Source organism: Manis pentadactyla, chromosome 3 (assembly GCF_030020395.1).
Source record: "Manis pentadactyla isolate mManPen7 chromosome 3, mManPen7.hap1, whole genome shotgun sequence".
In the NCBI taxonomy this organism is placed as follows: domain Eukaryota; kingdom Metazoa; phylum Chordata; class Mammalia; order Pholidota; family Manidae; genus Manis; species Manis pentadactyla.
The window spans coordinates 128,703,688-128,772,918 of NC_080021.1; the positions used below are offsets into that span (position 1 = coordinate 128,703,688).

The following is a 69,231-nucleotide window of genomic DNA, read 5'->3' on the forward strand; positions in this document are numbered from 1 at the left end:
AATTTTGTTGAGGATTTTTCCATCTATGCTTATCAGGGATATTGGCCTGTAATTTTACTGTATTGTATTGTATTGTCCTGTCTAGCTTCAGTATCACGTAATGCTGGTCATCTAAATGAGTTTGTAAGTGCTCCCTCCTATCCAATTTTTTGGGACCATTTAAGGACTTTTTACATTTCTCTTTAAGTGTTCGGTGGAGTTCACCAGTGAAGCCATGCCATCTTGAACTTTGCTGTTTGGGGAGGTTTTTAAAAATTGATTCAATCTCATTTGTTGTTGGTGTGTTCAGACTTTCTATTTGAGCTTGATTCAGTTTTTGTGGATTATGTTTCTAAGAATTTATCCGTTTCTTCCAGGTCATCCAATTTGTTGGCACATAGCTGTCCATAATTATCTGCTATGACCCCTTTTATTTCTGAGTCATCATCCGGGGCCGCCTCAGCTCGGCGCCGAGAGCCCGCGAGGTGCTGGAGGCCGGCAGCCGCCCGTGCGTCCCCGCCCACCCCCGGCAGCGAGGACGCGGCGGCCACGTCCCCTCCCGCGCTGGGCGGGGCTAGCCGCCGCGGACCCCCGACCGGCCGCTCGGCCGTTGGCCCCGCCCCGCGCGCTCGTGCGCAGCGCGAGCGGTCCGCCGCAAGGGATCCTGGGAGCCGTTGGAGCCGCTGGTCCGCGCGCCCGGAGCCCGCCCGCTCCCTGGGCGTGTGGCGCGCGTGCGCGCGACGCGCGAGGCGAAGCGGGAATCCGCGGCTGGCAGGACCCGGCTTCAGGGTCCCGGGGCGTCGGAGCCGGGCCTCCTTTCCGCCGCCTGTGGACTGCGCACCCCCAGCCCGCACCCTGCGCTCGGCGGCCGGGCCCACGCACCGCGGGCTGGCTGCCTCGCAGCCGTCCTGTCTCACAGGCCTCACGGGCAGCGCGCTGACTCCCTAGGTTCGCGCCCCGCCCCCGAGTCCAGGGGCGGCCCTCCAGAGCTTCCCGCCAGACCTCAACGATAGTGAAAACATTTGCTCTGCCAGTGATCGCCTTAACAAGATGGAAAGACGAGTTGCAGACTGGGAGCAAATATTTGCAAAACATACGTCTCACAATGGACTAGTGCCTAAAACGTAAAAATAACTCTTCAGAGAACACTCCTGGCTCAGAGCTCTAGACCCACCCGGGAAACACTCGGGGTTCTTCCGCAGGCCTGCTGCACTACGTGTCCCCTTCACGGCACCTGCTGAGTGCATGCAGGTTTCCCGGCGAGCACGCCTCCGCGTGGAGGGTGGCGGGCACACCCTCCTCCGTGAGCATGGCGCTCTGACCTGGATCCACACGGGCCAAGGGGCCAACTGAAGTGGCATAGCAGGCAGTGTAGGAGTAGCTTTACTCCCCTCCTCTTCCAGAGGGAATTTTGCAGCACTTGAGCTGGCAATGAAAAAGACAGGCAGCAGAAGCCACTTTGGGACTTGAGTTTGTAATGCATTCCCAGAAGCTCCACACACCCGTCCGGCCTGTTGCAAGGTGGGTACCGGGTGTCAACTCCGCAGCTTCACCTACCACACTAAAACCTTGTGTGCACACGTGATCTCCCCATTCTGCTGCTCCTCCCTGACTGGGAGGAAGATCCTCTGTCCACTAAGGCCTGAGACCCACGTCCGGAGATTTTTGTTTTCTCGAAAGACACCCGCCCCTGGCCTTCCTGCAGGGATGGTCAGAAATCAGAGTGCAGAGGACTGTCATCTCCCCCTTGCGTGGCTGGTGTTTTCAAACACATTTGGGCTAACAATTCTATCTGCTTCTGGAGCCTAGGTTTTTTGATGGAGTCATATAAAAAGAGGTGTGGAATTGGGACGAGATAATTTTTCCACCGTGCGGTTTTCCAGTCGGTGGTCCTGAGAAGAACAAGCAAATCCTACATGAAAGCCGTGAGGGAGAATCTTGTCCACAATTGGTGGAGGAAGCAAGAGGGAAGCCTGCCTCTCGTGAGTGTCTCAGTACCATGCTGTGCTTCATCATCCCTCTGAATATGAAGTTCCTTGGTGAAAATCATCTAAGGTTTCCCATGATAAAAACCCAAGTCCTGGGAGATGTCTGCAAGTTGTTCTTTTCTCAATCCCCAGCAGGAGTTCTGTTAAGTAAAGCTCACTGTGGCTTGCTTGCAAGGCTGTAAATATCTGCAAATATATCAGAACATAAATGAATTTTCACCAGAAGAGAAAACTGAAAGCATTTAAAAAATAAGAAGAGAATGCATTTGCCTTTGGCCACATAGCACATGTCTGAGAAGATCTGCACAATCAGATGACACCGGTTCCCGGTGGACAGCGATCTGGGCTGCTGGGAAAGAGGCGGGAGGAGGACTCGCCACTGTACTTTCCGTGTTTACAGTGGACTGTGGATCATGCGAAGGTCTTACTTGTGTGAGATAGTACATTAAAACCATTAAAAAGGTAAACATACATATTTAGCAGGAGGGTGATGTTCCAAGAAACGCAAAGGAGGAATTTCTGGTCTTGGACGTGGAGTCTGCAGGGCCTTTCTTTGATGGGCTGGGGCTTTCCAGCAACGGGGGCCTGGCTGGGGTCTGCAGGGCCTCCACACACAGCCCTGGGGACGCACGGGCTGCTTCCTGAAGCGCGACGGGCACAGTGCCCCGAACAGGCTCGCGGCTGCACGGACATCCCCATTTCAAACGCAGGGCTGCCCGTGGCCATGAGTACCTGCGTGCTCATCAGAGCACCTGTTCCCATGGGTTCAGAAAGCCTAGCCTCTGTGGAAGTCAGTGACGGGCAGTAGGAAGCAGTGGGGCCCCGGCCGCACACTAGGTCGATGGTCACGGAATGAAAGTAGCGGGAACATCAGCTAGGACCTTGGTGCTGTGAGCCCGAAAAACGATTTGTAAGCGGCCAAGAGAGGCACCCACCGAGGGTGTGGCGCTGTAAGCTGGAAGAGCACCTGTGCTCTTGCCCACCTGCCAGAGTGCCCGTGGAATGTCTCCCCCTCCCTCGTGCCCCCAGCCCGCCTGCCCTCTGCCCCTCCCCCACTGCAGAGTGTCTTGGGCCCCTACATTCTAGGCCTGTTTACATTCAAACTTGCCCTGCCTGAGTGGGATCCTGAGCAGTTGGTGGAGGAGGCTGCTCTCTGGTCCTGGACTCGGTTCCCCAGGTGGAACGGCCAAGCAGCTGCGGTCGGATCTCAGCCTGTGGGGATGACTTCAGGAGGAGGTAAGGCCTGAAGGCTGGGTGGCAGTGTTTCAGGGGCCACCGCCCACCGGTCCCTGGGATTCAAATGTGACTGTTATCCGGGCACAGTGGTTAGACCGTCAAGGGGGGAGAGAGCTCTGGGCCCCAGGGTATCTCACCTGGGAGGTGCGGGGAGGCCTCTGGAAAGCTGAGGTAGCCCTGGGGAGGTGGCTTCTGGAGGTGGGTCAGGTGACACAAGGGAAGCGCCCTGAGCAGGGAGAAGGGACTGCCGCCCACACGCTGCTGCTTTCTAGAAAGGAGACGCGCCGTGGACCCTGCGTTTGGGGAGGCTGTGGTGGTGGCACGGAGGGGGGTGGTCCCGGGAAAGCCCGGCCCTGAGTCACCCTCCTGGGCACAGGGCTGGCCCCACGATGTCATCCCAAGGGATCTGAACTGCACTTTACCAGACCCCACAGTGCGCTAGGAGAGGTAGACAGACTTGGCCTGAGCCAGAAAATTGTCCAGGGGCCCTATCTGTGGCCAAGTCTGCAGGCACGTGTCCTCTCCACGAGCAAGTCCACAGCGTCCCCTGGCTGCCGGAGCCCAGACCTGCCACCCTCCCTCCAGCCAGAGCTCTTCTCCTCTGGGCAGTGGGCTGTTGTTGGGCTCACCGGGGACAGGGCAGCCGGGTGACGCCAGCAGGATAGGGCTTGGGTTCCTGAGTCATCCTGAATCCTTCTCCCTGTGAGGAGACTCAGTTCTGCAGAGCCACTTCCTCCTGTCCAGTGTCTCACAAACTTGAGCTTTGCGTTTCACCTTTGAGATGAGGCGTTTGCTTGTGTGCGAGGCACTAACCCAGAGATGATAGTGGACGTGGAGTATGGTTGCCTGTCCCGTGGGACATCTACACGTGCTGATTCCTTTCCAAAGCGGAGGGATCCTCCCCTGACTGCCCTCTGCTCTCCATTCCCAGCCCTTTCCCAGGCTCTGCAGGCCACACTGGTTGTCGAGTGACAGAATTCAGGGCACACGAGACCTCCTCCACTGACCCTCTCCTGGGAATGGAGCTCCTGAGCGGTGGCAGGGACCCTGGCCCATGTTAAGGGTGTGCTGTGGGTGGTTCTGGATGGGTTATGTCAGTCAGGGTCCCGGGGCCTTTCCCGCGCAGAGGGACATTTCAAGTGCGTTGGTGTGCTGTGTCAGGCAAGAAAGAGAGGGATTTACGTGGGCACGGGCACCGCAAAGCAGAGGGGCGTGGGCCCCGGTGTTTTAGACACTGCCGGGTCTCAAGGCCCCAGGTCCCGGACCATACCCGGGGGATGAGTGCCCTGCGGCTCACGGGCTGTGGTCGGGGTCGTCCCCGCAGGCAGGTGTCTGCAAGTCTTGTGTGGAGACAGCCATGAGGCCAGGGCCTGGTGGCACAAACGCAGCACCTGCTGGGAGGTCTCTTCTTGGCAGAGTGGGCCGGGGGCCCGGGTGGGGCAGACATTTCCAGGGGAACGGTCTCAGCTGGTCGGGGCCTGACTGTCCCCTGCGGACAGCTGTGCCCTGCCCGGTTCCACCAGCACACCGGCCCCTGAGTCCCGGGCACCCTTCCCAGGACAGATTCTCTCAGCACCTCTCCTGTCTTGACAGCGTTTCCAGTGCCGGGCCCGCAGGGGACCGTCAACCTTGGCACCTTCGTGTCATCTTTCACAGTGCTGCCTCAGCCACTCCCGTCCTCGGCCCGCCACACTGGGCCCCCTGGCAGCAGCACCCACCGAACGTCCTGGGCCCAGTGTTGCCCCCAGGAAGCACCCTGGTGCTGCCGACTCTTCCCAGCACGCCGTTGGTGGCAGCACAGGCCAGCTGTGGCCCAGGCTGGCCCGGGGCCTGCAACGTCACTGTGCACGTCTGGCCGGAACAGAGGCCCGTGCAGGCTCCCCAGCCTCAGACCTTTGTCGTGACTCAGGCCCCTCTCCATGGGAGCACTCCTGGGGCCCTCTGTGGGGGTGCTGTGTGTCCTGTGCCCCAGTTCCTGGCGGCCTCGGGAGTGAAGACCATCCTGCCCGCCCCTCCTGCCTGGAGCACCCAGGCTAGCGATGAAGGCTGGTCCCTGCACCGTCCACCTCGAGCTGCAGTGCCAGCTGCCCAGCTGGCCTCTGGCGGGCTCCCAGCATTGGCCAGTCCTCGTCCACCTGGGGCCGCTAGGAACAGCGGCCCGGCCTGCTCGCAGCCCACCGCCTCGCCCGGGAACGCCTGCCACCGCACCAGCGTGAACGAAAAGTTCCGGCGCTGGCAGCACTGCAAGCCCCTGGCCCGCAGGCACCTGCCCCAGAGTCCCGATGCGGAGGCACTGTCCTGCTTCCTCATGTGAGTGTCGTCCAACGGGGAAGCCACGGTGTCCAGCCTGGATCAAGGGCGGTGTCGCCCTCGCTCTGACCGGGCTGGTTGTCGGGAGGCGGTCACTTCTGGTGGTGACATCCTTTAGGCCGCATCTCGCGGGCGGTCCCTGTGAGCCAGCCGGCCTCTGGCTGCAATGCTCACCACAGGTTCGCTGCGGGCTCACAGTGGGGCCCCTGGCCGGCAGGCCCAGGGTTGGAGGCTGCGGTCTCAGGGTTCTGCCCGTTTTAACACCGGGCTGAGGGGATGATACCTGGGCATCCCCTCAGGGAGGCGGGGGACCCCAGGGCCCAGGAGACAGCTCTCTGCCCAACTGCCCTCCTGGGTGCAGGGTCCAGGCCAGGAGAGGCAGGGGGGACTGGGGCGGGTGGGGCGGCACACTCGGAGCCCAGGGCGGGGAAGCCCCACCATGGCCGGGCGCCTCCTGACTGGCCACTCCACTGCATTCCGAGGCCTGCAGAGCCCGCGCCTTGGGCTGTCCAGGCAGGGTGTCTGATGGCGTGGCCTGTGCTCGCCCATTTGATGCCTGTCGTTGTTAGCCGGAAAATGCCAATTTGAGGAGCAGCCCAGCTCTCCAGGCCACAGTGGGCAGCTGCGGTGTGAGGGCACGGGCGGCCGCAGTCCGTGGCGGAGGCTTGTGGAGTCAGGCGGCACCACAGTGGCCCGGAAGGCTGGCCTCTACTGCCGAGACCCTGCCGGTCTCCTCCTGGGCTTAGTCCTCCGTGCTGGGGATGCGGGCTCCACAGTGTGAGGTGGGGTGGGCAGGTTCCGGGCTGCAGATGGTGACTGACCCCAGTGGGCGAATTACAGCCCAGTGCTTCGGACCCTGGCCCGCCGGAACCCCACCATGACCCGGGAGGAGGTCCTGCAGCGGGGCGTGCAGAAGTGGCATTGTCTAAGCAAGTCAGAGCGCAGCATCTACTATGTGATGGCGGGAAGGTGAGTCAGGGCCCTGGGCCAAGGGCAGGATGAAGACCTGTACCCCTCTGGGATCATGCCCCCCCCACTTTGGGAGGCTGGCTACTCGTTTCCCCTGCCCCAGAGCCCCACCTGTCCAGACGCTGACCTTTTCTGTCTAGACATGAAGGTCTCAGGGCATTGGGGGGGAGGGTGCAGACACTGGCCCTGGGGCTGTACATGGGGTCGGGTGTCCCAGGCAGCCTGCCTCCCCACCATGGCCGGGGCCATGACACCCCATGCCCTCTCCGTCTGACCTCTCCATTGACTGCTTCTCTGCCTGGGCCCGGGAGGCCTCCTCCTCAAGGGACCGTGCCTCCCTCGCCCCAGGTTCATGGAGTTCGAGGCCGAGGAGGCGAGGCAATGTCAGAACGCACAGTGGATGAAGGCGGCGCAGGGCGTGCCTCATCCAGCACCCCTCAGGCCTGTTCCTCGGGCGCCCTCAGCCCCAGAGCGGGGCCAGAAGCGAGGTATGCCACCGTGTTCCCCCGGAGCCAAAGGCCAGAGGCAGTGGGAGCCTGGGAAGGCTTCGGTCCCCAACACGGTCCTACTCATCCCGGGCGCATTGGGCAGTGATCTCGATGCCACCAGTAGCATGGGGTCTCCCTTGGTCCCGACGGGAATGGGCCAGGTTTAGGACATGGCCACCCCCCTCTGCCCTGATCAGAGACCCACAAGGGGTGCTGGAAGGGGCAGGGGGCTGGGAGGAGGGCGGGCCTCCCTCCCCAGCATGAAGCCCTCGGAGGCCCTGTGTCCCCTTCCACACCTTGGTGCCTGCGGACCAGCTGGCCATGACCCCCCACGGGAATGTCCCCGAGCTCCGTCCTCCCTGAGCACGCTCAGTGCTGGGAAGGTGCGGCCAGCCTACCCACACTCCTTCCCTGCACCCTCCTCAGCACGCATCCGCGAGAAGGCCAGCGCCGGGGCCCAGTCCGCCAACGCCCAGCCACCGCGATGCCGGCAGAGCCCGCACACCGAGGCGCCGACGGAGATCCCCCTCGAGGCCGTGGCAGAGGGCCTGGAGATCATGGAGGGGCTGCTGGGGCCCAGCGGCCCAACTCAGGGGCTGCCCGGTGAAGAACGTGGGGAGGATAGCTCCAAACCGCCACAGGGAGAGGAGGGCGTCTATCCAGACCCGGGTCTCCTGACCTACATCAATGAGCTTTGTGCCCAGGGAGACTTTCTCAACAAGGTAGGCTGGCCCTGGCCAGGGTGCTACAGGATTTCAGGGAGCGGCACTCCGACCACCCATGTCGGGGTGGTGCCCAGGCAGCTGGAATTAAGTTGTTCTTATTCCTCAGCTCTGGTGTGTGTGTGTGTGTGTGTGTGTGTGTGTGTGTGTGTGTGCGCATGCGTGTGCGGGTGCGTGTGTGTGACAGTGGATGTGCATATGTATCTGTGTAAATGTATGTGTGTGTCTGCGTGTTGTACAGGGGTAAACCAGGTGAGCCAGGGTTGTGCGGGGTGTTGGTGTGCATGCTTGTGTGTGCGTGTGTGTGCATAGGTACCTGTATATGTACTTGTGTGGCTGTGCATATGTTTGCGTGCATGTCTCGTGTGGGGTGTGTGGCATGCACACATGTACGTGTGTATATGCTGTGCGTGTGCATGTGTGCCTGTGGTCGGGGACCGTGACCACGTCTTTCCAACACCTCCTTGTTGTGGAGGCTGGGGCTGGTCTCTGCTTTTCCCTCGCCCTCTGGGTCCTCTGGGTGCCCAGGGGATTCCCTCCAAGGATGCTCACAGCCTCTTCCTTCTGGGCCAGGCGGACGCAGTTCTGCACCCACGCTTCCTGGCGGAGTTGCCCTGCCCGGAAGCCCAGCTGGATCTCTTGGCCCTCGCTGAGGAGCTGGAGCAGGAGGAAGGACTGTCTTTGGCACAGGTGAGCTGGGAAAGGGAAGGAAACAGGTGAGCCTGGAGAGGGGCAGCCCGGGTGTGCCAGGGCAGGGGACCCCAGGACAGGATTCCTTCCTGACCGTTCCCCTGCGTTGCATGGCAGAAGTGGCAGGGAGGGCCTCTCTGAGGGTGGGGGCCGGGCAGGAGTACGGCAAGGAGAGGATGGGGGGAGCCGGGGAGGAGAGAGAGGACGCCGGCCGGGGCACCAAGCTGGGGGGTGAGGTTGGCAGGAGAGCCGCAGCGGCTGTCGTTGGCGTGGCACCGCCTCCGCCTCTCGGGCGGCCTCACGGTGCCCTCCCTCCTCGCAGCTGGAGCAGAAGCGACTCCTGGAACTGAAGCAGGAGGAGGGTGTGCAGGCCCCCGCGAGTCACGGCACACCCCGACTGGACTCAAGGCCTTCTGGGTCTGAGGCCGGCCAGGATCCCCAGAGGCACGGCCACGGCCCCCAGCTAGGGGCCAGCGACCAAGCCTGCCCACCAGAGTCTGGTTGCGGGCAGCGCCAGGCGCACAGCCGAGGAGACGCTGGCGTGTGGAGGCCCGAAGCCTTCGCTGCCTCTCCAGGACGCCAGGAGCCCCCTCCCCTGAAGGCTGGCTGGCGGCCCCATGCCCCCCAGGCTCGGTGCCGCACTTCGCCCAGCCTGGGGCCCAGGCTCGCCACTGCTCCGGGAGAGACCTGTCCTGCTCGGGAGCCCCTGGGGCCCACGGGCAGGCCCAGTGAGGGCGAGGAGGAGCTCCCCAGCCTGGCCTTCCTCCTGGCATCTCAGCACACACTGCCATCCTGGGGACTGCCCCAGAGTCCTACTCCAGGCTCAGACCTCCTCCGCCCTGGAGTACCCCAGGCCCGCTCTCCCCAGAAGCCGGGCCTCAGCCCCGCTGGCCCTCCAGCTGGCAAGGCCAGCAGTCGGGCCCCGTGTGCAGGCCCAGCCCCTGCTGGGAAGACACCCCTGCCAGGGGCCAGCCTCGGGGTCGCTGGGGGACCAGCCTTGGCTCTGGGGCTGGGCTGCCCCTCACAGCCCCGGAAGAGAAGGGGGGACCCTTTCGGCACAGGGAAGGGTAGGAAGCGGCCCTGCAGCCAGTAGGGAGGAGTCGGCCCTCCAGGGCAGCTTCGGGCTCCTCCACATCCCAGTCCTGATCCTGGCTGCTGTGGGACAGGGAGGGTGGGGTGGGAGAGGTGGGAGGGCAGGGCCCCTGGGGGTGGCTGGTTGGGGGGTGGGATAAGAGGGTGGTGGGAAAGGTGTGGGGCGGTGGGGGTGTTCAGCCCATTTGGGCCTTGTATGCAAATGCAAATAAAGCCTGTTTTGTCACGAAAGGCTCGGCGTCTCTGCCCCTAGTGGCATCTGGGCTTCTCCACGGGAAAGGGCGCCGAAAGCAGGAAGGTCCCGGGCTCCGGGACCCAAGGCGATGATGTCCCCGTTCCCCCTCCACATTCATGTGCATTCTCCAGATGGCTCCCGATTGCCCACCGCCCGCATAAGCCCTCCCCCGCCCCACCTCTGCCCTCCTGGAGGCCGCTTTTGGGAGTCCCCAGGACACAGCGTCATCACAGGACCCCAAACTTCGAACGATGGCAGCTGCTTTGGCCCTCTGCTCTCTGCAGCACCAGCCCACTTTCTGGACAGAGCCTGCAGACAGCCGTTGTCTAGAGGGGGCCCTCCCTTTCTCGCTGAAGCGGGCTGGGGCGCTGGGGGATGCTCAGGCATCAGGGTCTCCTGGGGGGCTGAGCAGAGAGGAAAGGCATGTCATGAGGGGACAGGCTCCACAACCGACGTGGAAGGCCCATCCTCCGGCCTCGGTGGGCGCATGAAATGTGTGGGCTGGTGGACAGTCCCTCTTCCCTCAGCACAGAGAGGGCATCGGGCTGGGAAGGAGAATCGGGGCACTCAGAAAGGAGATTGGGCGGGGGGGGGGCACCTCGTCTCTCTGGGGGATTTCTGTGCAGGAGCGTCCCGTCCACTGAGGTAGGAGGCCCCATGTAGCTGTGGCCTGAGAGGCTGGCCTCAGGGCCTTTGCATTTCAACGATGCCCACACTGCTGTCCCATCGCCTCCCCCCAGGGCTGGACCTTCTGTGAATAGGGTAATTTGGTGCTTTTGTTTAGACACATGACTGGTTTCTATATGTTGATTTTGTATTCTGCAAGTTTGCCAAATTGGTTTATGAGTTCTAAGAGTTTTTGCTGTTGACACTTCAGGGTTTTCTACATGTATGATCGTGACATGCATGAGCAGAGATAGTTTTACTTCTTTTCTGATTTGGATGCCTTTTATTTCTTTTTCTCCCCTAATTCCCCTGACTGGGCCTTTCGGTGCTATTGAATAGAAACAGTGAGGGTGGGCACCTTTGCCTTCTGCCTAACGTTAGAAGAAAAGATTTCAGTTTTTCATCAGTGAGTATGCTTGTTGTGGGTTTTTCATATATGCCTTTATTGTGTTGAAGTACATTCCTTCTACACCCAATTTGTTGAGAGTTTGTACCGTGCAAGGGGTGCTGAATTTTCTCAAGTCCCATTTCTGCATCGATAGAGATAGCTTATTTTATTCCTTCCTTTTGTTAATTCAGTGTGTCACATTCATTTGGGTATGTTGAACTGTCCTTATATCCCAGGAACAAATCTTACTTGATCATTGTGTATGATCCTTTTAATGTGGTGTTGAATTTGATTTGCTACAATTTTGTTGAGGATTTTTCCATCTATGCTTATCAGGGATATTGGCCTGTAATTTTACTGTATTGTATTGTATTGTCCTGTCTAGCTTCAGTATCACGTAATGCTGGTCATCTAAATGAGTTTGTAAGTGCTCCCTCCTATCCAATTTTTTGGGACCATTTAAGGACTTTTTACATTTCTCTTTAAGTGTTCGGTGGAGTTCACCAGTGAAGCCATGCCATCTTGAACTTTGCTGTTTGGGGAGGTTTTTAAAAATTGATTCAATCTCATTTGTTGTTGGTGTGTTCAGACTTTCTATTTGAGCTTGATTCAGTTTTTGTGGATTATGTTTCTAAGAATTTATCCGTTTCTTCCAGGTCATCCAATTTGTTGGCACATAGCTGTCCATAATTATCTGCTATGACCCCTTTTATTTCTGAGTCATCATCCGGGGCCGCCTCAGCTCGGCGCCGAGAGCCCGCGAGGTGCTGGAGGCCGGCAGCCGCCCGTGCGTCCCCGCCCACCCCCGGCAGCGAGGACGCGGCGGCCACGTCCCCTCCCGCGCTGGGCGGGGCTAGCCGCCGCGGACCCCCGACCGGCCGCTCGGCCGTTGGCCCCGCCCCGCGCGCTCGTGCGCAGCGCGAGCGGTCCGCCGCAAGGGATCCTGGGAGCCGTTGGAGCCGCTGGTCCGCGCGCCCGGAGCCCGCCCGCTCCCTGGGCGTGTGGCGCGCGTGCGCGCGACGCGCGAGGCGAAGCGGGAATCCGCGGCTGGCAGGACCCGGCTTCAGGGTCCCGGGGCGTCGGAGCCGGGCCTCCTTTCCGCCGCCTGTGGACTGCGCACCCCCAGCCCGCACCCTGCGCTCGGCGGCCGGGCCCACGCACCGCGGGCTGGCTGCCTCGCAGCCGTCCTGTCTCACAGGCCTCACGGGCAGCGCGCTGACTCCCTAGGTTCGCGCCCCGCCCCCGAGTCCAGGGGCGGCCCTCCAGAGCTTCCCGCCAGACCTCAACGATAGTGAAAACATTTGCTCTGCCAGTGATCGCCTTAACAAGATGGAAAGACGAGTTGCAGACTGGGAGCAAATATTTGCAAAACATACGTCTCACAATGGACTAGTGCCTAAAACGTAAAAATAACTCTTCAGAGAACACTCCTGGCTCAGAGCTCTAAACACTCGGGGTTCTTCCGCAGGCCTGCTGCACTTCGTGTCCCCTTCACGGCACCTGCTGAGTGCATGCAGGTTTCCCGGCGAGCACGCCTCCGCGTGGAGGGTGGCGGGCACACCCTCCTCCGTGAGCATGGCGCTCTGACCTGGATCCACACGGGCCAAGGGGCCAACTGAAGTGGCATAGCAGGCAGTGTAGGAGTAGCTTTACTCCCCTCCTCTTCCAGAGGGAATTTTGCAGCACTTGAGCTGGCAATGAAAAAGACAGGCAGCAGAAGCCACTTTGGGACTTGAGTTTGTAATGCATTCCCAGAAGCTCCACACACCCGTCCGGCCTGTTGCAAGGTGGGTACTGGGTGTCAACTCCGCAGCTTCACCTACCACACTAAAACCTTGTGTGCACACGTGATCTCCCCATTCTGCTGCTCCTCCCTGACTGGGAGGAAGATCCTCTGTCCGCTAAGGCCTGAGACCCACGTCCGGAGATTTTTGTTTTCTCGAAAGACACCCGCCCCTGGCCTTCCTGCAGGGATGGTCAGAAATCAGAGTGCAGAGGACTGTCATCTCCCCCTTGCGTGGCTGGTGTTTTCAAACACATTTGGGCTAACAATTCTATCTGCTTCTGGAGCCTAGGTTTTTTGATGGAGTCATATAAAAAGAGGTGTGGAATTGGGACGAGATAATTTTTCCACCGTGCGGTTTTCCAGTCGGTGGTCCTGAGAAGAACAAGCAAATCCTACATGAAAGCCGTGAGGGAGAATCTTGTCCACAATTGGTGGAGGAAGCAAGAGGGAAGCCTGCCTCTCGTGAGTGTCTCAGTACCATGCTGTGCTTCATCATCCCTCTGAATATGAAGTTCCTTGGTGAAAATCATCTAAGGTTTCCCATGATAAAAACCCAAGTCCTGGGAGATGTCTGCAAGTTGTTCTTTTCTCAATCCCCAGCAGGAGTTCTGTTAAGTAAAGCTCACTGTGGCTTGCTTGCAAGGCTGTAAATATCTGCAAATATATCAGAACATAAATGAATTTTCACCAGAAGAGAAAACTGAAAGCATTTAAAAAATAAGAAGAGAATGCATTTGCCTTTGGCCACATAGCACATGTCTGAGAAGATCTGCACAATCAGATGACACCGGTTCCCGGTGGACAGCGATCTGGGCTGCTGGGAAAGAGGCGGGAGGAGGACTCGCCACTGTACTTTCCGTGTTTACAGTGGACTGTGGATCATGCGAAGGTCTTACTTGTGTGAGATAGTACATTAAAACCATTAAAAAGGTAAACATACATATTTAGCAGGAGGGTGATGTTCCAAGAAACGCAAAGGAGGAATTTCTGGTCTTGGACGTGGAGTCTGCAGGGCCTTTCTTTGATGGGCTGGGGCTTTCCAGCAACGGGGGCCTGGCTGGGGTCTGCAGGGCCTCCACACACAGCCCTGGGGACGCACGGGCTGCTTCCTGAAGCGCGACGGGCACAGTGCCCCGAACAGGCTCGCGGCTGCACGGACATCCCCATTTCAAACGCAGGGCTGCCCGTGGCCATGAGTACCTGCGTGCTCATCAGAGAACCTGTTCCCATGGGTTCAGAAAGCCTAGCCTCTGTGGAAGTCAGTGACGGGCAGTAGGAAGCAGTGGGGCCCCGGCCGCACACTAGGTCGATGGTCACGGAATGAAAGTAGCAGGAACATCAGCTAGGACCTTGGTGCTGTGAGCCCGAAAAACGATTTGTAAGCGGCCAAGAGAGGCACCCACCGAGGGTGTGGCGCTGTAAGCTGGAAGAGCACCTGTGCTCTTGCCCACCTGCCAGAGTGCCCGTGGAATGTCTCCCCCTCCCTCGTGCCCCCAGCCCGCCTGCCCTCTGCCCCTCCCCCACTGCAGAGTGTCTTGGGCCCCTACATTCTAGGCCTGTTTACATTCAAACTTGCCCTGCCTGAGTGGGATCCTGAGCAGTTGGTGGAGGAGGCTGCTCTCTGGTCCTGGACTCGGTTCCCCAGGTGGAACGGCCAAGCAGCTGCGGTCGGATCTCAGCCTGTGGGGATGACTTCAGGAGGAGGTAAGGCCTGAAGGCTGGGTGGCAGTGTTTCAGGGGCCACCGCCCACCGGTCCCTGGGATTCAAATGTGACTGTTATCCGGGCACAGTGGTTAGACCGTCAAGGGGGGAGAGAGCTCTGGGCCCCAGGGTATCTCACCTGGGAGGTGCGGGGAGGCCTCTGGAAAGCTGAGGTAGCCCTGGGGAGGTGGCTTCTGGAGGTGGGTCAGGTGACACAAGGGAAGCGCCCTGAGCAGGGAGAAGGGACTGCCGCCCACACGCTGCTGCTTTCTAGAAAGGAGACGCGCCGTGGACCCTGCGTTTGGGGAGGCTGTGGTGGTGGCACGGAGGGGGGTGGTCCCGGGAAAGCCCGGCCCTGAGTCACCCTCCTGGGCACAGGGCTGGCCCCACGATGTCATCCCAAGGGATCTGAACTGCACTTTACCAGACCCCGCAGTGCGCTAGGAGAGGTAGACAGACTTGGCCTGAGCCAGAAAATTGTCCAGGGGCCCTATCTGTGGCCAAGTCTGCAGGCACGTGTCCTCTCCACGAGCAAGTCCACAGCGTCCCCTGGCTGCCGGAGCCCAGACCTGCCACCCTCCCTCCAGCCAGAGCTCTTCTCCTCTGGGCAGTGGGCTGTTGTTGGGCTCACCGGGGACAGGGCAGCCGGGTGACGCCAGCAGGATAGGGCTTGGGTTCCTGAGTCATCCTGAATCCTTCTCCCTGTGAGGAGACTCAGTTCTGCAGAGCCACTTCCTCCTGTCCAGTGTCTCACAAACTTGAGCTTTGCGTTTCACCTTTGAGATGAGGCGTTTGCTTGTGTGCGAGGCACTAACCCAGAGATGATAGTGGACGTGGAGTATGGTTGCCTGTCCCGTGGGACATCTACACGTGCTGATTCCTTTCCAAAGCGGAGGGATCCTCCCCTGACTGCCCTCTGCTCTCCATTCCCAGCCCTTTCCCAGGCTCTGCAGGCCACACTGGTTGTCGAGTGACAGAATTCAGGGCACACGAGACCTCCTCCACTGACCCTCTCCTGGGAATGGAGCTCCTGAGCGGTGGCAGGGACCCTGGCCCATGTTAAGGGTGTGCTGTGGGTGGTTCTGGATGGGTTATGTCAGTCAGGGTCCCGGGGCCTTTCCCGCGCAGAGGGACATTTCAAGTGCGTTGGTGTGCTGTGTCAGGCAAGAAAGAGAGGGATTTACGTGGGCACGGGCACCGCAAAGCAGAGGGGCGTGGGCCCCGGTGTTTTAGACACTGCCGGGTCTCAAGGCCCCAGGTCCCGGACCATACCCGGGGGATGAGTGCCCTGCGGCTCACGGGCTGTGGTCGGGGTCGTCCCCGCAGGCAGGTGTCTGCAATTCTTGTGTGGAGACAGCCATGAGGCCAGGGCCTGGTGGCACAAACGCAGCACCTGCTGGGAGGTCTCTTCTTGGCAGAGTGGGCCGGGGGCCCGGGTGGGGCAGACATTTCCAGGGGAACGGTCTCAGCTGGTCGGGGCCTGACTGTCCCCTGCGGACAGCTGTGCCCTGCCCGGTTCCACCAGCACACCGGCCCCTGAGTCCCGGGCACCCTTCCCAGGACAGATTCTCTCAGCACCTCTCCTGTCTTGACAGCGTTTCCAGTGCCGGGCCCGCAGGGGACCGTCAACCTTGGCACCTTCGTGTCATCTTTCACAGTGCTGCCTCAGCCACTCCCGTCCTCGGCCCGCCACACTGGGCCCCCTGGCAGCAGCACCCACCGAACGTCCTGGGCCCAGTGTTGCCCCCAGGAAGCACCCTGGTGCTGCCGACTCTTCCCAGCACGCCGTTGGTGGCAGCACAGGCCAGCTGTGGCCCAGGCTGGCCCGGGGCCTGCAACGTCACTGTGCACGTCTGGCCGGAACAGAGGCCCGTGCAGGCTCCCCAGCCTCAGACCTTTGTCGTGACTCAGGCCCCTCTCCATGGGAGCACTCCTGGGGCCCTCTGTGGGGGTGCTGTGTGTCCTGTGCCCCAGTTCCTGGCGGCCTCGGGAGTGAAGACCATCCTGCCCGCCCCTCCTGCCTGGAGCACCCAGGCTAGCGATGAAGGCTGGTCCCTGCACCGTCCACCTCGAGCTGCAGTGCCAGCTGCCCAGCTGGCCTCTGGCGGGCTCCCAGCATTGGCCAGTCCTCGTCCACCTGGGGCCGCTAGGAACAGCGGCCCGGCCTGCTCGCAGCCCACCGCCTCGCCCGGGAACGCCTGCCACCGCACCAGCGTGAACGAAAAGTTCCGGCGCTGGCAGCACTGCAAGCCCCTGGCCCGCAGGCACCTGCCCCAGAGTCCCGATGCGGAGGCACTGTCCTGCTTCCTCATGTGAGTGTCGTCCAACGGGGAAGCCACGGTGTCCAGCCTGGATCAAGGGCGGTGTCGCCCTCGCTCTGACCGGGCTGGTTGTCGGGAGGCGGTCACTTCTGGTGGTGACATCCTTTAGGCCGCATCTCGCGGGCGGTCCCTGTGAGCCAGCCGGCCTCTGGCTGCAATGCTCACCACAGGTTCGCTGCGGGCTCACAGTGGGGCCCCTGGCCGGCAGGCCCAGGGTTGGAGGCTGCGGTCTCAGGGTTCTGCCCGTTTTAACACCGGGCTGAGGGGATGATACCTGGGCATCCCCTCAGGGAGGCGGGGGACCCCAGGGCCCAGGAGACAGCTCTCTGCCCAACTGCCCTCCTGGGTGCAGGGTCCAGGCCAGGAGAGGCAGGGGGGACTGGGGCGGGTGGGGCGGCACACTCGGAGCCCAGGGCGGGGAAGCCCCACCATGGCCGGGCGCCTCCTGACTGGCCACTCCACTGCATTCCGAGGCCTGCAGAGCCCGCGCCTTGGGCTGTCCAGGCAGGGTGTCTGATGGCGTGGCCTGTGCTCGCCCATTTGATGCCTGTCGTTGTTAGCCGGAAAATGCCAATTTGAGGAGCAGCCCAGCTCTCCAGGCCACAGTGGGCAGCTGCAGTGTGAGGGCACGGGCGGCCGCAGTCCGTGGCGGAGGCTTGTGGAGTCAGGCGGCACCACAGTGGCCCGGAAGGCTGGCCTCTACTGCCGAGACCCTGCCGGTCTCCTCCTGGGCTTAGTCCTCCGTGCTGGGGATGCGGGCTCCACAGTGTGAGGTGGGGTGGGCAGGTTCCGGGCTGCAGATGGTGACTGACCCCAGTGGGCGAATTACAGCCCAGTGCTTCGGACCCTGGCCCGCCGGAACCCCACCATGACCCGGGAGGAGGTCCTGCAGCGGGGCGTGCAGAAGTGGCATTGTCTAAGCAAGTCAGAGCGCAGCATCTACTATGTGATGGCGGGAAGGTGAGTCAGGGCCCTGGGCCAAGGGCAGGATGAAGACCTGTACCCCTCTGGGATCATGCCCCCCCCACTTTGGGAGGCTGGCTACTCGTTTCCCCTGCCCCAGAGCCCCACCTGTCCAGACGCTGACCTTTTCTGTCTAGACATGAAGGTCTCAGGGCATTGGGGGGGAGGGTGCAGACACTGGCCCTGGGGCTGTACATGGGGTCGGGTGTCCCAGGCAGCCTGCCTCCCCACCATGGCCGGGGCCATGACACCCCATGCCCTCTCCGTCTGACCTCTCCATTGACTGCTTCTCTGCCTGGGCCCGGGAGGCCTCCTCCTCAAGGGACCGTGCCTCCCTCGCCCCAGGTTCATGGAGTTCGAGGCCGAGGAGGCGAGGCAATGTCAGAACGCACAGTGGATGAAGGCGGCGCAGGGCGTGCCTCATCCAGCACCCCTCAGGCCTGTTCCTCGGGCGCCCTCAGCCCCAGAGCGGGGCCAGAAGCGAGGTATGCCACCGTGTTCCCCCGGAGCCAAAGGCCAGAGGCAGTGGGAGCCTGGGAAGGCTTCGGTCCCCAACACGGTCCTACTCATCCCGGGCGCATTGGGCAGTGACCTCGATGCCACCAGTAGCATGGGTCTCCCTTGGTCCCGACGGGAATGGGCCAGGTTTAGGACATGGCCACCCCCCTCTGCCCTGATCAGAGACCCACAAGGGGTGCTGGAAGGGGCAGGGGGCTGGGAGGAGGGCGGGCCTCCCTCCCCAGCATGAAGCCCTCGGAGGCCCTGTGTCCCCTTCCACACCTTGGTGCCTGCGGACCAGCTGGCCATGACCCCCCACGGGAATGTCCCCGAGCTCCGTCCTCCCTGAGCACGCTCAGTGCTGGGAAGGTGCGGCCAGCCTACCCACACTCCTTCCCTGCACCCTCCTCAGCACGCATCCGCGAGAAGGCCAGCGCCGGGGCCCAGTCCGCCAACGCCCAGCCACCGCGATGCCGGCAGAGCCCGCACACCGAGGCGCCGACGGAGATCCCCCTCGAGGCCGTGGCAGAGGGCCTGGAGATCATGGAGGGGCTGCTGGGGCCCAGCGGCCCAACTCAGGGGCTGCCCGGTGAAGAACGTGGGGAGGATAGCTCCAAGCCGCCACAGGGAGAGGAGGGCGTCTATCCAGACCCGGGTCTCCTGACCTACATCAATGAGCTTTGTGCCCAGGGAGACTTTCTCAACAAGGTAGGCTGGCCCTGGCCAGGGTGCTACAGGATTTCAGGGAGCGGCACTCCGACCACCCATGTCGGGGTGGTGCCCAGGCAGCTGGAATTAAGTTGTTCTTATTCCTCAGCTCTGGTGTGTGTGTGTGTGTGTGTGTGTGTGTGTGTGTGTGTGTGTGCGCATGCGTGTGCGGGTGCGTGTGTGTGACAGTGGATGTGCATATGTATCTGTGTAAATGTATGTGTGTGTCTGCGTGTTGTACAGGGGTAAACCAGGTGAGCCAGGGTTGTGCGGGGTGTTGGTGTGCATGCTTGTGTGTGCGTGTGTGTGCATAGGTACCTGTATATGTACTTGTGTGGCTGTGCATATGTTTGCGTGCATGTCTCGTGTGGGGTGTGTGGCATGCACACATGTACGTGTGTATATGCTGTGCGTGTGCATGTGTGCCTGTGGTCGGGGACCGTGACCACGTCTTTCCAACACCTCCTTGTTGTGGAGGCTGGGGCTGGTCTCTGCTTTTCCCTCGCCCTCTGGGTCCTCTGGGTGCCCAGGGGATTCCCTCCAAGGATGCTCACAGCCTCTTCCTTCTGGGCCAGGCGGACGCAGTTCTGCACCCACGCTTCCTGGCGGAGTTGCCCTGCCCGGAAGCCCAGCTGGATCTCTTGGCCCTCGCTGAGGAGCTGGAGCAGGAGGAAGGACTGTCTTTGGCACAGGTGAGCTGGGAAAGGGAAGGAAACAGGTGAGCCTGGAGAGGGGCAGCCCGGGTGTGCCAGGGCAGGGGACCCCAGGACAGGATTCCTTCCTGACCGTTCCCCTGCGTTGCATGGCAGAAGTGGCAGGGAGGGCCTCTCTGAGGGTGGGGGCCGGGCAGGAGTACGGCAGGGAGAGGATGGGGGGAGCCGGGGAGGAGAGAGAGGACGCCGGCCGGGGCACCAAGCTGGGGGGTGAGGTTGGCAGGAGAGCCGCAGCGGCTGTCGTTGGCGTGGCACCGCCTCCGCCTCTCGGGCGGCCTCACGGTGCCCTCCCTCCTCACAGCTGGAGCAGAAGCGACTCCTGGAACTGAAGCAGGAGGAGGGTGTGCAGGCCCCCGCGAGTCACGGCACACCCCGACTGGACTCAAGGCCTTCTGGGTCTGAGGCCGGCCAGGATCCCCAGAGGCACGGCCACGGCCCCCAGCTAGGGGCCAGCGACCAAGCCTGCCCACCAGAGTCTGGTTGCGGGCAGCGCCAGGCGCACAGCCGAGGAGACGCTGGCGTGTGGAGGCCCGAAGCCTTCGCTGCCTCTCCAGGACGCCAGGAGCCCCCTCCCCTGAAGGCTGGCTGGCGGCCCCATGCCCCCCAGGCTCGGTGCCGCACTTCGCCCAGCCTGGGGCCCAGGCTCGCCACTGCTCCGGGAGAGACCTGTCCTGCTCGGGAGTCCCTGGGGCCCACGGGCAGGCCCAGTGAGGGCGAGGAGGAGCTCCCCAGCCTGGCCTTCCTCCTGGCATCTCAGCACACACTGCCATCCTGGGGACTGCCCCAGAGTCCTACTCCAGGCTCAGACCTCCTCCGCCCTGGAGTACCCCAGGCCCGCTCTCCCCAGAAGCCGGGCCTCAGCCCCGCTGGCCCTCCAGCTGGCAAGGCCAGCAGTCGGGCCCCGTGTGCAGGCCCAGCCCCTGCTGGGAAGACACCCCTGCCAGGGGCCAGCCTCGGGGGCGCTGGGGAACCAGCCTTGGCTCTGGGGCTGGGCTGCCCCTCACAGCCCCGGAAGAGAAGGGGGGACCCTTTCGGCACAGGGAAGGGTAGGAAGCGGCCCTGCAGCCAGTAGGGAGGAGTCGGCCCTCCAGGGCAGCTTCGGGCTCCTCCACATCCCAGTCCTGATCCTGGCTGCTGTGGGACAGGGAGGGTGGGGTGGGAGAGGTGGGAGGGCAGGGCCCCTGGGGGTGGCTGGTTGGGGGGTGGGATAAGAGGGTGGTGGGAAAGGTGTGGGGCGGTGGGGGTGTTCAGCCCATTTGGGCCTTGTATGCAAATGCAAATAAAGCCTGTTTTGTCACGAAAGGCTCGGCGTCTCTGCCCCTAGTGGCATCTGGGCTTCTCCACGGGAAAGGGCGCCGAAAGCAGGAAGGTCCCGGGCTCCGGGACCCAAGGCGATGATGTCCCCGTTCCCCCTCCACATTCATGTGCATTCTCCAGATGGCTCCCGATTGCCCACCGCCCGCATAAGCCCTCCCCCGCCCCACCTCTGCCCTCCTGGAGGCCGCTTTTGGGAGTCCCCAGGACACAGCGTCATCACAGGACCCCAAACTTCGAAGGATGGCAGCTGCTTTGGCCCTGTGCTCTCTGCAGCACCAGCCCACTTTCTGGACAGAGCCTGCAGACAGCCGTTGTCTAGAGGGGGCCCTCCCTTTCTCGCTGAAGCGGGCTGGGGCGCTGGGGGATGCTCAGGCATCAGGGTCTCCTGGGGGGCTGAGCAGAGAGGAAAGGCATGTCATGAGGGGACAGGCTCCACAACCGACGTGGAAGGCCCATCCTCCGGCCTCGGTGGGCGCATGAAATGTGTGGGCTGGTGGACAGTCCCTCTTCCCTCAGCACAGAGAGGGCATTGGGCTGGGAAGGAGAATCGGGGCACTCAGAAAGGAGATTGGGCGGGGGGGGGGGCACCTCGTCTCTCTGGGGGATTTCTGTGCAGGAGCGTCCCGTCCACTGAGGTAGGAGGCCCCATGTAGCTGTGGCCTGAGAGGCTGGCCTCAGGGCCTTTGCATTTCAACGATGCCCACACTGCTGTCCCATCGCCTCCCCCCAGGGCTGGACCTTCTGTGAATAGGGTAATTTGGTGCTTTTGTTTAGACACATGACTGGTTTCTATATGTTGATTTTGTATTCTGCAAGTTTGCCAAATTGGTTTATGAGTTCTAAGAGTTTTTGCTGTTGACACTTCAGGGTTTTCTACATGTATGATCGTGACATGCATGAGCAGAGATAGTTTTACTTCTTTTCTGATTTGGATGCCTTTTCTTTCTTTTTCTCCCCTAATTCCCCTGACTGGGCCTTTCGGTGCTATTGAATAGAAACAGTGAGGGTGGGCACCTTTGCCTTCTGCCTAACGTTAGAAGAAAAGATTTCAGTTTTTCATCAGTGAGTATGCTTGTTGTGGGTTTTTCATATATGCCTTTATTGTGTTGAAGTACATTCCTTCTACACCCAATTTGTTGAGAGTTTGTACCGTGCAAGGGGTGCTGAATTTTCTCAAGTCCCATTTCTGCATCGATAGAGATAGCTTATTTTATTCCTTCCTTTTGTTAATTCAGTGTGTCACATTCATTTGGGTATGTTGAACTGTCCTTATATCCCAGGAACAAATCTTACTTGATCATTGTGTATGATCCTTTTAATGTGGTGTTGAATTTGATTTGCTACAATTTTGTTGAGGATTTTTCCATCTATGCTTATCAGGGATATTGGCCTGTAATTTTACTGTATTGTATTGTATTGTCCTGTCTAGCTTCAGTATCACGTAATGCTGGTCATCTAAATGAGTTTGTAAGTGCTCCCTCCTATCCAATTTTTTGGGACCATTTAAGGACTTTTTACATTTCTCTTTAAGTGTTCGGTGGAGTTCACCAGTGAAGCCATGCCATCTTGAACTTTGCTGTTTGGGGAGGTTTTTAAAAATTGATTCAATCTCATTTGTTGTTGGTGTGTTCAGACTTTCTATTTGAGCTTGATTCAGTTTTTGTGGATTATGTTTCTAAGAATTTATCCGTTTCTTCCAGGTCATCCAATTTGTTGGCACATAGCTGTCCATAATTATCTGCTATGACCCCTTTTATTTCTGAGTCATCATCCGGGGCCGCCTCAGCTCGGCGCCGAGAGCCCGCGAGGTGCTGGAGGCCGGCAGCCGCCCGTGCGTCCCCGCCCACCCCCGGCAGCGAGGACGCGGCGGCCACGTCCCCTCCCGCGCTGGGCGGGGCTAGCCGCCGCGGACCCCCGACCGGCCGCTCGGCCGTTGGCCCCGCCCCGCGCGCTCGTGCGCAGCGCGAGCGGTCGGCCGCAAGGGATCCTGGGAGCCGTTGGAGCCGCTGGTCCGCGCGCCCGGAGCCCGCCCGCTCCCTGGGCGTGTGGCGCGCGTGCGCGCGACGCGCGAGGCGAAGCGGGAATCCGCGGCTGGCAGGACCCGGCTTCAGGGTCCCGGGGCGTCGGAGCCGGGCCTCCTTTCCGCCGCCTGTGGACTGCGCACCCCCAGCCCGCACCCTGCGCTCGGCGGCCGGGCCCACGCACCGCGGGCTGGCTGCCTCGCAGCCGTCCTGTCTCACAGGCCTCACGGGCAGCGCGCTGACTCCCTAGGTTCGCGCCCCGCCCCCGAGTCCAGGGGCGGCCCTCCAGAGCTTCCCGCCAGACCTCAACGATAGTGAAAACATTTGCTCTGCCAGTGATCGCCTTAACAAGATGGAAAGACGAGTTGCAGACTGGGAGCAAATATTTGCAAAACATACGTCTCACAATGGACTAGTGCCTAAAACGTAAAAATAACTCTTCAGAGAACACTCCTGGCTCAGAGCTCTAAACACTCGGGGTTCTTCCGCAGGCCTGCTGCACTTCGTGTCCCCTTCACGGCACCTGCTGAGTGCATGCAGGTTTCCCGGCGAGCACGCCTCCGCGTGGAGGGTGGCGGGCACACCCTCCTCCGTGAGCATGGCGCTCTGACCTGGATCCACACGGGCCAAGGGGCCAACTGAAGTGGCATAGCAGGCAGTGTAGGAGTAGCTTTACTCCCCTCCTCTTCCAGAGGGAATTTTGCAGCACTTGAGCTGGCAATGAAAAAGACAGGCAGCAGAAGCCACTTTGGGACTTGAGTTTGTAATGCATTCCCAGAAGCTCCACACACCCGTCCGGCCTGTTGCAAGGTGGGTACCGGGTGTCAACTCCGCAGCTTCACCTACCACACTAAAACCTTGTGTGCACACGTGATCTCCCCATTCTGCTGCTCCTCCCTGACTGGGAGGAAGATCCTCTGTCCGCTAAGGCCTGAGACCCACGTCCGGAGATTTTTGTTTTCTCGAAAGACACCCGCCCCTGGCCTTCCTGCAGGGATGGTCAGAAATCAGAGTGCAGAGGACTGTCATCTCCCCCTTGCGTGGCTGGTGTTTTCAAACACATTTGGGCTAACAATTCTATCTGCTTCTGGAGCCTAGGTTTTTTGATGGAGTCATATAAAAAGAGGTGTGGAATTGGGACGAGATAATTTTTCCACCGTGCGGTTTTCCAGTCGGTGGTCCTGAGAAGAACAAGCAAATCCTACATGAAAGCCGTGAGGGAGAATCTTGTCCACAATTGGTGGAGGAAGCAAGAGGGAAGCCTGCCTCTCGTGAGTGTCTCAGTACCATGCTGTGCTTCATCATCCCTCTGAATATGAAGTTCCTTGGTGAAAATCATCTAAGGTTTCCCATGATAAAAACCCAAGTCCTGGGAGATGTCTGCAAGTTGTTCTTTTCTCAATCCCCAGCAGGAGTTCTGTTAAGTAAAGCTCACTGTGGCTTGCTTGCAAGGCTGTAAATATCTGCAAATATATCAGAACATAAATGAATTTTCACCAGAAGAGAAAACTGAAAGCATTTAAAAAATAAGAAGAGAATGCATTTGCCTTTGGCCACATAGCACATGTCTGAGAAGATCTGCACAATCAGATGACACCGGTTCCCGGTGGACAGCGATCTGGGCTGCTGGGAAAGAGGCGGGAGGAGGACTCGCCACTGTACTTTCCGTGTTTACAGTGGACTGTGGATCATGCGAAGGTCTTACTTGTGTGAGATAGTACATTAAAACCATTAAAAAGGTAAACATACATATTTAGCAGGAGGGTGATGTTCCAAGAAACGCAAAGGAGGAATTTCTGGTCTTGGACGTGGAGTCTGCAGGGCCTTTCTTAGATGGGCTGGGGCTCTCCAGCAACGGGGGCCTGGCTGGGGTCTGCAGGGCCTCCACACACAGCCCTGGGGACGCACGGGCTGCTTCCTGAAGCGCGACGGGCACAGTGCCCCGAACAGGCTCGCGGCTGCACGGACATCCCCATTTCAAACGCAGGGCTGCCCGTGGCCATGAGTACCTGCGTGCTCATCAGAGCACCTGTTCCCATGGGTTCAGAAAGCCTAGCCTCTGTGGAAGTCAGTGACGGGCAGTAGGAAGCAGTGGGGCCCCGGCCGCACACTAGGTCGATGGTCACGGAATGAAAGTAGCGGGAACATCAGCTAGGACCTTGGTGCTGTGAGCCCGAAAAACGATTTGTAAGCGGCCAAGAGAGGCACCCACCGAGGGTGTGGCGCTGTAAGCTGGAAGAGCACCTGTGCTCTTGCCCACCTGCCAGAGTGCCCGTGGAATGTCTCCCCCTCCCTCGTGCCCCCAGCCCGCCTGCCCTCTGCCCCTCCCCCACTGCAGAGTGTCTTGGGCCCCTACATTCTAGGCCTGTTTACATTCAAACTTGCCCTGCCTGAGTGGGATCCTGAGCAGTTGGTGGAGGAGGCTGCTCTCTGGTCCTGGACTCGGTTCCCCAGGTGGAACGGCCAAGCAGCTGCGGTCGGATCTCAGCCTGTGGGGATGACTTCAGGAGGAGGTAAGGCCTGAAGGCTGGGTGGCAGTGTTTCAGGGGCCACCGCCCACCGGTCCCTGGGATTCAAATGTGACTGTTATCCGGGCACAGTGGTTAGACCGTCAAGGGGGGAGAGAGCTCTGGGCCCCAGGGTATCTCACCTGGGAGGTGCGGGGAGGCCTCTGGAAAGCTGAGGTAGCCCTGGGGAGGTGGCTTCTGGAGGTGGGTCAGGTGACACAAGGGAAGCGCCCTGAGCAGGGAGAAGGGACTGCCGCCCACACGCTGCTGCTTTCTAGAAAGGAGACGCGCCGTGGACCCTGCGTTTGGGGAGGCTGTGGTGGTGGCACGGAGGGGGGTGGTCCCGGGAAAGCCCGGCCCTGAGTCACCCTCCTGGGCACAGGGCTGGCCCCACGATGTCATCCCAAGGGATCTGAACTGCACTTTACCAGACCCCACAGTGCGCTAGGAGAGGTAGACAGACTTGGCCTGAGCCAGAAAATTGTCCAGGGGCCCTATCTGTGGCCAAGTCTGCAGGCACGTGTCCTCTCCACGAGCAAGTCCACAGCGTCCCCTGGCTGCCGGAGCCCAGACCTGCCACCCTCCCTCCAGCCAGAGCTCTTCTCCTCTGGGCAGTGGGCTGTTGTTGGGCTCACCGGGGACAGGGCAGCCGGGTGACGCCAGCAGGATAGGGCTTGGGTTCCTGAGTCATCCTGAATCCTTCTCCCTGTGAGGAGACTCAGTTCTGCAGAGCCACTTCCTCCTGTCCAGTGTCTCACAAACTTGAGCTTTGCGTTTCACCTTTGAGATGAGGCGTTTGCTTGTGTGCGAGGCACTAACCCAGAGATGATAGTGGACGTGGAGTATGGTTGCCTGTCCCGTGGGACATCTACACGTGCTGATTCCTTTCCAAAGCGGAGGGATCCTCCCCTGACTGCCCTCTGCTCTCCATTCCCAGCCCTTTCCCAGGCTCTGCAGGCCACACTGGTTGTCGAGTGACAGAATTCAGGGCACACGAGACCTCCTCCACTGACCCTCTCCTGGGAATGGAGCTCCTGAGCGGTGGCAGGGACCCTGGCCCATGTTAAGGGTGTGCTGTGGGTGGTTCTGGATGGGTTATGTCAGTCAGGGTCCCGGGGCCTTTCCCGCGCAGAGGGACATTTCAAGTGCGTTGGTGTGCTGTGTCAGGCAAGAAAGAGAGGGATTTACGTGGGCACGGGCACCGCAAAGCAGAGGGGCGTGGGCCCCGGTGTTTTAGACACTGCCGGGTCTCAAGGCCCCAGGTCCCGGACCATACCCGGGGGATGAGTGCCCTGCGGCTCACGGGCTGTGGTCGGGGTCGTCCCCGCAGGCAGGTGTCTGCAAGTCTTGTGTGGAGACAGCCATGAGGCCAGGGCCTGGTGGCACAAACGCAGCACCTGCTGGGAGGTCTCTTCTTGGCAGAGTGGGCCGGGGGCCCGGGTGGGGCAGACATTTCCAGGGGAACGGTCTCAGCTGGTCGGGGCCTGACTGTCCCCTGCGGACAGCTGTGCCCTGCCCGGTTCCACCAGCACACCGGCCCCTGAGTCCCGGGCACCCTTCCCAGGACAGATTCTCTCAGCACCTCTCCTGTCTTGACAGCGTTTCCAGTGCCGGGCCCGCAGGGGACCGTCAACCTTGGCACCTTCGTGTCATCTTTCACAGTGCTGCCGTCAGCCACTCCCGTCCTCGGCCCGCCACACTGGGCCCCTGGCAGCAGCACCCACCGAACGTCCTGGGCCCAGTGTTGCCCCCAGGAAGCACCCTGGTGCTGCCGACTCTTCCCAGCACGCCGTTGGTGGCAGCACAGGCCAGCTGTGGCCCAGGCTGGCCCGGGGCCTGCAACGTCACTGTGCACGTCTGGCCGGAACAGAGGCCCGTGCAGGCTCCCCAGCCTCAGACCTTTGTCGTGACTCAGGCCCCTCTCCATGGGAGCACTCCTGGGGCCCTCTGTGGGGGTGCTGTGTGTCCTGTGCCCCAGTTCCTGGCGGCCTCGGGAGTGAAGACCATCCTGCCCGCCCCTCCTGCCTGGAGCACCCAGGCTAGCGATGAAGGCTGGTCCCTGCACCGTCCACCTCGAGCTGCAGTGCCAGCTGCCCAGCTGGCCTCTGGCGGGCTCCCAGCATTGGCCAGTCCTCGTCCACCTGGGGCCGCTAGGAACAGCGGCCCGGCCTGCTCGCAGCCCACCGCCTCGCCCGGGAACGCCTGCCACCGCAGCAGCGTGAACGAAAAGTTCCGGCGCTGGCAGCACTGCAAGCCCCTGGCCCGCAGGCACCTGCCCCAGAGTCCCGATGCGGAGGCACTGTCCTGCTTCCTCATGTGAGTGTCGTCCAACGGGGAAGCCACGGTGTCCAGCCTGGATCAAGGGCGGTGTCGCCCTCGCTCTGACCGGGCTGGTTGTCGGGAGGCGGTCACTTCTGGTGGTGACATCCTTTAGGCCGCATCTCGCGGGCGGTCCCTGTGAGCCAGCCGGCCTCTGGCTGCAATGCTCACCACAGGTTCGCTGCGGGCTCACAGTGGGGCCCCTGGCCGGCAGGCCCAGGGTTGGAGGCTGCGGTCTCAGGGTTCTGCCCGTTTTAACACCGGGCTGAGGGGATGATACCTGGGCATCCCCTCAGGGAGGCGGGGGACCCCAGGGCCCAGGAGACAGCTCTCTGCCCAACTGCCCTCCTGGGTGCAGGGTCCAGGCCAGGAGAGGCAGGGGGGACTGGGGCGGGTGGGGCGGCACACTCGGAGCCCAGGGCGGGGAAGCCCCACCATGGCCGGGCGCCTCCTGACTGGCCACTCCACTGCATTCCGAGGCCTGCAGAGCCCGCGCCTTGGGCTGTCCAGGCAGGGTGTCTGATGGCGTGGCCTGTGCTCGCCCATTTGATGCCTGTCGTTGTTAGCCGGAAAATGCCAATTTGAGGAGCAGCCCAGCTCTCCAGGCCACAGTGGGCAGCTGCGGTGTGAGGGCACGGGCGGCCGCAGTCCGTGGCGGAGGCTTGTGGAGTCAGGCGGCACCACAGTGGCCCGGAAGGCTGGCCTCTACCGCCGAGACCCTGCCGGTCTCCTCCTGGGCTTAGTCCTCCATGCTGGGGATGCGGGCTCCACAGTGTGAGGTGGGGTGGGCAGGTTCCGGGCTGCAGATGGTGACTGACCCCAGTGGGCGAATTACAGCCCAGTGCTTCGGACCCTGGCCCGCCGGAACCCCACCATGACCCGGGAGGAGGTCCTGCAGCGGGGCGTGCAGAAGTGGCATTGTCTAAGCAAGTCAGAGCGCAGCATCTACTATGTGATGGCGGGAAGGTGAGTCAGGGCCCTGGGCCAAGGGCAGGATGAAGACCTGTACCCCTCTGGGATCATGCCCCCCCCACTTTGGGAGGCTGGCTACTCGTTTCCCCTGCCCCAGAGCCCCACCTGTCCAGACGCTGACCTTTTCTGTCTAGACATGAAGGTCTCAGGGCATTGGGGGGGAGGGTGCAGACACTGGCCCTGGGGCTGTACATGGGGTCGGGTGTCCCAGGCAGCCTGCCTCCCCACCATGGCCGGGGCCATGACACCCCATGCCCTCTCCGTCTGACCTCTCCATTGACTGCTTCTCTGCCTGGGCCCGGGAGGCCTCCTCCTCAAGGGACCGTGCCTCCCTCGCCCCAGGTTCATGGAGTTCGAGGCCGAGGAGGCGAGGCAATGTCAGAACGCACAGTGGATGAAGGCGGCGCAGGGCGTGCCTCATCCAGCACCCCTCAGGCCTGTTCCTCGGGCGCCCTCAGCCCCAGAGCGGGGCCAGAAGCGAGGTATGCCACCGTGTTCCCCCGGAGCCAAAGGCCAGAGGCAGTGGGAGCCTGGGAAGGCTTCGGTCCCCAACACGGTCCTACTCATCCCGGGCGCATTGGGCAGTGACCTCGATGCCACCAGTAGCGTGGGGTCTCCCTTGGTCCCGACGGGAATGGGCCAGGTTTAGGACATGGCCACCCCCCTCTGCCCTGATCAGAGACCCACAAGGGGTGCTGGAAGGGGCAGGGGGCTGGGAGGAGGGCGGGCCTCCCTCCCCAGCATGAAGCCCTCGGAGGCCCTGTGTCCCCTTCCACACCTTGGTGCCTGCGGACCAGCTGGCCATGACCCCCCACGGGAATGTCCCCGAGCTCCGTCCTCCCTGAGCACGCTCAGTGCTGGGAAGGTGCGGCCAGCCTACCCACACTCCTTCCCTGCACCCTCCTCAGCACGCATCCGCGAGAAGGCCAGCGCCGGGGCCCAGTCCGCCAACGCCCAGCCACCGCGATGCCGGCAGAGCCCGCACACCGAGGCGCCGACGGAGATCCCCCTAGAGGCCGTGGCAGAGGGCCTGGAGATCATGGAGGGGCTGCTGGGGCCCAGCGGCCCAACTCAGGGGCTGCCCGGTGAAGAACGTGGGGAGGATAGCTCCAAGCCGCCACAGGGAGAGGAGGGCGTCTATCCAGACCCGGGTCTCCTGACCTACATCAATGAGCTTTGTGCCCAGGGAGACTTTCTCAACAAGGTAGGCTGGCCCTGGCCAGGGTGCTACAGGATTTCAGGGAGCGGCACTCCCACCACCCATGTCGGGGTGGTGCCCAGGCAGCTGGAATTAAGTTGTTCTTATTCCTCAGCTCTGGTGTGTGTGTGTGTGTGTGTGTGCATGCGTGTGCGGGTGCGTGTGTGTGACAGTGGATGTGCATATGTATCTGTGTAAATGTATGTGTGTGTCTGCGTGTTGTATAGGGGTAAACCAGGTGAGCCAGGGTTGTGCGGGGTGTTGGTGTGCATGCTTGTGTGTGCGTGTGTGTGCATAGGTACCTGTATATGTACTTGTGTGGCTGTGCATATGTTTGCGTGCACGTCTCGTGTGGGGTGTGTGGCATGCACACATGTACGTGTGTATATGCTGTGCGTGTGCATGTGTGCCTGTGGTCGGGGACCGTGACCACGTCTTTCCAACACCTCCTTGTTGTGGAGGCTGGGGCTGGTCTCTGCTTTTCCCTCGCCCTCTGGGTCCTCTGGGTGCCCAGGGGATTCCCTCCAAGGATGCTCACAGCCTCTTCCTTCTGGGCCAGGCGGACGCAGTTCTGCACCCACGCTTCCTGGCGGAGTTGCCCTGCCCGGAAGCCCAGCTGGATCTCTTGGCCCTCGCTGAGGAGCTGGAGCAGGAGGAAGGACTGTCTTTGGCACAGGTGAGCTGGGAAAGGGAAGGAAACAGGTGAGCCTGGAGAGGGGCAGCCCGGGTGTGCCAGGGCAGGGGACCCCAGGACAGGATTCCTTCCTGACCGTTCCCCTGCGTTGCATGGCAGAAGTGGCAGGGAGGGCCTCTCTGAGGGTGGGGGCCGGGCAGGAGTACGGCAGGGAGAGGATGGGGGGAGCCGGGGAGGAGAGAGAGGACGCCGGCCGGGGCACCAAGCTGGGGGGTGAGGTTGGCAGGAGAGCCGCAGCGGCTGTCGTTGGCGTGGCACCGCCTCCGCCTCTCGGGCGGCCTCACGGTGCCCTCCCTCCTCGCAGCTGGAGCAGAAGCGACTCCTGGAACTGAAGCAGGAGGAGGGTGTGCAGGCCCCCGCGAGTCACGGCACACCCCGACTGGACTCAAGGCCTTCTGGGTCTGAGGCCGGCCAGGATCCCCAGAGGCACGGCCACGGCCCCCAGCTAGGGGCCAGCGACCAAGCCTGCCCACCAGAGTCTGGTTGCGGGCAGCGCCAGGCGCACAGCCGAGGAGACGCTGGCGTGTGGAGGCCCGAAGCCTTCGCTGCCTCTCCAGGACGCCAGGAGCCCCCTCCCCTGAAGGCTGGCTGGCGGCCCCATGCCCCCCAGGCTCGGTGCCGCACTTCGCCCAGCCTGGGGCCCAGGCTCGCCACTGCTCCGGGAGAGACCTGTCCTGCTCGGGAGTCCCTGGGGCCCACGGGCAGGCCCAGTGAGGGCGAGGAGGAGCTCCCCAGCCTGGCCTTCCTCCTGGCATCTCAGCACACACTGCCATCCTGGGGACTGCCCCAGAGTCCTACTCCAGGCTCAGACCTCCTCCGCCCTGGAGTACCCCAGGCCCGCTCTCCCCAGAAGCCGGGCCTCAGCCCCGCTGGCCCTCCAGCTGGCAAGGCCAGCAGTCGGGCCCCGTGTGCAGGCCCAGCCCCTGCTGGGAAGACACCCCTGCCAGGGGCCAGCCTCGGGGGCGCTGGGGGACCAGCCTTGGCTCTGGGGCTGGGCTGCCCCTCACAGCCCCGGAAGAGAAGGGGGGACCCTTTCGGCACAGGGAAGGGTAGGAAGCGGCCCTGCAGCCAGTAGGGAGGAGTCGGCCCTCCAGGGCAGCTTCGGGCTCCTCCACATCCCAGTCCTGATCCTGGCTGCTGTGGGACAGGGAGGGTGGGGTGGGAGAGGTGGGAAGGCAGGGCCCCTGGGGGTGGCTGGTTGGGGGGTGGGATAAGAGGGTGGTGGGAAAGGTGTGGGGCGGTGGGGGTGTTCAGCCCATTTGGGCCTTGTATGCAAATGCAAATAAAGCCTGTTTTGTCACGAAAGGCTCGGCGTCTCTGCCCCTAGTGGCATCTGGGCTTCTCCACGGTAAGGGGCGCCGAAAGCAGGAAGGTCCCGGGCTCCGGGACCCAAGGCGATGATGTCCCCGTTCCCCCTCCACATTCATGTGCATTCTCCAGATGGCTCCCGATTGCCCACCGCCCGCATAAGCCCTCCCCCGCCCCACCTCTGCCCTCCTGGAGGCCGCTTTTGGGAGTCCCCAGGACACAGCGTCATCACAGGACCCCAAACTTCGAAGGATGGCAGCTGCTTTGGCCCTGTGCTCTCTGCAGCACCAGCCCACTTTCTGGACAGAGCCTGCAGACAGCCGTTGTCTAGAGGGGGCCCTCCCTTTCTCGCTGAAGCGGGCTGGGGCGCTGGGGGATGCTCAGGCATCAGGGTCTCCTGGGGGGCTGAGCAGAGAGGAAAGGCATGTCATGAGGGGACAGGCTCCACAACCGACGTGGAAGGCCCATCCTCCGGCCTCGGTGGGCGCATGAAATGTGTGGGCTGGTGGACAGTCCCTCTTCCCTCAGCACAGAGAGGGCATCGGGCTGGGAAGGAGAATCGGGGCACTCAGAAAGGAGATTGGGCGGGGGGGGGGCACCTCGTCTCTCTGGGGGATTTCTGTGCAGGAGCGTCCCGTCCACTGAGGTAGGAGGCCCCATGTAGCTGTGGCCTGAGAGGCTGGCCTCAGGGCCTTTGCATTTCAACGATGCCCACACTGCTGTCCCATCGCCTCCCCCCAGGGCTGGACCTTCTGTGAATAGGGTAATTTGGTGCTTTTGTTTAGACACATGACTGGTTTCTATATGTTGATTTTGTATTCTGCAAGTTTGCCAAATTGGTTTATGAGTTCTAAGAGTTTTTGCTGTTGACACTTCAGGGTTTTCTACATGTATGATCGTGACATGCATGAGCAGAGATAGTTTTACTTCTTTTCTGATTTGGATGCCTTTTCTTTCTTTTTCTCCCCTAATTCCCCTGACTGGGCCTTTCGGTGCTATTGAATAGAAACAGTGAGGGTGGGCACCTTTGCCTTCTGCCTAACGTTAGAAGAAAAGATTTCAGTTTTTCATCAGTGAGTATGCTTGTTGTGGGTTTTTCATATATGCCTTTATTGTGTTGAAGTACATTCCTTCTACACCCAATTTGTTGAGAGTTTGTACCGTGCAAGGGGTGCTGAATTTTCTCAAGTCCCATTTCTGCATCGATAGAGATAGCTTATTTTATTCCTTCCTTTTGTTAATTCAGTGTGTCACATTCATTTGGGTATGTTGAACTGTCCTTATATCCCAGGAACAAATCTTACTTGATCATTGTGTATGATCCTTTTAATGTGGTGTTGAATTTGATTTGCTACAATTTTGTTGAGGATTTTTCCATCTATGCTTATCAGGGATATTGGCCTGTAATTTTACTGTATTGTATTGTATTGTCCTGTCTAGCTTCAGTATCACGTAATGCTGGTCATCTAAATGAGTTTGTAAGTGCTCCCTCCTATCCAATTTTTTGGGACCATTTAAGGACTTTTTACATTTCTCTTTAAGTGTTCGGTGGAGTTCACCAGTGAAGCCATGCCATCTTGAACTTTGCTGTTTGGGGAGGTTTTTAAAAATTGATTCAATCTCATTTGTTGTTGGTGTGTTCAGACTTTCTATTTGAGCTTGATTCAGTTTTGGTGGATTATGTTTCTAAGAATTTATCCGTTTCTTCCAGGTCATCCAATTTGTTGGCACATAGCTGTCCATAATTATCTGCTATGACCCCTTTTATTTCTGAGTCATCATCCGGGGCCGCCTCAGCTCGGCGCCGAGAGCCCGCGAGGTGCTGGAGGCCGGCAGCCGCCCGTGCGTCCCCGCCCACCCCCGGCAGCGAGGACGCGGCGGCCACGTCCCCTCCCACGCTGGGCGGGGCTAGCCGCCGCGGACCCCCGACCGGCCGCTCGGCAGTTGGCCCCGCCCCGCGCGCTCGTGCGCAGCGCGAGCGGTCCGCCGCAAGGGATCCTGGGAGCCGTTGGAGCCGCTGGTCCGCGCGCCCGGAGCCCGCCCGCTCCCTGGGCGTGTGGCGCGCGTGCGCGCGACGCGCGAGGCGAAGCGGGAATCCGCGGCTGGCAGGACCCGGCTTCAGGGTCCCGGGGCGTCGGAGCCGGGCCTCCTTTCCGCCGCCTGTGGACTGCGCACCCCCAGCCCGCACCCTGCGCTCGGCGGCCGGGCCCACGCACCGCGGGCTGGCTGCCTCGCAGCCGTCCTGTCTCACAGGCCTCACGGGCAGCGGGCTGCCTCCCTAGGTTCGCGCCCCGCCCCCGAGTCCAGGGGCGGCCCTCCAGAGCTTCCCGCCAGACCTCAACGATAGTGAAAACATTTGCTCTGCCAGTGATCGCCTTAACAAGATGGAAAGACGAGTTGCAGACTGGGAGCAAATATTTGCAAAACATACGTCTCACAATGGACTAGTGCCTAAAATGTAAAAATAACTCTTCAGAGATCACTCCTGGCTCAGAGCTCTAGACCCACCCGGGAAACACTCGGGGTTCTTCCGCAGGCCTGCTGCACTACGTGTCCCCTTCACGGCACCTGCTGAGTGCATGCAGGTTTCCCGGTGAGCACGCCTCCGCGTGGAGGGTGGCGGGCACACCCTCCTCCGTGAGCATGGCGCTCTGACCTGGATCCGCACGTGCCAAGGGGCCAACTGAAGTGGCATAGCAGGCAGTGTAGGAGTAGCTTTACTCCCCTCCTCTTCCAGAGGGAATTTTGCAGCACTTGAGCTGGCAATGAAAAAGACAGGCAGCAGAAGCCACTTTGGGACTTGAGTTTGTAATGCATTCCCAGAAGCTCCACACACCCGTCCGGCCTGTTGCAAGGTGGGTACCGGGTGTCAACTCCGCAGCTTCACCTACCACACTAAAACCTTGTGTGCACACGTGATCTCCCCATTCTGCTGCTCCTCCCTGACTGGGAGGAAGATCCTCTGTCCGCTAAGGCCTGAGACCCACGTCTGGAGATTTTTGTTTTCTCGAAAGACACCTGCCCCTGGCCTTCCTGCAGGGATGGTCAGAAATCAGAGTGCAGAGGACTGTCATCTCCCCCTTGCGTGGCTGGTGTTTTCAAACACATTTGGGCTAACAATTCTATCTGCTTCTGGAGCCTAGGCTTTTTGATGGAGTCATATAAAAAGAGGTGTGGAATTGGGACGAGATAATTTTTCCACCGTGCGGTTTTCCAGTCGGTGGTCCTGAGAAGAACAAGCAAATCCTACATGAAAGCCGTGAGGGAGAATCTTGTCCACAATTGGTGGAGGAAGCAAGAGGGAAGCCTGCCTCTCGTGAGTGTCTCAGTACCATGCTGTGCTTCATCATCCCTCTGAATATGAAGTTCCTTGGTGAAAATCATCTAAGGTTTCCCATGATAAAAACCCAAGTCCTGGGAGATGTCTGCAAGTTGTTCTTTTCTCAATCCCCAGCAGGAGTTCTGTTAAGTAAAGCTCACTGTGGCTTGCTTACAAGGCTGTAAATATCTCCACATACCCGTCCAGCCTGTTGCAAGTTGGGTACCGGGTGTCAACTCCGCAGCTTCACCTATAACACTAAAACCTTGTGTGCACATGTGATCTCCCCATTGTGCTGCTCCTCCCTGACTGGGAGGAAGATCCTCTGTCCGCTAAGGCCTGAGACCCACGTCCGGAGATTTTTGTTTTCTCGAAAGACACCCGCCCCTGGCCTTCCTGCAGGGATGGTCAGAAATCAGAGTGCAGAGGACTGTCATCTCCCCCTTGCGTGGCTGGTGTTTTCAAACACATTTGGTCTAACAATTCCACCTGCTTCTGGAGCCTAGGCTTTTTGATGGAGTCATATAAAAAGAGGTGTGGAATTGGGACGAGATAATTTTTCCACCGTGCGGTTTTCCAGTCGGTGGTCCTGAGAAGAACAAGCAAATCCTACATGAAAGCTGTGAGGGAGAATCTTGTCCACAATTGGTGGAGGAAGCAAGAGGGAAGCCTGCCTCTCGTGAGTGTCTCAGTACCATGCTGTGCTTCATCATCCCTCTGAATATGAAGTTCCTTGGTGAAAATCATCTAAGTTTTCCCATGATAAAAACCCAAGTCCTGGGAGATGTCTGCAAGTTGTTCTTTTCTCAATCCCCAGCAGGAGTTCTGTTAAGTAAAGCTCACTGTGGCTTGCTTGCAAGGCTGTGAATATCTGCAAATATATCAGAACATAAATGAATTTTCACCAGAAGAGAAAACTGAAAGCATTTAAAAAATAAGAAGAGAATGCATTTGCCTTTGGTCTCATAGCACATGTCTGAGAAGATCTGCACAATCAGATGACACTGGTTCCCGTTGGACAGCGATCTGGGCTGCTGGGAAAGAGGCGGGAGGAGGACTTGCCACTGTACTTTCCATGTTTACAGTGGAATGTGAATCATGCGATGGTCTTACTTGTGTGAGATAGTACCTTAAAACCATTGAAAAGGTAAACATACATATTTAGCAGGCGGGTGATGTTCCAAGAAATGCAAAGGAGGAATTTCTGGTCTTGGACTTGGAGGCTGCAGGGCCTTTCTTTGATGGGCTGGAGCTTTCCCGCAATGGGGGCCTGGCTGGGGTCTGCAGGGCCCCCACATACAGCCCTGGGGACACACGGTCTGCTTCCTGAAGCGCAATGGGTACAGTGCCCCGAACAGACCGCAGCTGCATGGACATCCCCATTTCAAACGCAGGGCTGCCCGTTGCCATGAGTACCTGTGTGCTCATCAGAGCACCTGTTCCCATGGGTTCAGAAAGCCTAGCCTCTGTGTAAATCAGTATTGGGCAGTTGGTCTTAGGTGCAGGCATCAGGGGAAGGGGTGAGCCTGATGGACAAACTCAGGCCTCACCAAAGGAGGCAAAGAGACCAACAGGTTCCGGTCTGACAACATTCCAGAGCCTGATTGGATAACCCTCCCAACTAGAGCCGTTCCCCCAAGCTAAATGATTAGTGTTTACTTTCCAGTACCTGGCTAAAGTCCATTGAGAGATTCCCCAGATACCCTACAGAGCCGAATCCTTGCGCCTCTGTACACCTTTGCTCTCCCTCCCCCTGCCTTCTTTAAAAACTTGCTGCCTGCCCTGCTGGGTGTGACTTCCCTGGCCTGTGTTTCAGACCAAGGAACATCACCCGGGGGTGGCATTCAAATAAACTACCTGGCCCTTTGTTGCCTCTCTTTGCCTGCTTACTTCGGTCGAAATTTATTGGAATTTATCTTACATATGGTGCTGAAAAACCCAGGAAGGAGTGTGACGCGGAGCCCTGACAGGCCACTCGTGGCTCCGCCCCCTTCTTCCCCAACCCGGGGCCTCATACTGCTGTCTGCTGCATGGTGTGTTTTCTGGTGATTCCCTCAGTTTCCCCCAGTCTGTTTCCCTCCCTAACTCCATTTCACCTGGTCCGTTATAAATCATTCATACGTCCAGGTGTCCCACCCTCTGCAGGCATTCTGCCTCCCCTGGCCCTGCGGTACGGGAGACGTCCCTACTCCAGGCCCCAGGATGTCTGCGGGCATCCAGCCTGACCCTGGCCCTGCAGTATGGGAGATGCCCCTACTCGAGGCTCCAGCACTTCTACAGGCATCTGGCCCACCCCTGGCCCTGTGGTAGGGGAGACATCCCTCACCCAGGCTCCCAGGACGTCTCCCCTGACTTGGCGCACTTGGGACACTGGGCAGTCCTCTCAGTCGGATTAATTGGGAGTGATGCAGACATGGGGAACCAGCCCTCAAAAGCAGAGGCTCAGACCCCACTGTGGTGTCTCATTTCTAATTTGGCTACTCTATATTTGTCCAAGGAAGTTCGCAAATAAAAGCTAGTCTTTCTTTGCTCTGAGGTCGGGCCTCAGTATCCCTTGGAGAATCAATGTCGCTTGCCTCCTGATGGAACTTTGAATTTTAGCCTCCTCACCACTTTAATTAATTATTGCCACTGGAGCCGAGAGTAGGGTGAAATCCCATATGTGCAGGCTTTTTGGACTTTGCACTCCCATCCAGACCTTTATGTCGTATTCAAGGACTCAGGTTCTCCTAGCCCAATCTCCAGTTAAAGATTGTCAGCCTCTTACTCTGCTCAGTCCTTCCTTTTCAGATCCACCAGAAAACCTCAGTCGCCTGCCTCCCTCAGCTCGTGATCCCCTCCCCCTCTCTCCACCACCATCTTTAAGACATTCTCAACCATGCCGTAGTCCTGCTCTCCACTGTGGTAGCTGCACAACCCCCTCCCCCTCTCCTTCCACCTTCACCGCTCTCTTCCCCCACCAGAACACGCTCCTCCCGCCCTCTAGTTCCAGAAGCCACAGACAAGAAGCTGAGAAGAGGGAAGGCAATTGAATATCAGTGACTCAAGTCTTTATATCAGTTTGTCTGTCTGTGTATATGTTTTTGTGGGGGGGATGTTGCTGACTGTAGTCGTATCTCAGTTTGTATGTTTGTGTGTCTAGGTGTATAGATGAAATACATTTTATTTAAAAACAAGCACTTGTGAAAATTGGGCATTCTAAAACTTCCAGAAAATCTGATAAAAATGTTAAGCATTAATGCAAATTTGGGTTTGGCTGAAGCGGGCATGTCCTTGTTGTTATCAGCTGCCTAAGTTTACCTAAGGTCATTTAAGTTAATGTTATCTGCTAAATCTTTAAGAATAAAATGCTTAAATGCTTGGCTTTGTCTAACATTCAGTAAAGGTTTAGTAACTAATCTAGTATAGTTGCTAAAAATAAGTAAACAAGCGTAGCAAATAAATATCTTAATAATAATACTGTATTAATGTATAACAGTATACATATATGCAAACAGCCTGAGAATTTTTGTAGTAACCAAAATTCTTAAAGTTTGCTAAGTTATATAGACATATTTTGTGCCTAATAAGAAATTGTGCTATAAAGCACATTTCCAAAAATGATAATATACGTTCATAAATGTATCAATCTGAAGAATGCTAGTGTAACAGTTTACAGTAGCCTATTTTTCTGTGTTCACTGGTTAAAGTAATAGTTTTAAGTTCTAATCAAAACTACTTAAAGTAGTAAGAAAAACATTTCTGCATGCTAAAAATATGTCTTTTGATAAGAGAAAGTAACTTTGTTCTAAAGTACAGCTGTTTATTTAGAAAGAGAGATATAAATGTAAAAAGAAAGTTGTAAAGAGATTGTAGAAGAAGTTAATATTGTCATGCTATATAAAATTGAAGCAAATGAGTCTCAGTGTCGAGTGCACAGCAAGATTAGAATTTTGTTTTCAATTAAAAAGACAAAGTTTTCTTAACTGTTAGTCTGCTCTTAGTATTGAAAGATTGCAGAAAGTTCTTCTAATTGTTTTATCAAAGCAGTTTCTTATGCTTAAAGTCTCAGTGAGTTGTCAGAGTCTTTAAGAAAATGAGATCTTAATGTTGAAAGGACTAAAAGCTAAACATTGATAACAACTGTGTAACGTTCTTTATTTGCCTTTAAAGTACTTTGTTGTCATTCTGGTTAGTTGGATAAGTATTGCTTCATGGTAACCTGTAATCCTGTTTAAGCAAGTGCCTTAAAACTTTTAACAGCTTCCCAAAATCAAATTCAAAAAGGTGCTTTTACCTGTAGTTAACTCTGATATTTTCCAGAGGGCCCCTGGAACATGTCAGAAAACCTTTTTCTCATTGGAGAAAGTGTTTGGCTTATTTAGCTTATTTATCTGATATATAATTACCTGCTTAATTACCTAGAAAGCACTGTCAAAAAGAATAATGCTAAACTTTGTTACTGAATGTTTTGTGTTACAGAAATATCAGAATTTCCTTATGTCAACAGTCTTACAGTAAGCTCTCATCAGATCTTTAACCATTGGCATTTGTAAGTCTTTTATTATTGATAGTCCCTGTTTTATTACTCTTAAACTAGTAAAGAACTAGATTTCAGCAGAACAAGTATTAGTTACATAAGATTAAGTAAACTAAAGAAGATGATTTTGTAGCTTTTTGTTTCAAATGTTATTGACAAAGTGTTTTAAGCTTTTTCTCTTAAGCTAACAACAGTCTAGTAAATGACTGCCTTTATAAGCCGAATTGAAACTATCTTTCTCTCTACCTCATCCTTCCAGAATTTAAAAACTCTCAGTGACTATTTAGGGCCCCTACCCATAAGATGGCGAACTTCCTGCTTCTCTTCCGGGTCCTCGGTTCCCGCCGCCTCCACCCCCGCAGAAGCCTCCCGTTCACTCCCTTCCCCCACCTCTCCTACAACAGCCCTTCCCCCTTCCTCCCCCACCATCCCCTCCCCCATCTCACCTCCTCCACCTTCATCCCCTCACCTGCCCCTCCCCCGCAGATTAAGCCTGAGCCTTTCAGCCCCCCTTTAACTAGGTCCCGGGGGCCTCCTCCATCTTTGCCTTCATCACCTGTTTCTCCCCCACAGACTGAGCCAGAACCCTTCAGTCCCCCTCAGACTCGGTCCCAAGGGACTCCCAAAATTATCTCCCCCCTCTGGGAGGTAGCAGGATCCGAAGGCATCGTGTGCGTTCACGTCCCTTTCTCCTTAGGAGATTTAGCCCAACTGGAGAAATGCCTAGTTTCCTTTTCCACTGATCCCACGACATATATCAGGGAGTTTCAATGGACCCTCCAGTCATACAGCCTCACACATCATGACATTTTCATGCTCCTGGCCAATACCCTCCTTCCTGAAGAGCGTAGATGAGTTTGGGACTTCGCCCAAATGCATGCTACCGAAACCCACAGGACTGACCCCACCTACCCCCCTGGCACCACCACTGTCCCCGAACAAGACCCACACTGGGATTATAACACCACCATGGGTCTCCGCTCTCGAGATATTTTTGCCTTCTGCTTAATAGCAGGTCTGAAAAAGGCAGCTCGTAAAGAAGTCAGTTTTCAAAAGCTCAAAGACATAATTCAAAGGAGGGAAGAAACTCCCTCCAAGTTCTTAGACAGACTCACTCAAGCCCTATACAGTATACCAGCCTGGACCCAGAAACGCCTGACGGAAGACATGTCCTTATGACATACTTCCTGGCTCAAAGCTACCCTGACATTCAAGCTAAACTCAAAAAGTTAGAACAGGGCCCCGCTACCCCACAGACTGAGATCCTAACAGTGGCCTTTAAAGTCTTCCATAACCGGGAGGAGGAGAAAGAACACCGTAAACAAAAGGCTGATCAGGCCAATTTCTAAATGTTGGCCCAGCTGATAAAACCACAACCTGGGTGCCCCTCTACAAACAAGCCCCCCCCCAGGAGTTTGTTTCAAGTGCGGACAAGAAGGATATTGGTCAAGGGCATGCCCTTCCCCCAGATCTCCTACCACCCCATGCCCCAGATGCCACAAAAAGGGCCACTGGGGGTCTTATTGCCCAGCCAACCGAAGGGGAGGCTGGACAAACAACCCCCATTCTAAGCCTGCCATAGTGGGGCTGGCAGAAGAAGATTGACGGGGCCCAGGGGCTTTTCGCCCGACCATTTACATCACCAAACAGGAGCCCAGGGTTACTTTAATAGTAGATGGTCACCCCATCCCCTTCCTCCTAGATACAGGAGCCACCTTCTCAGTCTTGCAAGAATACCAGGGCCCTACCACGCTTGCCATTACTCCTATAGTTGGGGTAAGAGGTAAACAGATTTTCCCATTAAACCCCCTCCCTTTTATGCACAATCCAGGACAATCACATACCTTTCTCCCACTCCTTCCTGATTATGCCCCAGTGTCCCATCCCCTTACTAGGACGGGACATCCTTTCTCTCCTCCATGTTTCCATAACTATATCCACTCCCACAGCAACCAGTACTCCCTTTCTAATGGCCCTCATAGCCGACGACCCCCCTCTACCCAATGAAAGCTCCAGTTCGGCCCTCATACATCCTGTAAATCCCAAAGTTTGGGACATTACAAGCCCCTCCATGGCTCTATATCCCCCTGCCTCTATCAAATTACGTGACCTCTCTCAGTATGTCTGTCAGGCAAAATACCCCCTAACCACTTCAGCCCTCATAGGCCTTCAACCCATCATTCAAGATCTTTTAAACAAAAATTACCTCAGACCCACTCACTCCCCGTTTAATACCCCAATATTAGCTGTTAAAAAAACCAACGGATCTTTCGGCCTTGTCCAAGACCTTCGCCTCATCAACATGGCCATCGTCGCTATCCATCCCTTAGTCACAAATCCATACACCCTTTTATCGCATATCCCTGCCTCCGCCTCCCACTTCTCAGTCCTAGATCTCAAGGACGCATTTTTTTCTATCCCTCTGGACCCCTCCTGCCAAGATTTTTTTGCCTTCACCTGGATGGACCCATACACAAGACAATCTGAACAACTCACTTGGACAGTTTTGCCACAACGCTTCCGAGATAGTCCCCATATTTTTGGACAGGTCCTAGCTCAGGACCTCAAACAGTTTCATCATGATCACTCCGAGTCCACCTTATTACAATACGTGGATGATCTTCTACTCTGCAGTCCCTCGTGGGAACAGTCTCAACTTGACACTGCCTCCCTACTTAACCTTCTAGCTTCCAGAGGTTACCGGGTATCCCCAGTCAAGGCTCAAATCTGTTCCCCTTCTGTCACTTACCTCGGATTCCTTGTATCTCAACAAAGAAAGTCCATTACCTTAGACAGAAAACGGCTCCTCTCTGACCTGCCCGTTCCCAAACCCAAGACAGAAATCCTTTCCTTTCAAGGACTGGCTGGATATTTTAGAGCGTGGATCCCTAACTTTTCCCTGTTGGCAAGACCCCTATACGACCTCAGCAATGGCCCCCCTGAAGAACCATTATCCTCCTCACCCCGACACTCCTTCATTAAGCTCCGTCAAGCCCTTGTGGAAGCCCCAGCTCTCCATCTTCCTAATTTGTCGAAGCCCTTCTCATTATACATTCATGAGAGGTCCAGTAAAGCTCTAGGAGTCCTAGGCCAATATTATGGCCCATCCTTTGCCCCAGTAGCTTGTCTTTCCAAGCAGTTAGACCCCAGAGTTCGGGGATGGGCCCCATGCCTACGGGCATTAGACGCTGAACAGCTCTTGCAGAAGGAAGCTCATAAACTGACATTCGGGGCAACCCTTACCATTCTGTCCCCACATCACCTAAAAGACCTCTTAACCTGCAAAAGTTTACAGACTCTCCCTCCCGCCAGACTCCTGACCTTACTGTCCTCTTTCCTCCAAAATCGAGACATTTCTTTCCTCCCCTGCCCGCCCCTGAATCCGGCCACTCTTCTTCCTCTACCCTACTCTCCTCATACTCCCTTGTATGATTGCCTGGAAGCCCTTCAGAACTTCCTTCGGTGCCACTCCACGATCTCCGAAGGAGCCCTCTCACACTCCGACCTCATCTGGTTTATTGATGGGACCTCCTTTAAACATTAGGGCACCCATTATGCAGGATACTCAGTAGTCTCCCTCAAAGACGTCATCGAGGCACGAGCCCTACCCCCCCGGTACAACCAATCAACAGGCCGAACTCATTGCAGCCACCAGAGCTTGCACTCTGGCCCAGGACATGTCTCTCACACTGTACAGTGACTCCAAATACGTATCCCACATTCTCTTGTCTCACGTAGCAGTATGGAAAGAATGAGGCCTCCTCACCACAAAAGGAAATTCCATCACTAATTCAGCCTTAATTACTAAACTTCTAGAGGCTTCACAACTCCCACACTGACTGGGCATAGTCCACTGCAAATCACATCAAAAGGACGACTTACCCATTACAAGTGGTAACAATAAATCTGACAGAGTAGCCTGGACGATTGCCCTATCAGAAGAAGCACCAGACAGCGATCCGTCTGCCCCTGCGGTTTTAGCCTTATCACAAGACACCCTCTGTTCCCAGGACAAAGAGTCTCTCTTCTGCCTCTTACACGATCTGTTCCATCCTAGCCCCCAATCCTTAATCCATTTTTTACAATCCTTTTTTTCTCTCTCTCCTGAAGACAAAACCCTACTTGACCAAATCACCTGCAGGTGCACCATTTGCCAACACACTAACCCTAATACCCCCCTCAAGGCCTGACCCTTCCCGGCTCATCTAGCAAGGGGTAATGTCCCCGCCGCAGATTGGCAAATAGACTTCACTAACATGCCCCCTGTACGGCATACCAGATACCTACTTGTGTTAGTAGATACATTTTCAGGATTGGTCGAGGCTTTCCCCAGCACTAACAAACGAGCGTCCGCAGTTGCCTCTATCCTCCTCAGCCAAATCTTTCCTAGGTTCGGGATGCCCACTTCCCTCCAATCAGATAACAGCCCTGAGTTCACTGCCCAAATCATTCAGAACCTCTCCAAGTCGCTCTCACTCCCCTGGCATCTACACTGTCCTTATCGACCACAGGCTTCAGGAAAAGTAGAAAGAGCCAATAGTACTCTGAAAGACATCCTGACCAAACTATCTCTAGAACTACACCTTGACTGGGTTTGCTTACTTCCCTTAGCTCTACTCCGCATTCGGGCCCTCCCAAAGGAACCTTCCTTCTTGTCACCCTTTGAGATCATGTACGGCCGCTGAATTCTACACCCAGGGCTCCCTTCCCACAAGGGACCGATTCCTCCCAATATGAACCTTCTGTTACTCTCTCTCCTCCACACCGAATTGTGGAAATATCAGGATTGGCTCTTTCCTGATCCATTAACCTCCCAAAATCCTCCTGTCTTACAGCCTGGCCAACTAGTGTTTTATAAGCCGCCAGAGGATTGGCCCTCTCTCACCCCAAAATGGGAAGATCCACACCCAGTTATTCTCTGCACCCCCTCGGCCGCCAAGCTCTTGCTGCCTGGTAACTCTGTCACCCCTTGGATTCATATCTCCAGGTTGAAACCAAACACCCAGGACCCACCTTCTCTGGACACCCAAGACCCATCAGTCACAGTCCATAGTCCTTCAGATACAGCCCAAGATGCTGTCTACTCTTCCACACTTCATCCTTCTGATCCCTTGAAACTCCACATCTCCTGTTCACCCCCTTTGCCATCCATACCCAAATCATGACCTTTTCTTCCTTTACTGCTCTCTCGCTCTCGTTCCTCATTTCTATCGTCTTCCCCTTCACCTCAACCTCCTTTGTATGGCGATTCAAGGTCAGACAGACTTACACACAGCATCAAACAAAAAACACTGCCCTCATTACCACATCAGACTGTCCTCTAAAAGGCTGCTCCGAGCCTTTGTACCTTCACTTTCCTCCCTCCACCGAAGTGTTCACTATCAGCCCCCTTTTCACTCTCTACCTCTGCTTCCTCTACGATCAAAAACAAGCCTCATGCAGGCAGTGGCCAGACACCTATGGGGGATGTCCCTACAGGTCTTGCACCATTCACTACATGGGTAACTCCCAGTACCCACAGTATTACTCCTCCAACTGTTTCATAAAATATCCCAACAGCTCATTCTCCTTATCAATACCTGATCCCTGGGACCCTTGATGGGCCACCAGAGTCACAGCCTCAGTTTACTGTGGGGGGTCCTTGACCCCCTCATGGTACCCTTCATATTTCTCGAGAATATATTCCCTCTCATTCCCAGATCTCTCAAGTTGCATCAGACATCGGACATTCCAAAAAAGTCATTGTCCAAACTCCTGACGGTGCCTCTTCATCTTCTTACCCCCGCTCCTATTCTTGGTTACAGCTTATTCAAGACACCACCATCTTTCTCAACCACACCCTCAACACCGCCAATTGTTTCTTTTGCGCCTCACTACAGCGCCCACTGCTGGCTGCCGTGCCCCTTAATATTTCCAACTACTCCTTCCATGCAGAAGGACAACCCTTCTGTCCCCTGGAAGACATACCCCTATGGGAACCAGAATACGCAGATAATCTCACCATCCACCACTGTGTACGCCCAACCCCTCCCACCTCCAGCGCATTTCACTGTCTCTCTATCCACACCCCTACCTCCGGCTCTAAGACTTTTACGCAACCAGGTCACTTCTTTTGGTGTAACAGCAGTCTTTTCAACTCACTTCCTTCCAACTCCAATATACCCTGCATTCTCGTCACCCTAATCCCACAGCTTACACTTAACAGCATTGGTGAATTTCTTGAGCTCCAACCTCCCTTGACCTCACGCACAAAAGGGCTGCTTTCCTTCCCATCATGGTCGGTACCTCTCTGACCACCTCAGCCATTGGGGCAGGGTTTTCAGGAGGAGCCTTGGGTCACTCTCTATGGGCAATTAGAGATCTCAACACCAAACTTGAGGGAGCCTTGACATCCACTGCCGATTCCCTGGCCTCTCTCCAAAGACAGGTCACTTCGCTAGCTAAGGTCACCCTTCAAAACGGCGGGCCTTAGATCTGCTTACAGCCAAAAAGGGCGGCACCTGCGTCTTCCTTCGAGAAGAGTGCTGCTATTACATCAACAAATCCGGCATTGTAGAAACTTGACATTACCAAACTCACCGACCTTGCCTCCAGCCTCCACTCTGCTTCCAATTCCAACCCATTCTCTTCAATAATAACAAACCCCTTCCTCACCTGGCTGTGGCCCATTGGAGGCCCTATAATAATCATTCTTCTCGCCTGTCTCTTCTTGCCTTGTATAGTAAAGTTTATCAAATCCCAAGTCGGAAAAATCTCTAATCAAACTTTCAACCAGCTTTTACTCAGGAACTACCAGCTTTTAGCCACAGAAGATCCCTCACCCTCACGTAACCTCCTCACCATACACTGAGATGGACCCCTCTCTCCACTGGAAACTGTTCCTGGAAACAATGGCTGCAGACGCCTGGCTTCTGGCACCTGTATCCTCTTGGCACCATTGGAATCAACAAGTCCTCGACCTATGGTTACAGGGAACCTTCACTGATTTCCAACCTGAAGAAGTCCACATCTCCTCGTCCTTACTGTGGGGAGTCCTATCAACCCTTTCCTCCCAGTCCTCAAGCCCTCATTCCCTTCTCCGCCCCTGTTCAGCAGGAAGCAGTCAGAGAGAAAGCAACGTCCACAACCCCATAGAGAAGAAAGGGGGGAATGAAGGGCCCCCACCCATAAGATGGCAAACTTCCTGCTTCTCTTCTGGGTCCTCGGTTCCTGCCGGCGCCACCTGAAGCCCAATCACCTCTCTTTCCCCTCCCAATCCCAGCACCTAACCAATAGCCACCAGCCCCATAGAAGTAACACCTTAATCACCTAATGCCCCTTCATATATAACCCAGCACCTTTTCCTAATAAAGTGGAATCCTCCAGTGAATTGCTGCTGTGTGTCACTCCTTTCCTTTCAACTATTTTTATATTTCATGGCAGTATGTTTATTTGCACAAGTTCAATATGAATCTGCTTTCCTTGTAAGAAGACCAATTAAAAACACTGATTATATTACCAAGGCTTTGACTGGAACGTCATATCTGAGAGACACGTGTATAAACTCAGATATGAACAGACAGATTTAAGGAACTAAGATTGACTTTATAAAGCCAACAAAGCCCCTTAGAAGAACTGGCCTGATACCTTGCTTACAGAATTCTCAGCAGCCTTACCAGGTGAGTAAGGAAGGTCACTTCCTGGCAGGTGCAGGAACCTCAGAGAAGAGAGGAATTCACCCAAATGTACAGGTACTGCAGGCACAACCTGAGGGCAAGTCTGTCTTGGCTTTCTGGCCTCAAGAAGCCTTTAAAAGTCCAATCTGAAATTCCTTATAAAAAGTTCCAGCAAAGCATATTTAAAAGAGCCTATGTAATCAATTTCTCTTCTTGCTGCACTTATGCAAATAATCAAGCCAACCGTTAATTATTTTCTTAATCTGGCTACTTCTAATATAAATGAGGGTGATTTTAGAGAAAAGTATTGTTTCAATAATGCAGTCTTATCTATACTATATCCCAATACTAGTCATTGAGATGTAACCTCGATCCAGAATTCCAGTCCCCCATAATGGCCTGGCTAATGCCCCTACTGGGCCCCTTAATAACAGTTTGTAGTTTTCTCTTAGTTGCCCCTTGTGTCCCCAGGTTCCTCCAACAGCAGCTAACCCAGATGACCCGGGTTGCCACCAACCAGATGTTACTTCACCGTTACGCACCTCTTCCCACTGAGCCCCCTCCTTTGGCCTAATACCAGCCTCAAACCCCCACGACACCCCTTGTCAGCCAGAAGTAGCCAGATGGAGTCATTGCCCATTATGTCCAAAAGGCTGGAATGTTAGGCTGCAGGCATCAGGGGAAGGGGTGAACCTGATAGACAAGCTCAGTCCTCACCAAAGGAGGCAAAGAGACCAACAGGTTCTGGTCTGACAACATTCCAGAGCCTGATTGGATAACCCTCCCAACTAGAGCCCTTCCCCCAAGCTAAAGGATTAGTGGTAACTTTCCAGTACCTGGCTAAAGGCCATTGAGAGATCCCCAGGTACCCTAGAGAAGCGAATCCTCGTGCCACTGTACACCTTTGCTCTCCCTCCCCCTGCCTTCTTTAAAAACTTGCTGCCTGCCCTGCTGGGTGTGACTTCCCTGGCCTGTGTTTCAGACCACGGAACATCACCTGGGGGTGACATTCAAATAAACTACCTGGCCCTTTGTTGCCTCTCTTTGCCTGCTTACTTCGGTCGAAATTTGTTGGAATTTATCTTTCAGTAGGAAGCAGTGGGGCCCCGGCTGCAAACTAGGTCGATGGTCACGGAATGAAAGTAGTGGGAACATCAGCTTGGACCTTGGTGCTGTGAGCCTGAAAAACGATTTGTAAGCGGCCAAGAGAGGCACCCACCGAGGGTGTGGCACTGTAAGCTGGAAGAGCACCTGTGCTCTTGCCCACCTGCCAAAATGCCCGTGGAATGTCTCTCCCTCCCTCGTGCCCTCAGCCCGCCTGCCCTCTGCCCCTCCCCCACTGCAGAGTGTCTTGGGCCCCTACATTCTAGGCCTGTTTACATTCAAACTTGCCCTGCCTGAGTGGGATCCTGAGCAGTTGGTGGAGGAGGCTTCTCTCTCGTCCTGGACTCGGTTCTCCATGTGGAACGGCCAAGCAGCTGCGGTCAGATCTCAGCCCGTGGGGATGACTTCAGGAGGAGGTAAGGCCTGAAGGCTGGGTGGCAGTGTTTCAGGGGCCACCGCCCACCGGTCCCTGGGATTCAAATGTGACTGTTATCCGGGCACAGTGGTTAGACCGTCAAGGGGGGAGAGAGCTCTGGGCCCCAGGGTATCTCACCTGGGAGGTGCGGGGAGGCCTCTGGAAAGCTGAGGTAGCCCTGGGGAGGTGGCTTCTGGAGGTGGGTCAGGTGACACAAGGGAAGCGCCCTGAGCAGGGAGAAGGGACTGCCACCCACACGCTGCTGCTTTCTAGAAGGGAGATGCCGCCATGGGCCTTGCTCCTCTACTCTGGTGAAGCAAATACACTTGCCCTCAGGAACAGGTGTGATTTATACTGCAGCACAAAACTGCATGTTTGGATAAACTGGCTGCGTACACTCATGGAATATTATTCAGATATTAAACATACTGAGAGCCACACCTATGGAATTGTAGGGATGTCTGCCGTGAAACAATGAAAGAAGTTGCACAGATATTAATATCTCATGAAGCCTTCTTTGTAAAGCTCAACAGGGACAGACGTTTGCTGTTGATGTATGTGTGTGGACACATTCATAGAGGAGGGACAGGACAGTCCAAAGCTGTGAGAGTCAGGCACCAGGACGTTAACGCTGGTTCCATGATGGTGTTAGAAGGATGGGGCTGGGGTGACAAGAAAGGGAGATACTGGCCTAAGTGGAGAAACGTAAGTATGCGCATTGTTCACCGAAAGTGCAGGTTCTAATGTCTGTTTAGTATGTTTGCATATGTAAAAATGAGTATGTATGATAATTAGAGTAAAATTCAGGGAAAGGTGAAAAAAGCTTCAGTTTGATTAAAGGATAAGATTGTGGACGTCTGGGACTTCATTTTTTCAAATAAAATTATTTTAGAAAAGTTTTAGATTTAACAGAAAAGTCATAAAATATATTATAGAATTCCCATGTACTCTCATCAGTAATATCTTACATTATCATGGTGAATATACCAAAACTAAGAAATTGACACTGGCACATTACTATTACTAAACTGTGGATTTTATTTGCATTTCATCAGTTTTTCTATTAATATCCTCCTTCAGTTCCAGGGTCCAACCTGGAGCCACACTACCATTTGCTGTCATGTTATGATGGACTTTTAAAACTTAACTGGGCTGCTGTCATAGCAGCTTCTCCGTTGTCTTTAGGGCTTCAACATTTACTTTAGTATAAGTTTGGAATAAAGTAAAAAGTGTCTTGTATGACTTATTAATGTTCAGTTTGGGTGTTTTTGTGAGACACTCAAGGTCATTCTTCAGACACCCTTTCTGACCGGGTCTATCTTTCCACTCTCCTCCCACGCGTGGGAACACCTGTCAGGAGACTCAGCCCACAATTTCCCAACATCCCTGCCCGAGGAAGGAGGCTCAGGTCAACAACAGTCCCAGCAGACCTCGGCATTCTGCTTTCTCGCGCAGTGCGCAAGCGCCAGGGGACGGTGCCCCGCGCTCGGTCGCCCCGCCCCAGGCGCGCAGACGTCGGTGCGCCGCGCCGTGCTCTGTGTGACCCGCTTGCTTTCGGGAAGGAGGCCTGAGCGGCTGGGTATGGCGGCTTTTGCGGAGCCGTGGTTGCTGGTGGAGCTGGTCTAGGCGCTCTACGAGGCGAGCTCGTGGCCCGCGGCCACACCCGGCCCCCGGGGGCGTGGACGGTGCGCGTGGCTGTGTTCGGAGGCCTGGGCGGGCCTGGCCCTGTCCCTGGGCGCCCGTCTCCAGAAGGACTCGCGGGCGCACACCGCCCCGGCCGCTGAGCGTGGGGAGGGACCGGCGAGAGCCAGAGCCGAGGGTGTCGGTTTGAGCTCAGGCGAGCGCGAAATTCCCTCCGGGCCTGTTCCGGCGCGAAAGGAGCACGGGGAAGAGGGTGCAGGAGAGAGGCTGGTCCTCAAAAGCCAGAGTAGGAGCTGTTGGTGAAACGGGGTGGTGGAAACAGCGGGGGGTCTGAGTCTGGAAAAGCCCTCGGGAAGTCGGGGCCTTGGAACCGTGCGGCAGGAACTAGGGGACAGAATTGCGATCCGTTGGGGTTTGTTTTGTCGGAGCGTGAGGTTAGAAAAGAAACCAAATGGGAAGCTGCATTTATTGTTCTCCAGGTATTTTTTTATATCCTTTCATTTCCTTGTTCCATCGGTTATTCAGTAGCATGTTGTTCGGCCTCCACATGTTTGTGTTTTTTTCCAGTTTTTTCTTGTTAACGATTTCTAGTTTCATAATGTGGCGGGCAAAGATGCTTGACATGACTTCAGCTTTCTTAAATTTGCTGTCTTGCTTTGTGGCCTTACATGTGACCTGTCATGGACAGTGTTGCATGTGTCCTTGAGAAGAATGTGCATTCCGCTGTTTGCTCTGGGATGTCCTGTCTGTATGTGTAAAGTTCATCTAGTCTAATGTGTTGTTCAAAGCCTGTTTCCTTTATTGATTTTCTGTCTGATCTAGCCAGTGGCGTAAGGAATATTAATGTCCCCTAATATTACTGTTTTACTGTCAATTTCTCCCTTTATGTCTGTTAATACTTGCTTTATATAGTGAGGTATGATGAATGCAAAATATTTATAATTGTTAAATCTTGTTGGATTTGATCCCTTTATCATTATGTATTGTTCTGTGTCTCTTGTTACAGTTTTTTGTTTTAAAGTCCATTTTTTTTTCCTGATACAAGTATGTCTTCCCCAGCTTTTTTTTTTTCCACTTTCATTTTAATGGGATGTCTTTTTCCATCCCTTCATTTTCAGTCTATATGTGTCTTTAGGTCTGAAGTGAGTCTCTTTGGGGCAGTATATAGATGGGTCTTGTTTTTTTTTAATCCATTCAGTCAATGTCTTTTGATTATTGATAGGTATGTACTGACTGCCATTTTGTTAATTGTTTTCTGATTTTTTTGTAGTTCTTGGCATATAATTATTCACAGTAGTCTCTTATGATTGGTATTTCTTCCCTTTTACTAACTGGCATTTATTTGTTCCTCTCTTCCTAGTCCCTTGGCGTGTGTAAAGTTATGTTGTATATTTGAGATCTTTTCTGATTTCTTAATATATGCATTTATTTCTATAAATTTTCAGAGTTGCCTTTGCTGCATCCCACAAAATTTGATATATTTTCATTTGTTTTGAGATCATTTTGTAGTTTATTTCTTTGATCCATTGGCTTTTTAGAAATGGATTGTTTCATTTCCAAAGATTTGTAGATCTCACTTTCTTCCTGTTTATTTCATACTAAGAAGGTACATGAAATGATTTCAGTCTTCTTAAATTTGCTAACATTTATTTAGTGGCTTATCATATGATCTATCCTGGAGAATATCACATGTGCACTTGCAAACATGTGTATCTGCTGTTGGATAGAATGTTCTGTCTATACCTGTTAAGTTAATTTGCTCTAAAACGTCTTTCAGTTTCAATATGTCTTTGTTGATTTTCTGTCTGGACAGTCTAGCAGTTACTGATAGTGGGGTATTGAATATTGAAGTGCTCTACTGTTATTGTTGTCAATTTCTCTCTTAATATCTGTTAGCATTTGCTTAATACATTTCAGTACTCAGGTTTTGCGAGTGTATATATTTGTTGTGTCTTCTTGATATATTTACCCCTTTATCTCTTTTACCTTTTTTGGCCTGAAGTTTATTTTGTTTCATGTAAGTATGGCCACACTTGCTTTTTTGGATACCATTTGCTTGGAGTATTATCTTCCATCCCTTCACTTTGAGGCTATGTGTGTCCTTAGAGCTGCAATGAGTATCCTGAAGGCAGCACATATTTGAGCCTCGTTTATTAATCCACGTAGGGATTCTATGCCTTTTGATTGGTGATTTCAATACAGTTATATTTAGGGTAATTATTGATATGTAAGGACTTAATACAGCCATTTTAACTTTTGTTTTCTGGTTGTTTTGTATCTCCACTTTTCCTTGTTTTTGTCCACCTTAAGTTTTTGCCTACCTTTAAAATTGGCTTTCTTTTTAAAAATTTTTTAAATTTTGTTATCATTAATGTACAGTTACAAGAGGAACATTATGTTTACTAGGCTCCCCCCTTCACCAAGTCCCACCACATACCCCATTACAGTCACTGTCCATCAGTGTAGTACAATGCTATAGAATCACTACTTGTCTTCTCTGTGTTGCACTGCCCTCCCCATGCCCCCTCCCCCTACACCATGTGTGCTAATCGTCATGCCCCCTTTTTTCCCCTTATCCCTTCCTTCCCACCCATCCTCCCCAGTTCCTCTTCCTTTGATAACTGTTAGTCCATTCTTGGGTTCTTTGAGTCTGCTGCTGTTTTGTTCCTTCAGTTTATTCTTTATTCTTATACTCCACAGAGGAGTGAAATCATTTGATACTTGTCTTTCTCCGCTTGGCTTATTTCACTGAGCATAATGTCCTCTAGCTCCATCCATGTTGCTGCAAATGGTAGGATTTCTTTTCTTCTAATGGCTGAATTAATATTCCATTCTGTATATGTACCACATCTTCTTTATCCATTCATCTACTGATGGACACACTTAGGTTGTTTCCATTTCTTGGCTATTGTAAATACTGCTGCAATAAACATGGGGGTGGTGCATATGTCTTTTTCGAACTGGGCTGCTGAATTCTTAGGGTAAATTCCTAGGAGTGGAATTCCTGGGTCAAATCGTATTTCTATTTTTAGTTTTTTGAGGAACCTCCATACTGCTTTCCACAATGGGTGAACCAATTTACATTCCCACCAGTAGTGTTAGGAGGGTTCACCTTTCTCCACATCCTCACCAACATTTGTTGTTGTTTGTCTTTTGGATGTTGGCCATCCTAACTAGTGTGAGGTGATATCTCATTGTGGTTTTAATTTGCATTTCTCTGATGATTAGGGATATGGAGCATCTTTTCATGTGTCTGTTGGTCATCTGAATTTCTTCTTTGGAGAACTGTCTGTTCAGCTCCTCTGCCCATTTTTTAAATTGGATTGTTCACTTTTTTTGTTTGTTGAGGTGCATGAGCTCTTTATATATGTTGGATGTCAACCCTTTATCGGATCTGTCATTTATGAATATATTCTCCCATACTGTAGGATGCCTTTTTGTTCTGTTGATGGTGTCCTTTGTGGTACAGAAGCTTTTCAGCTTGATATAGTCCTACTCGTTCATTTTTGCTTTTGTTTCCCTTGCCCGGGGAGATATGTTCATAAAGAAGTTGCTCATGTTTATGTCCAAGAGATTTTTGCCTCGTTTTTTTCTAAGAGTTTTACGGTTTCACTCATGACTTACATTCAGGTCTTTGATCCATTTTGAATTTACTTTTGTATATGGGGTTAGACAGTGATCCAGTTTCATTCTCTTACATGTAGCCGTCCAGTTTTGCCAACACCAGTTGTTGAAGAGGCTGTCATTTCCCCATTGTATGTCCATGGCTCCTTTATCGTATGTTAATTGACCATATATGTTTGGGTTAATATCTGGACTTTATTCTGTTCCACTGGTCTGTGGGTCGATCTGTTCTTGTGCGAGTACCAAATTGTCCTGCCCCTTTACTGTGGCTTTGTAGTAGAGCTTGAAGTTGGGAAGTGAGATCCCCCCTGCTTTATTCTTCCTTCTCAGGGTTGCTTTGGCTATTCAGGATCTTTTGTGGTTCCATATGAATTTTAGAACTATTTGTTCCAGTTTGTTGAAGAATGCTGTTGGTATTTTGATAGGCATTGCATTGAATCCTTGGATTGCTTTAGGCAGGATGGCCATTTTGACAATATTAATTCTTCCTAGCCAAAAGCATGGGATGAATTTCCATTTATTAGTGTCCTCTTTAATTTCTCTTAAGAATTTTATGTAGTTTTCAGCATATAGGTCTTTCACTTCCTTGGTTAGGTTTATTCCTGGGTATTTTATTCTTTTTGATGCAGTTGTGAATGGAATTGTTTTCCTGATTTCTCTTTCTGCTAGTTCTTCATTAGTGTATAGGAAAGCAAGAGATTTCTGTGTATTAATTTTGTATCCTGCAACTTTGCTAAATTCAGATATTTGTTCTAGTAGTTTTGGAGTGAAGTGTTTAGGGTTTTTTAGGTACAATATCATGTCATCTGCAAATAGTGACAGTTTGACTTCTTCATTACCAACGTGGATGCCATCCAGTTCTAATCCTGCCCCCTAAAGTCATTACAGCATCTTGTACATTGCCTCCTGGATTTCATGATTCCCACTATAAATTCTCTAGAGAGCACCAGATGGTTTCAAGGAAGTCACCCCACAAACCTGACTGAACGTCTGTTGTTTCTTACAAGATGGTGAAGTGCCCTTATAGGTATGTGGGTCTGTGCAGCATTGACAATACCCTGTAAGAGCATGTAAAGACAGTTTAAGTATCCCAATATCCTAGCATTTGGGGGCCCTTCACAAGCACTGTGGTCTAATAAATCCATATGATCCAGCATTCCCAGAACAAGTCATGCATTCATTTATAGTAAAGAGTTGTAGACCCTTTACTGTCCTCTAGGAGGTCTATTGATAAGGAAAACATTTGTCTCTGACCTCTGGACTTCATAATGCGGTGGGGAACAGACAGCACACAAGTAAACAAATCAATACCATATGTAATACAGACGAGAATTCAAGCTGTGCTTCAGGAGGAACAAATGCATGTCTGAGGAAAAGACACAGTGGGCACTCTGCTTTGCAGGTGGTCAAGGGAGGCTTTTCTGAGACGGTGACATTTAAAAGCAGTTATTTGCTTGCTCTGTAGAAAATGACCTGGAGGAGACCCATCTAACAGTAACACGTGAGTTACAGAGTTGACCAGATGGCTGGACTCTGTTCCTACTGTCTCTCTTGGAGTCATTCACTGAGCAAACATTTCCTTAGCACCATGTGATGTCCCCTCTTTGGAGTGTGAATATTCTTGTGGATGAAGACACAGCATCCCCTCCAGAGGCGATGCAGGGGCTGCTTGACAGGGTTCACTTGGTATTTGGGGAGTCACAGGCTGGAAAGGTTGTCCTGGCTCTCTTCTTCATTTAGCAGCACTGTGGCAGTGCCAGTCCCCCTGGAGAGGCCTGGGAGGGTCCTGACACTCTAATTTGTGATTTTGTCAAGGTTCCAGAAGCAAGTTATTAAGCTAAAAATGAGTGTGGAGAAGAGTGCCTTCTGAGAAACAGGTCCTGAGCGGAAAGTGGAACTCTTTAACCCATCCAGTCCCACTACCACCAAAGTCCCAAAGGGAAAGGATTGCAGCAGCCCCACACCTCCCCCTATACTGGGAAGAAGCTTCAGCAGGGGGCTGCTGGGCCTGAGGCTCCCATTCAGGATAGGAAAGCAGAAGACTCATACCCTTCTGGTGGAGGTGGACCCTGAGGGCTCACTGGTTGGTAGGGGAAGGGGTCAAGAGCCAGGAGGCTGGGGCTGGGACTGGGACTGGATGTTGCTCCTCCAGAGCCTATAGGAGCATCTTGGGCAAATCTGGGTGCTTTTCCTTAGGGGTTACTTTCGCTAGAAGAATGATTCCTGCATTGAAGTTGTGGCACAAACCTGGGGAAGCCATCCACAGGCCATGATGGCCTCGTGTACCATGGCCCATGAGGCTTGTCACCAGGCTCCAGTCTAGTTCCAACAGGAATAGAAACAAAGGGTCTGCTCCAAGCAAGCTTCTGAGAGAGACTGTGACAGGAGGATAAAAGGCCAGGAGAATCCACCGTCAGCATTCCAGCCCCTGCAGCCCCAGGTGGGGTGAATTCCTAGAGAGGTTCCCGGCAGAGCTGGCCTGCCCCCTCCCCTTCCTGGTCTGGCTGCTGACCATCCAGGCAGGTGCCTGTCACCTCTGGCAGAGAAGAGCAGCCAGGGTCCCAGCGAGGCTGACATCAGGACTGGAAGCTTAGGGCCCTGATCTAGCCATATACCTATAGCCACAGTGAGAGCAGGGGAGCCAGCACAAGCCCCGATCAGAACAGGCCAACATATTAAACATGAAAGAACTCCGAGTGCTCCCAGTGTAATGACTTTTGCCCCCACTGCCCAGGGGTAGAGGCTAGTGGATTGATTGGGGGAATGACCCAGGCAGTCGCTGGGGAGAGAGCATCCTTACCTACAAGGTGACTGGTGACCTGTCAAGGTTCAGCTAATACAAAGAATTACTCCTATGCAAAGGGTGTATACTGGATCGGAACTCTGGGGGCAAAATAAGTTCCCAGCCTGGGGCAAATTACCTTTGAAGCTGAAATTAAAGGGAGAAATAAAGTGAGAGAAACTTGTTTATTGCTTACCAGGAGTCATCCACTTCTGCTTGCCAGTGTCTCTTGCAACCCAGCTGTAAAAGCCGACCCCTCCAAACCTCGCTGGTCCAGGTACACCCTTACTCCCCCCACCTTTGTAATCACTTATTCATATGGAGATGGATTACTTCTCTCCACCCCCAGATACACCCTTACTCCCCCCACCTTTGTAATCACTTATTCATATGGAGATGGATTACTTCTCTCCACCCCTTGGAAACACCTATTGATGTGGAGATGCACTAAGGCCAGGCGAGAGATTCTCGAAATATTGCAAATTTATCCATATGGATACTGAATACTTTTTGCTGTGTTGAATAATTGGATAATTCTATAATAAATAGAACTAATTTGAAAAGGCTCCTGAGGGTGGGTTTCTAGCCATCATACCAATGTCAGTGGGGTGACTACACCAAGGTGCACTACAGGTCTCCCCCTGCCTCCATACCACAAATATCCTCATCTCTACAAGGAGAAATTCCTTTCTCTTCAAGTAGAAGCTCACAGACCCAGCACTGAAAGAGACCAAGGGCCTGGTGTAGGTTGAAACTTTTAACATGCCAATTTATATTTTCCAGCAGTAAAGTTCCTTCAGGAAGAAAAATGTCTGGAGGCCCTTCTGACTTAACCTCCTGAAGCCAAGTGTGGTTGGGAAAATTTAAAGAAATTGATGATGTATTTATCTTTCTGGAAATGCTTGTTTAACGCATTGGCAAAGAGCAGGGGCTGCCTGGGAAGCTGAAGCAATGTGGCATCCTAGGAGTTGATGAAATGACCAGGATTCCATTTTTCCAACTTGTTATTTTTAAAAATTTAACTTTTACATTATATTTGAAAGAATTGCACTATGAACACACACGTATTCACATAGATTTACAGAATTGTTAACATTTTGCTACATTTGCTTCATCTCTATATAAACACATCTGTTTCTGAGCTATTTGAATGTGAGTTGTAGCTCCCAGAACTCTTCACTTTAAACAATTCAGCACATCTCCTAAGAACAAGGGCGTTCTTGTAACCAGCCCTTGTCACACTGAACATTTAAGGATGATTCATTTTCATTAAGACCTTTATAGGTATTCAAGTTCTCCAATTGTTCCACAAATCTCTCAAAGCATTTTTCCTTCAACCTAGTGTAGGATCAGGATCATGCGATGGATGTGATTGTGGTCTCCTTTGTGTGGACTGATATCATTGTTTTTCTTGATAATGATTTCAACTAAGTCCTGTGGAACTTTTTGCAGATTGTCTCTCAACCTGGATTTGTCTGTCTTCTTCCCCAGTGACTAGATTCATTTTAAACATTTTTAGCAGCTACACTCATGTGATTCACAAACCAGTCTTGGACATACAGTATGCTAATAAGCAAGGCTTCAGAGGGTGTCTGAGATACTTCTAGCAGGACTTTTAGTGGCCTCCCTGTGATGCCAGGGTTCTTGTTTGTGGAGTCAAAGTGTGGAATTAATGGGATTAATACATAAATCAAGCAGTATAGAAATCAAATATACGAATACATATTACCTGATTCTTCTACAACTCCTGAGGCATGATCAATAACAGAATTAGTAAAGACAAAACAGTTCCTACCAACTCGTGACCGCCCTCACATGGTTTTGGTGTCCTTGAACATCACGCCCTAGGGCTGGACTCAAGGTCAGATAATGACTGTGTGTTGATCATGTGTTGAATCCCCTACTCAGAATTCTTTGGATGTTTGGGTTTGTTTGCTCAATAAATAGGAGTGCCTTTTCGGCATTAGTCTTGCGCTGTTACACCTTGAGTCCTCTGGCTGCCCTTTCAGATTTTCGATATCTCATCACGTCTTCTTACTAGTCTGTGGGTCAGAAACAGGGAGGGGGCTGACGACTGGCCTCCGAACAGGGACCCTTGAAACTCAGAGTGGGGAAGCTCTGAATATCATCAATCTGGTAAGACTCCCAGGAAAGCAAACATAGGGACAGGATTGAGACATTAAGGACACTATAATGGGCCAACATGAAACTAAAGCAGATCATCCAGAGGATTACTTAAAATTGCTCCGTGCCCTCCTAAAAACATCAGAAGTGAAAATTTCTTAAAAAGATTTTGCACAACTTCATAAATATATTAAAAAACATTGTTACTGATTGCCGCCACAAGGAACCCTCAGACAAGCTGGTGGGACTAATGTATTAAGAGATTTCAAAAAGACTCACAGACAGGAACATTATCCCTGTACCTGTTCGGGTGGATCAATGATCCCTCAGTAAAGAAAAACTGGCAGCCTTACACACATTAGTTCAAGCTTCAGTTAGATAGATTAGGAATTTCCACAAGCCCATGGTATTCCCCTGTATTTGTTATAAAATAGAGTCTGGAAAATGGAAACTATTACATGACTTAAGTCAAATTAATGCAGTCCTCAAACTTGTGAGTCCTTTACAAGAAGGCCTCGCTTCTCCAGCTGATTCCAAAAGACTGGGACATGATTATCATTGATCTTAAAGATTGTTTTTTTACAATTCCTTTAGCCATGGCAGATAGGGAAAAGTTTGCTTTTACTGTAACCTCCTTAAATTTACAAAGGATTCCAATAGAAAGTACTACCTCAAGGAATGTTAAACAGCCCTACAATTTGACAAAATTATGTGCACAGGGCTCTTGTCCCCTCCTGGGGTGAGCCAGGAGCTGTCTGTCCTCTCACTGTATCTCTAAATAAAAGCGTCCCCTTAGCTCTCCTACCTTGACTGTTTGCTAAGTTCATTTATCACCTCCGCAAACAAGAACCCGGCATCATCTTTGGGGGCTCATCCAGGGTAACCAGAGGTGAGTATCAATCATCATCCAAGCCTGCCTTTTCTCTCACTATCCTTATAGAAGGAAGCTGTCTATGGCTCACAGCATCAGGCGCTCATCAGCCACTTAAATGGGACTAGCCCAGCTGCTGATCTCAAAAGTCTTGAGTGATAGGCTCCCCTGTGTCTCCCTCAGTGGATCCCCTGTCTCCCCTGGGAGCTGGGAAAGTCTCCTGAGTGGAGGCCAGGATTCCCTTTCAGGGGCCTCTCCTTGGATTCGTGGAACTGAGGAAAGCCATGGGCACCTGCAAGGGTCTAGGCTGAGGCTGCGCTTCAGCGGCTTCTCAAAGGCCCGCGTGTCTGGAATCAGGCCCCCACAGCCCGCCTGGGTATCCATGGGGAGTGTCTCTGTCTCCATCTCTGACTTGCAGCCTGCTTCCTCAGGCCACCCTGGCCTCTGGGTGAGGCAGGGGCGTCCCTAACTCTCTTCTAACTTCATCAGTGTCTTGGAACCTGATGCCCGTGACCACAAGGTAGGGGGGTCCATGCTTTGCTCTTATTTCTCACTAAATGCTGTACTCTGTCTCATAAAATGTGTCTGAGTACTCATTAACCACTTAAAAGACAATTAACATTGGCTACCAGTTTTAAGTCTCTGATCAGAGAGGCTTGGCCCGTGAGAGAAGTATACAATATTTTAAGGTTATGCAGCTAAATTTATTTTAATGCAAGGAAAGAATATAATCAAAAGTCCCATGAACTACAATATGGAACTAGTTTACTAAATTATTTTGGTGAAAATCTATTCTACTTATTGGGTTCATCATCATCTTCAAAAATTGGGAAGTTTTTAAACTAGACTACCTGAAACGGAAGACATTTATCTTCTGCAATACAGCCTGTCTTTAAATGACTGGTGGTAGAATTGTACTTGCATTCCATTTCCAGCCCCCTGGAGACACACGGTCGCTATCAGTACAGAGCCTTCATCGGCCCTTTTAGTCTGGGGCCGTCTAAACCTTAACCCAGTGATGTAGACTACTCACCCTTAGAGTGTATTCTTGAAAACTGAGATACCTTTAATCAAGCTAAAAAGAAAGAACACAATTGAATATCAGTAACTCAAATCTTTATATCAGTTTGTGTATATATTCTTTTATGAAAAGTTGCTAACTAGTCATTATGTCTCAATCTGTATGTTTGTGTGTCTGTAAATGAAAAATATTTTTCTACCTCCGGGTGGTATTAATAAAAATTGATTTAAAGACAAGGGGTTGTAAAAATTGGGCATTCTAAAATTTCCAGAAAATTCTAATAAAAGATACTAAGCATTAATGCTAATTTAAACTGAAATGGACATGTCCTTATGGTTATTAGCTGCCTAAGTTTACCTAAAGTTATTGAAGTTGATGTTATCTGTTAAATATTTCAAGAAAAAATGCTTAAAGAGAGGCTTGACTTTGTCTATTATTTGGTAAAAGTTTTGTGAGCATAGTTAGGAATAAGTAAACTTAAGTGTAGCAAATAAACATCTTAACAATAATGTGTTAATGTATTACAGTGTGTTACAGTGTGTATACCTACAAGCAGCCTGAGAATCTTTGTAGTAGCCTAAAACCTTAAAGTTTTGCTAGGTAGACATATTTTCTGCTTTGAGATTATGCTGTAAAGCACCTGGCTCCAGGAATTATAAACTATGTTCATAAATTTGTTAATCTAAAGAATGCTAGTGCAATGGTTTATAAAAGTCCACGTCTCGGTGTTTACTGAAAATTAAAGTTCCTAATGGTTTTAAGGTCTAATTAAAGCTACTTAAAGAAGAAAACATCTCTACTTGCTAAAAAAGATGTGTGTTTTAACAAGAAAACATATAAAGGATGGAAATTCATGTTGTTGAGGGTAAAAGAAGGTAATTGTTCTAAAGTACAGCTATTTATTTAAAGGGGGAGAACACAATGTAAAAGGAAAGTTGTAGAAAGCTTGTGGAAAAATTGATAATAGTCATGCTGTGTGAAATTAAAGCAAATGAGTCTTGATATTAAGTACACAGAAAAATTAGAATTTTGTTTTCAGTTAAAAAGACAGCTTTCTTAAACTTAGTCTTCTCTTAATGTTGAAAGATTGCAAAAGGTTTTCTAATTGTTTTCTCAAGATAGTTTCTCATGCTTAAAGTCTCAATGAGTTGTCTGAGTACTTAAGAAAATGAGATCTTAATATTAGAGGACTAAAAGTTAAACTTTGCTAACAACTGTGTAAACTTCTGTATCTGCCTTTGAAGTATTTTGTTGTCATTCTAGTTAAATGGATAAGTATTTCTTCATGGCAACCTATAATCTTATTTAAGCAAATGCCAAAGAACCTTTCTCCTGACAAGTTTCCAAAATCAAATTCGAAAAGGTGCTTTTACCTCTAGTTCACTCTGATATTTTCCAGAGGGCCCCTGGAACATATTGGAGGAATTTTTTCTCCTCATCGGGGAAAATATTTGGCTAATTTGGCTTATTTATCTGATATATATTTACCTGGAAAGCACTGTCAAAGGGAACAATGCAAAACTTTGTTACTGAATGTTTTATGTTACAGAAATATCCGAATTTTCTTATGTCACCTATTAGTAAGCTCTCATCAGGTCTTTAACCATTGTCATTTGTAAGTCTTTTGTCATTTATAGTCACTGTTTTATTACTCCTAAACTAGTAAAGAACTAGATTTCAGCAGAACAGGTATTGGTTACATAAGATTTGTTGGGACCTTTTGCCTCTCTTAGGCCTGTGACGGCCGCAGACTGGAGGTTTCCATCCTCCCTCATTACTTCGGCGTTCGTGGCCTAACTAGCTTCCCACGCACGCACTCTTGGCCCTAACTCTGCCTCCCCACCTAACCCGAAACCTGCCTAAAGACCCTAGTGACAGATGAGATAATCAATTCCCATTGGTTTCTGTTACTTCCTTATCTTCCCCTATATAACTAAGCCTCTGATGGAATAAAACTGAGTTTTGCTGCGCCCTTGAGGCTGACACATCTCCCGGCTTGGTGTGGTTTTGTTTTTCCCCGGATCTCAGGGGAGGGTGTCCAAGCCGCCGACACTTGCCCTCTCGCTCAGCCCCGGGGATAACAGGTTGGTCCTGCTTTTCCCCCCGCCTTCTTGTTGCTGAAGAGCAACAACTGGTGCCCCGTGTGAGGAACGAGGAACTTCGCTGATGAGCTAATTGGACTACGGGTAAGTGTAATCCCATAAAATATGGGACATTCTTCTTCCAAGCCTGATCCCTCTTTTGAATCCCTTAGGGTCCTCCTCCAAAGTAGAGGCCTAGAGCTCTCTGACAGCCAAGCTATCAAAACTTTTGTGCCTGCAAGTAATTTGTTTGACTGGGAAACTTGGGACAGGGTGGAGCAACTCGTACACAAAGCCCAAGTTAATCGGGGTGATATCCCCCCTCTGGGGACCTTCCCCACTTTAGCAGCCCTTAAGAGTTGCTTCCCTCCTCGGCCTATTGAAGCCAGCTGCCAAGAACTTAATAGACAGGGAAACCACCGGGTCGGGAGCCCCTTCCCGGGGAGATTCTGATCCCCTTCCTCAGGCTGAGTCCACGCTGGCAGGACAAGAAAGCCATAAGCAGGATGAGAATTGTGGCAATGGCACCCTCGACCCTTTTGATGCCGACCTCTGGCCTCCCAAATCCACGGCTCCTTTGTACTCACCACTTCCTGGTACTAGTTCCTCTTCTAACCCTTTCAAATCATCATCAGCTCTCCCTCCTCCATACCAACGAGCAGGGGTTTCGGCTCCTCTCCCATATAAGGACTCATGCTTTCCTATTGGCTGCCAATGGGCAGAGGTTCCAGCTCCTTTCCCATATAAGGACTCATGCTCTTTCATTGGCTGCCAACCCCAAGAGAATCCATTGTTCCACCCACAACCTAATCCAGGGCCACGTCAGTTATTTCTGGTCAATGTTAATCCTGGAGGTAACCGCCCTGCCCCCTGGTACCCTTGGGAGCCAGGTGACCTTAAGGAATTAAAGAAGGCCATTCTTGAGGATGGCCCCAATGATCCTTGGACTGAGACCATCCTCCAGGGACTTGCTCACCATCCGTGCACTGCCGCAGATTGGAGGGCTCTTGCCTGGGTGGTTCTCCCTGGCCCCCTTTATATTAAATGGTGTGCTTTGTATAAAGAGGAATGCCAGCAACAAGCTGAGAGGAATCTGACGTACTCTTTTACATATATATGGATGATATCATCTTGGGGGCCACTTGTTTCCGCAAATTAGATGACCTCTTTAAAAGGTGCCTTTCCCTGCTCAAAAACTATAGCTTTCAGATTGCCCCAGATAAAGTTCAACAGGTAGCTCCTTTTAAAATTTTGGGGACTACTTTAACATTAGATGTTGTCTCCCCTGTTAAGCCCCAGTTATGTATTCAGGACGCATATATGCTACCACAGCTCCAGAAATTGCTGGGAGAAATCAATTGGATGAGGCCCTGGATTCCTATAACCACAGCTGATCTTATCCCTCTTTTCGACCTATTAAAAGGCTTTGACCTAGCTTCAACAGTGACTTTAAACCCTATACATAGAGATACATTAACAAAAGTTCAACATGCCATTGATAATGCTGCCTTAAAAAGATATGATCCAAACTTGCCACTGGTCCTCTGTATTATGGCGGAAGGGACCCTCCTCACTGCCCTTTTGGCTCAGAAGGGGGATCCCGTACATTGGATACTGAAAGGGCAAGCTCCCAGATTCTATTTCAGCCAATTGGGACCTGGATCCTACCTCAGCCAATCAGGACCTGGATCCTATTTCACCCATTCAGAGCTTGGTCTCTCTCCTCTCCAGTCAGCAAAGAGCTCACCCACCACCCTTAGACCCTGCCAATTGACCAGAGCCATGACCGATCACTCCACCAACTACCCCTAGATCCAGCCAATCAGCCAGAGCCACGACCATCACCCCACCAACTGCCCTAGAACCCCATAAAACCTTTGTGGTATTGAAACTCGCTCTCTGGCATCTTGCCACTGCGTTGGTGTAGATGAGAGATTGAATTTGAACTAGCTTGAATAAAGGCTCTTTGCTTTTGCATTGGTGTTGGCTCCTTGGTGGTCTTCTGAGATTTGTGACTTTGGGCACAACATTTGGGGGCTTGTCCAGGATCCCAGAGACCCCCAGGACTCCCAACCCGGAGGGCCCTGTGCCAGCTGGTGAGTGCACTCAGTTATTTGTCTGTCCTTGTCTACCTGTGTCTAACTCTGTCTTTATCTGTGTCTCACTGTTTTTGTTCACGAGCAAGCCTGTATAAGCCTGTAGGGGCTCCAATCTGTATCTGGGTCAGCATTGACTTAGCCGGACGCACTGGCGGGTCGCTGACCAGGGGTCTTGGGAGACGTCCCTTGCCCCCGTCTGGAGGACGAGGTCCTCATCTGTGAGGAAAGTCGGCTGCCACTGCAGTCCGACAGGCCCTCAACTTACTTTCAGTTTTGCCTCTGTGGCTGCGGCAGATTCTTCTCTGTAGGCGCCTGTTTTTGTTTGTCATGTTTGTCTTAGTCTTGTTGACAGAAGAAATGGGACAGACGCAGACAACCCCCTTGTCTCTCATGACAGACCATTTTTCTCAGACGTTACGGAGAGAGCTCACAATTTGAGCACGGATGTCAGGAAGGGAAAATTTCATGTTTTCTGCACCTCAGAGAGGCCATCCTTTAACGTTGGCTGGCTGCCGGAGGGAACATTTAATCCAACCACTCTCTTACAGGTTAAAGATATTAGGGGAAGAGCTAACAACCTCAGTGTGGAAGTCCGGAAGGGTCGGTGGCAGACTTTTTCTTCTAGTGAGTAGCCAGTTTTCAATGTCGGATGGCTGCCAGAGGGAACCTTATCATTGTATCTCAGTCTGTATGTTTGTGTGTCTAAGTGTGTAAATGAAAATATCTTTCTACCTCCAGATGGTATTAATGAAATTGATTTAAAGACAAGTGCTTGTGAAAATCAGGCATTCCAAAACTTCCAGAAAATCTGATAAAAAAATGTTAAGCATTAATGCTAATTTGGGTTTGCCTGAGGCGGGCATGTCCTTGTAGTTATCAGCTGCCTAAGTTTACCTAAGGTCATTTAAGTCGATGTTATCTGCTAAATCTTCTAAGAATAAAATACTTAAAGGCTTGGCTTTGTCTAATATTCAGTAAAGGTCTTGTAAGTAATCCAGCATAGTTGTTATGAATGAGTGAACTAAATGAATGTGGCAAGTGAACATCTCTTTAATTGTGTGTTACAGTGTGTATACCTACCTGCAGCCTGAGAATCTTTGTAGTAACCTAAAATCTTAAAGTTTTGCTAAGTTGATATACTTTGTTTAGTGAGAGATTGTGCTGTAAAGCTCATAGTTACAGAAATTATAAAATGTTCATAAATTTTTCAATCTAAAGAATGCTAGTGTAACAGTTTACAATAGCCTGCTTCTCAGTGTTCACTAGAAATTAAGGTACCTAATGGTTTTAAGTTCTAATTAAAACTACTTAAAGTAATAAGGAAAACATTTCTGCATGCTAAAGAACGTGTCTTTTGATAAAAGAAAGTAACTTTATTGTAAAGTACAGCTGTTTATTTAGAAAGAGAAATCTAAATATAAGAAGAAGGTTGTAGAAAGCTTTGGAAGAATTTAATATGGTCATGCTATATAAAATTAAAGCAAATGAATCTCGGTATCCAGTACACAGCAAAATTAGAATTTTGTTTTCAGTTAAAAAGACAAAGTTTTCTTAAACTGTTAGTCTGCTCTTAATGTTGAAAGATTGCAAAAGGCTTTCTAATTGTTTTATCAAATAAGTTTCTCATTCTTAAAGTCTCAATGAGTTGTCTGAGTATTTAAGAAAATGACATCTTAATGTTAAAAAGACTAAAAGCTAAAGTTTGCTAACAACTGTGTAAACTTCTTTATTTGCCTTTGAGGTATTTTGTCATTCTGGTTAAATGGATAAGTATTGCTTCATAGCAACCTATAATACTATTTAAGCAAGTGCCAAACAAACTTTCTCCTGACAACTTCCCAAAATCAAATTCAAAAAGGTACTTTTACCTCTAGTTAACTCTGATATTTTACAGAGGGCACCTGGAACATGTCAGAGGAATTTTTTTTCTCATTGGAGAAAGTATTTGACTAATTTGGCTTATTTATCTGATATATACTTACCTGCTTAATCACCTGGAAAGCACTGTCAAAGGGAATGATGCTAAACTTTGTGACTGAATGTTTTTTTGTTACAGAAATATCCAAATTTCCTTATGTCTACTGTCTTGCAGTAAGCTCTCATCAGAACTTTAACCATTGTCATTTGTTAAGTCTTTTGCCATTTATGGTCACTGTTTTATTACTCCTACACTAGTAAAGAACTAGATTTCAGCAGAACAGGTATTGGTTACATAGGATTAAGTGAACTAAGGAAGATAGTTTTGTGACTTTTTGTTTCAGATGTTGCTGATAAAGTGTTTTAAGCTTTTTCTCTTAAGCTGACAACAGTTTCATGAATGACAATACCTTTATAAGCAGAATTGAAACATTTATCTTTCTACCTGACCCCTCAAGAATTTAAAAGCTTTCAGTATTTTTATGCTTCATGGCAGTATGTTTATTTGCATAAGTTCAATAAGAACCTGCATTCCTTGTAAGAAGACCAATTAAAAACACTAGTTATACTACCAAGGCTTTGACTGGATTGTCATAACTGAGAGACACATGCATAAACTCAGATATGGACAGCTTTAAGGAACTAAGGTTGACTTTATAAAGCCAACAAAGCCCCTTGGAAGAACTGGCCTGGTACCTTGCTTACAGAGTTCCCAGTAGCCTTACCAGGTGAGTAAAGAAGGTCACTTCCTGGCAGGCACAGGAACCTCAAGAAGAGAAGAATTCACCCAAATCTATAGGTACTGCAGGCAAAACCTGATGGCAAGTCTGGCTTGGCTGTCCAGCTTGGCTGTCTGGCCTCAAGAGGCCTTTAAAAGTTCAATCTGAAATTCCTTACAAAAAGTTCCAGCAAGGCACATTTTTTTTCCAAGTATACACTTGTTTTTCCCTTTTTTTTCCTGCCCCTGTAGTTGGTATACTTAGTAATTTTATTAGTAACGGCATATGTAAAAATGAGACAAATATCCTTTCCTGAAGTAAACAGTGAAATAATAGTAAATAATCTTTAAAGTAATTGAAACGAGATCCTGTGTACATTACACTACTAGAATTTCATCTTACCTCCTTGCTCTTAATTACTCTTAGCTTTGTACAGATCCATAAAATCAAGGATCTTTTTTTTTATTTATTTATTATTTATTTTTATTTTTTTATTGAAGGGTAGTTGACACACAGTATTACATTACATTAGTTTCAGGTGTACAACACAGTGATTCAACATTTATATACATGATAATTCTACGTACCAGCTATCACCATACCAAGTTGTTACAATATTTTGACTATATTCCTTATGCTATACATTACATCCCGTTTACTTATTTATTTTACAATTGGAAGTGTGTTTATATATATATATATATATATATATATATATATATATATATATATATATATAGTATATATATATATATATATATTTTTGTGAGGGCATCTCTCATATTTATTGATCAAATAGTTGTTAACAACAATAAAATTCTGTATAGGGGGGTCAATACTCAATGAACAATCATTAATCCACCCAAGCCTAATTTTCGCCAGTCTCCAATCTTCTGATGCATAACGAACAAGTTCTTACATGGAGTACAAATTCTGACATAGTGACAAAGTTACATGGTGAACAGTGCAAGGGCAGTCATCACAGAAGCTTTCGGTTTTGTTCATGCATTATGAACTATAAACAGTTCAAATATGAATATTCATTTGATTTTTAAACTTGATTTATATGTGGATACCACATTTCTCTCTTTATTATTATTATTTTTAATAAAATGCTGAAGTGGTAGGTAGATACGAGATAAAGGTAGAAAACAGAGTTTAGTGTTGTAAGAGAGCAAATGTAGATGATCAGGTGTGTGCCTGTAGACTATGTGTTAATCCGAGCGAGACAAGGGCAATAAACATCCATGTACGCAGAAGATTTCTCTCAGAACATGAGGGGGGAGGTTCTAAGCCTCACCTCTGCTGATCCCCATTTCCTCACCTGATGGCCCCCTGCGACTGTGCCTGTCTTAGGTTCTTCCTCCCTTGAGGAATCTTACCCGTCTCTGGCTAACCAGTCATCTTCTGGGGCCATACAGGGAAATGTTAAGTTGGTAAGTGAGAGAGAAGCCTTATTGTTTGAAAAGGTTACTTTTTACTTCTTTGCATATTTATGCCCTGTGGCTTCTATGCCCAGCATTTGTCTTGAGGTGTCTTTACCACTTGGA

At 52.7% G+C, this 69,231-nt stretch overlaps 3 protein-coding genes and 1 long non-coding RNA gene across 4 annotated transcripts; all 4 read left to right on the plus strand.

Annotated features, from left to right (window-relative positions):
• Positions 1-4,480: 4,480 nt before the first annotated feature.
• LOC130683118 (NUT family member 2B-like) lies at positions 4,481-9,475 on the plus strand. Its single transcript, XM_057499391.1, has 8 exons — positions 4,481-4,527; positions 4,860-5,052; positions 5,176-5,513; positions 6,354-6,482; positions 6,831-6,970; positions 7,286-7,692; positions 8,266-8,382; positions 8,705-9,475. Exons 1-8 carry the CDS (start codon positions 4,481-4,483, stop codon positions 9,473-9,475), a joined length of 2,142 nt encoding a protein of 713 aa, XP_057355374.1.
• A 1,987-nt stretch (positions 9,476-11,462) lies between these two features.
• LOC130683119 (NUT family member 2G-like) lies at positions 11,463-20,526 on the plus strand. The gene is made up of 10 exons (XM_057499392.1): positions 11,463-11,970; positions 12,232-12,332; positions 14,195-14,253; positions 15,910-16,102; positions 16,226-16,563; positions 17,404-17,532; positions 17,881-18,020; positions 18,335-18,741; positions 19,317-19,427; positions 19,756-20,526. Exons 1-10 carry the CDS (start codon positions 11,463-11,465, stop codon positions 20,524-20,526), a joined length of 2,757 nt encoding a protein of 918 aa, XP_057355375.1.
• Positions 20,527-22,514: 1,988 nt separating this feature from the next.
• LOC130683120 (NUT family member 2G-like) lies at positions 22,515-31,557 on the plus strand. The gene is made up of 10 exons (XM_057499393.1): positions 22,515-23,022; positions 23,284-23,384; positions 25,247-25,305; positions 26,962-27,154; positions 27,278-27,615; positions 28,456-28,584; positions 28,933-29,072; positions 29,388-29,794; positions 30,348-30,464; positions 30,787-31,557. The coding sequence occupies exons 1-10, from the start codon at positions 22,515-22,517 to the stop codon at positions 31,555-31,557; spliced, it is 2,763 nt and encodes a 920-aa protein (XP_057355376.1).
• Positions 31,558-54,873: 23,316 nt separating this feature from the next.
• Positions 54,874-57,377, plus strand: LOC118918270 (uncharacterized). The gene is made up of 3 exons (XR_008996419.1): positions 54,874-55,094; positions 55,470-57,126; positions 57,199-57,377. It is a non-coding gene; the product is annotated as an uncharacterized LOC118918270 (long non-coding RNA).
• Positions 57,378-69,231: the final 11,854 nt, after the last annotated feature.

Bases quoted from the DNA above. Each gene is read 5' to 3' on its own strand.
- LOC130683118 (XM_057499391.1), top strand. From the start codon at position 4,481: ATGAGTGCCCTGCGGCTCACGGGCTGTGGTCGGGGTCGTCCCCGCAG. The intron at 5,053-5,175 runs GTCTGGCCGGAA...CCTGTGCCCCAG, and splicing joins CCTGCAACGTCACTGTGCAC to TTCCTGGCGGCCTCGGGAGT. The intron at 7,693-8,265 runs GTAGGCTGGCCC...CTTCTGGGCCAG, and splicing joins AGGGAGACTTTCTCAACAAG to GCGGACGCAGTTCTGCACCC.
- LOC130683119 (XM_057499392.1), top strand. From the start codon at position 11,463: ATGACCCCTTTTATTTCTGAGTCATCATCCGGGGCCGCCTCAGCTCGG. The intron at 14,254-15,909 runs GTAAGGCCTGAA...CATCTTTCACAG, and splicing joins GGGGATGACTTCAGGAGGAG to TGCTGCCTCAGCCACTCCCG. The intron at 16,564-17,403 runs GTGAGTGTCGTC...GGCGAATTACAG, and splicing joins GCACTGTCCTGCTTCCTCAT to CCCAGTGCTTCGGACCCTGG.
- LOC130683120 (XM_057499393.1), top strand. From the start codon at position 22,515: ATGACCCCTTTTATTTCTGAGTCATCATCCGGGGCCGCCTCAGCTCGG. The intron at 25,306-26,961 runs GTAAGGCCTGAA...CATCTTTCACAG, and splicing joins GGGGATGACTTCAGGAGGAG to TGCTGCCGTCAGCCACTCCC. The intron at 29,073-29,387 runs GTATGCCACCGT...CCTGCGGACCAG, and splicing joins AGAGCGGGGCCAGAAGCGAG to CTGGCCATGACCCCCCACGG.